This window comes from Helianthus annuus, chromosome 12, assembly GCF_002127325.2.
Source record: "Helianthus annuus cultivar XRQ/B chromosome 12, HanXRQr2.0-SUNRISE, whole genome shotgun sequence".
NCBI lineage: Eukaryota > Viridiplantae > Streptophyta > Magnoliopsida > Asterales > Asteraceae > Helianthus > Helianthus annuus.
Genome location: NC_035444.2, coordinates 93,322,556 through 93,389,016, shown reverse-complemented (window position 1 = coordinate 93,389,016; position 66,461 = coordinate 93,322,556). Strand labels below are relative to the sequence as shown.

At 38.0% G+C, this 66,461-nt stretch overlaps 2 protein-coding genes across 2 annotated transcripts; both read right to left on the bottom strand.

Annotated features, from left to right (window-relative positions):
- Nucleotides 1-17,081: 17,081 nt before the first annotated feature.
- Nucleotides 17,082-21,728, bottom strand: LOC110895481 (molybdate-anion transporter). The gene is made up of 9 exons (XM_022142802.2): nt 21,373-21,728; nt 20,577-20,721; nt 20,304-20,472; nt 19,961-20,216; nt 19,316-19,404; nt 19,043-19,225; nt 18,870-18,955; nt 18,696-18,780; nt 17,082-17,553 (listed from the first exon to the last, which is right to left on the bottom strand). The coding sequence occupies exons 1-9, from the start codon at nt 21,707-21,709 to the stop codon at nt 17,416-17,418; spliced, it is 1,488 nt and encodes a 495-aa protein (XP_021998494.2). The 5' UTR covers nt 21,710-21,728; the 3' UTR covers nt 17,082-17,415.
- Nucleotides 21,729-23,676: 1,948 nt separating this feature from the next.
- LOC110895482 (acyl-CoA-binding domain-containing protein 3) lies at nt 23,677-26,612 on the bottom strand. The gene is made up of 3 exons (XM_022142803.2): nt 25,425-26,612; nt 25,149-25,254; nt 23,677-24,094 (listed from the first exon to the last, which is right to left on the bottom strand). The coding sequence occupies exons 1-3, from the start codon at nt 26,405-26,407 to the stop codon at nt 24,083-24,085; spliced, it is 1,101 nt and encodes a 366-aa protein (XP_021998495.1). The 5' UTR covers nt 26,408-26,612; the 3' UTR covers nt 23,677-24,082.
- Between the last annotated feature and the right edge of the window lie 39,849 nt (nt 26,613-66,461).

Here is a 66,461-nt window from a genome sequence, read left to right as displayed (position 1 = left end):
CCCCCCCCCCCTCCCTCTTCCGTAGTGGAACCTCAGGGAACACCGAGACAGTCGCTTCATCAGAACCGTCATAAAGGATGGCTGGAGATGTGGTTGAGGCACCTGTGTCGATGGTACTCCGATTGCTGAAATCAGGTAACAATCCAATTTTGTTTATGAAATACATTCTGTTGATTGACCTTAATCAAACGAAATGATCAGAAAGAATTTTCCGGCAGGCCGGGTGCAACTAAGTGTTGAGAAGATGACTGCATAACAAAAGTTTTAAAGCTAATTTAAGTGGATATTAATTGAGTTGTTACTTGTCCATTATACGCTAGGCCACCAATTTAATATACATTCATTATTTTACAAAATAATTTATGATTATTATTCAGTGCACTATTATTAAGCATTTAAGTAACTATAGACCGTGAGATATATAAAGATGGTATAAATTTAATTTTGACCAATAATTGGACTAATGGAAATTACATATTATAGAAGGTATGAATTTCTATGGTTTTTTAGTGTACTATACAGAAGAACATACACTGGCAGAACTTACAAATACTTGTAAAATGGATGTGAGCTAATTTTCGTCTACCAGAACTCCCCATCAAGTTCTCTCTACTTACACCCCCGTTACCATCACCATCAACCACTAGGGTTGTAAAAAGAAACTCATAGCTCAAGGCTCGCTTGTTGGCTCATTTTAAGTTGAGCACTAATTTAATGTTTATAACTTAATTTCATTTATAAATAAGCTCACATAATATGGCTCATCAGCCTATTAGAAACCCTCTAATATTAGTTTATACTTAAATATTTATATTAAATATTAAATCTATATTAAACAAGCGACCTGGTTGGGACTAAAAGTGACTCTAGCATTTTACGAGCCGAGCCCGAGCTTGAATTTCAGCTCATCAAGAATAAACAAGTCGAACTAGCTTGTTAATCATTGAGCCTGAGCCCGGGCCAAAGCTGGCTCGGCTTAGCTTGCTCGTTAAGTGTTAGGGTATATGCACGCTAAAGCAACACACACAAATGATACTCTGTAGAAAATATAAACGAACACGAGAATACAAGGATTTACGTGGTTCGGTCAGCTGACCTACGTCCACGGGCTGCAACCAGGAATTCTATTGCTTTCTGCCTCTCACCATTCGTGATGAGGAATTACAAGTACAAAGATCATTTAAATAAAGATTCCAACTAGGGTTAATAACTTGTTCTCAAAGAAAAGACTAAATGGGTTATAATTAAATGAAACCACCCAGGTATCCAACTTAATTAGTCTGCTCCAAAAATGTCTTCTAAAACAAAACCAGGTCCAACCCAAACCGAGCCTCCATAAACCCAACATTAAGCAGCCTTACCGACCACCGCAACAAGCACCACCTCCCTCCCCATCCCTTCTCATGCACAGTCCCAACACAAATCCACAATATGTAAATACCATTACCAACCCTGACCATCATTGAGAACTCAAAATGCAACAAGAAAAGATCCAACATCACCATGGTCGCTAACATCATTTTGTCGAAGCAATCCGGTAGGAAAAACACCAGCGACAATTAGTTTTACTAATCATCTTGGCCTACAACTAAACATGTAAAAAAGTTTAAACTTGACCTACTTCTACAGGTTAAACACAATACTGATGAAACACCGATTAACACAAGGTTTATCGATGGGGTTATTTCGTCTATGGGTTCAACCTCGGTTTATCGATGGGGTTATTTCGTCTATGGGTTCAACCTCTTTCCTTACTCGTGACAATAGCTCGAAATCTGCAAAACAGTAACCACCGTCAGTCTCGTTAAGAGGGGGAGAAAGGGGATTTCCCTCTTAACCAGGCTCCGGCGTGAGAATAAGTACTGTTCTGAGAGAAATAAACAGTGTGTGTATAGAGTGAGTATGGAGAGTAAAAATCCTAAACCTGAATGATGAAAGGTCCTATTTATAGCCGGAGGGTGAAGAAGGAAGGAGTAGCTGTGCCAGCTGTGGGCGCGTGCCAGCTGTCCGACCAAGGGGAATATCCTCTTGGTCTGCTCTGTCGCGGCAGGTGTAGTGGTACACGTGGCGTTCTTTCATTTGCCCGCTGGAGACCTCGTACCGGTGTTGTCAGCTCTGCTCCCTGATTTGCCGCAGGTCTATGTGGCGTCCTGGGAGTGGTGACACGTTTTGTCCTTTGTGTCTGGTAGAGCATCTTTGGTGCCACCTGCGGATCTTCTAGAAGTTTCTAGAAGCTTCTGGATTGCTCTGCTGATGTGGACACCTTGCATGCTCAAAAGTGGTGTGGTCCCTGTCATGTAGGCAGGGAATTGGGACCATACCTCTTCAAGTCCCCTCAGTCCAGTGTGCCTTCTAGTTGAGTTGATCGTCTAGGAGGGATTCTGGACTTATTAGAGTAGTGGACTTTTGTGGCGCGTGGAGTTTGGTGGTCTGAAAGAAAAAATTTTGAACTAAACCGACGCGCCGCGCACGGGTCTTGGTACTTTATAAAAAATGAGCCAAGTGGACGCGTGGCGCGTGGGTCTTGGTACTTTATTGAAAAATGAGCCAAGTGGACGCACGGCGCATGGGTCTTGGCAAAAAATGAGCCAAGTGGACGCATGGCGCATGGGTCTTGTCACTTTGTTAAAAAATGAGCCGAGTGGACGCACGGCGCATGGGTCTGGGCAAAAAATGAGCCAAGTGGACGCATGGCGCATGGGTCTTGGCAAAAAATGAGCCAAGTGGACGCATGGCGCATGGGTCATGGCACTTTGTTAAAAAATGAGCCAAGTGGACGCACGACGCATGGGTCTTGGCAAAAAATGAGCCAAGTGAACGCATGGCGCATGGGTCTTGGCACTTTGCTACTTCCTTCTGATGGAAGTTTGGTGGCCTTGGGGAAGTGTTTGGTGTGACTGCCTGACATCCCTGTCTTATCGGAGGCGAACAGTTGCTTTTTCAGTTACTTTTTGTCATGTCAGCAGGCTCTGTTGCCCATGCTTCCCGAAAAAAGAGGTGACGTCTTCTCTCTCTTCTGACGTGGCACTCTCTTATTGCTTGCTTTTCCTGTGTTCTGACGGTCCACTACCCATCGCATTAAATGCGATGGGTATAAATAGGAGGCGGTTACTTCTTTCTCTCCACTTTTTCAAATTCAAAGTTCTTTTCTTCTATCTTCTCCGTTCATCTTCCTTTGTTTCAACAGTTTTCTTGAGTTCTTATTTCCGTCTTCCCTTTATTTACACCATGTCTGGTACAAATCCTACCCAAAGGAAGAGAAAGTATAAGGGGAGGGCTCCTCCCGGTCCTGACCAGGTTGTCATTAATTGGAAAGAGGAGGAGTTCATGAATCTTGTCCAGGGGATGGCTTTCCGTCCTGAGTGGGGAGCCTAGTATCCTCCTCCTGGTTCTACTGCCTTGGACGCTCCTCCGGGCTATATCACTCTATATGTTGCATTTTTTCGAGAAGGGAGTTTTAGACTACCGATTACGAAGTTTACTGCCGCCGTCTTGAGGGGTTATGGGTTGCATATATCACAGATTAATGCTATTGGGCTTCCACGCATTACCCATTTTGAGTATGTTTGTAGGTCTTACCGCATTGAGCCTACGTTTGAAATGTTCAACGTATTTTACAGTGTTACCTATGCCAGTGGTTTTTATTCGTTTCAAGCACGGACCGGTGTTGCTCCGGTGTGTTCCGTGCCCTTAAAGAGTCTGCACGACTGGAAGCAGAAATTCTTCTACATCCGTCGTGGTGTGATTCCGATAGATATGCCTTATCGGCAGGTGAGCCAAGGGATTCCAAAAGTCGATGTTATGGGAGATTATGCTGCACAGGATTGGTACAAAAAGATAACCCACAAGGCGACTGCCATTTCTCAGTTGGAGGAGATGGCCTTGGTTGGTGCTGGGATGAGTTTGCTGTGGGTGCCGAAGAATCCTCTGGGTCAACCTGTTTACAGTTATCAGGGCAAATGTGTGTTACTTTCATAAGTTACTTCTGAATTAGTCTTCCTTATGTTTGTTATGTGTTCTCTTATCCTTTTGCAGTTGGTTATAGCTTGATAAATGTTTTGGACCCGAGGTCAGCGGGTGCCATGGTTGAAGCTATTCAAGAGGATGGGAAACCCACATGGTTGGACCAAATCCGTGGTCGTTTTTTGCACCCATCTGATGAAAGCCTGAGTAGATATGCCAACGATGTGTTAGGTGAAGATGTTGGGAATGACCCTGTCGACTCGGGTCGAGAGGAAGTCGTTGTTCTTTCAAGTGGGAGTTCTGACCAAACCCTTGAAGGTCTAACCACTCGTTGCGCGCGTGCAGGTACTGCACCGGGTGCTGCGGCAGAACCTGTGCACGAAATTGTTGATGATGCTGCTGATGCGGAGGAGCCTGTTGATCCTTCATCTCAGTTGGAGACGAGGAAAAAGGCGAGGACGGATAGGTCTGGGAGTAAAAGGGAAAAGGCGGAGGGCAAAGCTGCTGGTTCTTCTCGTAAGCAACCCTCTACTCTTCCTTGTCTAGATTATGTGGTTGTCTCTGACACGTTGCATGGCCTAGGGGTTGGTGAGAAAGTTCGAGAGTCGGATCCGGATGATAGTGCTACCTTGACTGAGCACATGAGGAAGAAAGCCCTTGAGGATCATAAGCGCTAGCTTGATGAGCAGTCTGCTGCTCTTCTTGCTTCCAAAAAAGCTAAACTTCATAAGGAGGCTCCTCCCGCGCCTTCCGAATCTGAGATTGACCTGGGCGTCTTTAGTGGGGGTTGCGGGAACCTTCTGGAGGAGATATTTGCTGCATCTGTTCCTCCTGCTGGTAATTTGCTTTTCGTTGTATATTTCTTTCGTTTTTCTTTGAGTTGTTTTTAATTCTTGTTTCGTGACAACAGTCAATATTGGCAAGAAACCTCGGGTGGTGGATATTTCTTAGATCACGCCCCCTGCTTCCCCTCCGTCAATGACGGTTGGCTTGACTCCTCCCCGTGATGATCTTGAGGCGAAGAAGAAGGGAGGAGAAGGAGTTGCTGAAAACGTGGGTGAAGGTGGTGGTGATGCTGGAGGTGTTGGTGGTGAAGGTGTAGCTGATAAGGGTAAGGGTATTGAGGCGGAGATGGAGTCTAGTGAAACTACTCCACGCCAAACCATTTATACCAAGCGTCCTTCTGGTGGGGACGGGGTCACTTCTGGTGTGGTGCGTAGTCCGCAATTTGAACATAACCCTGCTGATTCTTGGGGTACCCAGAATCCTGCTTGTGATGACTTACCACACGCCCCTCGCTGGAACCTTACTCAGGGTTCCAGGATGAATGACGTGAACAATTGTCATGAATTCTTTTCTATGTCGCTCCCTCCTGCTGAAAGGATGTTCCAGAAGAACCGTAATCGGTTTGCTTTGTTGGACGACCATGTGCGTGCTGGGGTTAATTACTTTGCCACTTCTTAGGAAATTCTTCGTGAGTGGCGGTTGATGGGAGAAGAAACTGCCGATTTTGAGAATGCAAAGAGGTTGTTTGCTGAGGAGAGGGAGAAGTTCAATGCAGAGAAGAAAGGGTTGCAATGGAGGGTGTCTGATGCTGAACAGAAACTCGAGGAGCAAAAGCAAGTTAATGTTCAAAAACAGAAAGACTGGGAAGCCGCATGCGAGCGTACTAATGCTGAGATGCAATCTCAGCGTGATGCGATCGTGCAGTTGTCCGGTGAGAAATCAGAACTTGCTGAAGAGGCTCAGCAGGCGCGCGTTGCGGCCGAGAAGAAAGAGAAAGAATATGTTGATCGGATTGATAAGCTAGAGGTTCTTGTGCAGAAGAAGGTGTCGGAGTGTGAAACTGAACGACGCCTTCTTGATACCAAGGCTGCTGAGTGTCGGGCTTCTGAACTCCTTGCCGAGGAGGCATCTGCTGATAGCAAGTGGTTGCTTTCGCGTGGTATACCTCTGGTAATTTTCTACGTTTGCCTTGCTCCTTCATTTTCTTTTATTTTTGTGACTTTTCTTTCATTTAATCGCCCCTTTTTTCACAGCTTGCCGATCGTATTTTAAACTCACCTGAACTTGCGAGGTATATGTTTGAGTTGGGTCTGGCTGCTTACAATAGTGGTCGAAAGTTTGGGTATGCTGAGGGCAAGGCGGCGACTATCGAGAAAGAGAAAGATTATCGTTTCGAGTTGTATTAGGAAGATTGTGACGGTGCATTTGCTGCTAAGCGCAAGGAGTTTTCGACCCTTGAGTTTGCTGTTGTTCGAGCTGCAGAGAAATTGGCTCGCAAAGCGGATGGGATTGCCTTACTGAAGAAGGCTCTTGGAGATGATGGTGGTGCGGCAAGAGGTGCTGGCACTAGTCATACTTGATGTGTGAATTCCGGCCTGTGCGCCGCGTATGGCCCTGAGTGGCCTTGTAATGTTGGTTGTTTGTTTAGACAATTTCATTTTTTGTTTACCTGTTATGCATGCGGGTATTTAGACATGTTTGTCGGTGGATATTTTAGCTTTGTTTTTCAGTTTATGCGAATTTGGCTATCGTCATAATATGTGCATGTGGAATTACTTTGATTAGGTGTCACGAATGAATGATGGCGCTGACAGGTGCTGTTGTGTTAACTACAACGTTTTATTCTGTCGTTTTAATGCGCGCGCTGATTTGTGACTTACGAAGTGATCGAGTTGCAGGTTATTGTGTGAGCTCAGCTGTGTTCATCCTTGGGAGCCATACAATGCTTAGTTACCTTGCTATCGATATTTTCGTGTTTTTGTGGGCACGAAGTTTTAGTTTTGCCGTTTTGTAGGCTTTGGTTGTGTTTTCGACCCGGCTGTGCACTTGGTTGTGACGAGCCTTGGAGGTCTATAACGTTTCCTATGGTCGAGCCATTCGATGTTTCGTGTACGCCCAAAGTAATAAATGCAGTTGTGACAAGAAATTTGCATGAAGTAAAAGTAGCCAAACACTTCTTGTATTATAGTAAATGTGTTGGCGATTCGGCCTTTGCGATTACATAATTGTTTTACATGTAGCACTTCCTAAGTTGCTGAGCGTTCCAGGTTCGCGGAACCTCCTTGTTGTTGATGGTGCGCAATTTGTAAGCTCCCTTGCCGAGTACTGCATTAATGATATATGGGCCTTCCCACTTGGGGGCCAGCTTTCCGGGCTTTTCTGCGTTGGAAGCTTCATTGTCCCTTAGGACGTAATCTCCCGGATTGAAAGTGCAAACTCGGACTCGGGAGTTGTAGTATTTCTCCAGCTTTGTTTTGTACTTGGCCTCGTTGATTGCTGCCATCTCTCTCCGTTCTTCTAGGAGGTCCAGATCGATCCTCCTTTCTTCTTCATTGTTGATTAAGTTCATTAAGAGCATTCGTGGAGATGGCAGCCCTATTTCTGCTGGAATGACCGCCTCAGACCCATAGACCAGGCTGAACGGTGTCTCACCGTTGCTTGTCTTTGGCATTGTCCTATGGGCCCACAGTATGTTGGGCAGTTCGTCCACCCAGCCTTTTCTCTTCTCGCCTAACCTTGCTTTGATACCATCAACGATACTCTTATTGACTGCCTCTACTTGACCGTTCCCTTGCGGGTGCGCAACCGAAGAGAAGGTGTGTTCGATGTGTAGTTCTTTGAACCATCGTTCGAGGTCGTCTGCTGCGAAGTTAGTTCCGTTATCGGTGATGATTCTGAGAGGTAGGCCAAAGCGGCATATGATTTGTTCCCATATGAATCGCTTGACGACTGCCGATGTGGTTGATGCAAGTGCTTTCGCCTCTACCCATTTGTTGAAATAGTCGACTGCGACTATTATGAATTTGACCGCCCCTGGTGCTTCCGGGAAAGGACCTACCATGTCTATGCCCCATTGTTGAAAAGGCCATGCGGTTGTGACTGGTACTAGTTCATTTTTGGGGCGCATGGTCTTGGGCGCATGTCTCTGGCAGCCACTGCACTTTCTCAACTCTTTCACAGCATCCAGATGCATCCCGGGCCAGTAGTATCCGGCATTCATCACTTTTGCCACCACCATTCGAGGCCCGGCATGAATACCACAAATTCCTTCATGAACTTCCCGGATTAGGTAGTTTGCGTCTTTGGCGTCAACGCATCTCAGCAGCGGGCCGAGATACGACTTTCGGTACAGTATCCCATCTGCCATCTGATAGTGTTCTGCTTTGTATTGGATCTTTCACGCCTCGGCTTTGTTTTCGGGAAGTATCCCTGACTGCAGGTACATGATTATTGGTGTCATCCAGGACGTTGTTCCTGTCTGGATGACGCTTACTTCTCTAAGTAGAACGGATGGATTGCTCAAAACCTCTATGCGCACATCCTTTGCTAGGTGCTGGAAACTTGTTGATGCGAGCTTACTCAGCGAGTCTGCTGGTTTGTTCTCGCTTATGTTTATGTGGTGCACCTTGTAGGAGTAGAAGGTTTGTAGCAATGTTTTTGCTTGGCTGAGATAGAGTGCCATGACATCCCCTTTGGCTTCGTATTGGCCGTTGATTTGCCCTGCTACCAGTATGGAGTCCACATGCGCTTCGATGTGTCGGACCCCCATTTTGATTGCCAATCGTAAGCCAGCCAGGAAAGCTTCATACTCTGCTTCGTTGTTTGTGCTTTTAAAATCCAGGCGTATGGCGTACGTGAATTCATGTTTATCGGGGCTTACCAGCCTTAGCCCTGCGCCTGCTCCGTTTTCGTTGGACGCTCCGTCGGTGTATAACAACCATGGCTCTTCTGTTTGCTTTTTCTCAGCTTTTTCCATTGCTTTACATTCTCTTTCTTTGTCATCCGGGACTTCGGTCATAAAATCTGCCAAGACTTGGCCTTTGATTGATGGTCGTGGTCTGAAAACCACGTTGTGACCTCCCAGTTCTATTGCCCATTTGGCTAGCCTTCCTGATACTTCTGGCCTTGCGAGGATGTTGCCGATGTTGTAGTTTGTTAGCACGTGGATGACGTGATTGGCAAAGTATCTGCGCAACCATCTTGAAGCATGAATCAGTGCAAGGACTAACTTTTCCATGATTGCATATCGGGTTTCTGGGTCGGTCAAGGTTCGTGACACGTAGTAAACTGGTGTCTGAGTCCCTTGACGATCGACGAGTAAGACTGCTCCGACTGCCTTATCGGAAGCTGATAGGTAGAGTACCAAAGGTTCACCTTTGTTTGGTGCGGTTAATGTTGGCAGTTTGATGAGACAGTCTTTCATCTCGCGGAACGCGTTCTCTGCTTCCGGAGTCCACTGAAACTGGCTTTTCTTCATACAATTGCGCAAGGTTTTGATGAACGGAAAAGATTTTGCAGCATGGTTAGCTAGGAAGCGATTGAGCGCGGCTAGTCGTCCTGCTAACTTTTGCATGTCTTTGATGTTTGATGGTGAAGGCATCCTTTCTATGGCTTGGACTTTTTCCGGATTCACCTTAAAGCCATCTTTTGTGACGATGAAGCCTAAGAACTTTCCTTCCTCCATACTGAATGAGCATTTTGCTGGGTTCAACTTGATACTCACGCTGCGCAGCGTGTTGAAAGTTTTCTGGATGTTCGCCAACATCGTGCTCTCTTCTTTGCTCATAATTACCAAATCATCCATGTACACTTCTATGTACTTGCTGATGGCGTCACTGAATGTTTCGTTCATCAATCTTTGGTAAGTTGCGCCCGCATTCTTCAAACCGAAAGGCATCTTGGTGTAACAATACAGCCCTGTCGGCATGCGGAATGCGGTCTTATCTTCATCTTGGACAGCCATTTGAACCTGGTGATACCCCTTGTAGCAATCAAGAAAGCATTTCCACCTGAATGTTGCTAGAGAATCGATTTTTTCGTCTTTGTCTGGTAAGGCGTAGCAGTCGCGTGGGCATGCCTTGTTTAGGTCTTTGTAGTCGACGCACATTCTCCAGCTGCCGTTTGGTTTCTTTACCATCACTGGGCTTGCTACCCATGTTTGGTATCTGACTTCTCTGATGATGCCTGCATTTAGTAGTTCTAGTACTTGCTCTTTCATGGCGTCATGCTTTATATCGCCCAGGTGGCGCATGGCGTGTACCACTGGCTTTGCGTCCTCTGAGACGTTTAGACGGTGCTCTGCAATGTGTCGTGGAACACCAACCATGTCATCTGGTGTCCAGGCGAACACGTCCATATTCTCGTGTAACAACTTCTTGAGCGCTGCGCGTGTTAGATCGGACATCGCTGGTCCTAGGGTAACTGTTTGGTCTGGGTGAGCGCTGTTCAACACCCATTTTTCTGCCTCTGCGCGTGGCGCTGGTTTACTTGCTTTTGTAGGCCTCATTTCATCTGTTGCTAATACTTCCTTGCTTGCGTATATCAGTGCGATGCCTGTTTCCGTTGGGAATCCGACGGCCGAATGTGGTGCAGAGCAAATCTACTGAAGTCTCCCTGGGATTCTCTTCCTAGGTGGATGTCGTGTCTTGAGTGTGCGGGTAGCACCATGAACGTGACTTCTTCTGTTCTTGAATTCGTCCGTCCGAAAGTAACACCGGGAATGATATCTGTCCCAGGGGAAAGACGGCCTCGTTGCAGAAACCAGTTAATGGGTAGTCTACTGGCTCCAAGCGCGCCTTGTCCTACTGGTCAAATTGATTGAAGCATTGTTCATATATGATATCCGCGGTGCTCCCCGGATCGATGAAGATGTAGTCTGTCTGGTAATGACCAATCACTCCTGGAATAACTATTGGTCGTTTTTCCCTCGGGCCTCCTCTAACAACTGGGAAGATGACTTGCTTCTCGCGCCATGAATCATGTTGTGTGCGCTTGTTGTAATTTTTCTTTGGTCTTCGTGGACCTCCCTGCACCATGTGGGTTTCCAACTTCCTGAGTTTTTTGTTATCTGGCCCTTCGTCTCTTCTTTGGATTTGGCGGTAGTCGCGCTTTCCGCCCTTGACCAGGTGAGTGAGCTTTCCATCTCTTAGGGCTCTTTCAATTTCTTACTTCAGGCTAAAACAGTCATCGGTTAGGTGACCTGTATCCTTATGGAATTCACAATAGAGATTGGGATCTTGACCCCTTTTGTTGCGCATCTGCAGGGGTGGTTTAAATTGGTGATTTTCAGTGGCCAAGACCTCCGAAGGGGTCTTTGTTAATGGCGTCCACTACTTCTCTCTGTTTTCCTTCTTTACTTCTTTTCGGTGTGCTATCTAATTGATTGTGTGTCGGGCATCTTCTCTTGGTGGGCTTCTTTCTCTATGACTGGAAGACCTCCATGACTGGCCTCTGCCTTTTCTGCCATGTCGGTCATTATAGTTATGTGCGCGATGACGGTGGTCGTCACCGGTCAACTATTTGTCTGTCTGTGCTATTGTTTTGGCGGCTTCAATGAAGGTTTACCAATCTTTGGGTCCTCCGTCTCTTCCTTTCACGCGCTTGATTAGATCATCACACTTGACTGCCCTCATGAAATGCGCGCGCATCATTTTTTCTCCCACATCTCCAATCTCCAAACATTCCTTGTTATATCTTGTGATAAAATCTTCTACGCTTTCGTGGTCTCGACGCCATATGTTTAGACAATCTGCTGGGTCCCTGGCGTGCCTCCGCTGTTGAGAGAAGTGTGCCAGGAACTTCTCTCTGAAGTCGACCCATGATTTAATTTTTCCTGCTGGTAAGCTGTCGAACCAGACGCGCGCTGCGCCCACGAACGTTTATGCGAACAGGTGACACCAAGTTGGTAGGTTCCACCCACCTGTTGCTCCTGCGCCTTTGAAAACCTGGAGATGATCATCTGGATCTGTCAGTCCATTGTATTTGCCAACGCTGTGCGGCAGCTTGGTTTTGTCTATAGCGGCTGTGGCAATCTCCCTGATGAATTTCGAATCTTCAGCCATGTCGTCTGGACGATAGCTTAAGGTATAATCATGCTCTGCCTTTGGGTTGTACCCTGCGCGCTTTGCGGGCTTGTATGCTTCATGCTCTGGATGAAGTCTGCTAAACACTGTGGTTTCCCCTTTTTATGTTGGGTCGTCTTCTTCTTCATCCCATTCTGTGTTCATATTGCGCGCGCCCAAACGAGCCTGGATCGGTTTTCTTTGCAAGTTGGGGTTTTGTACAAAGTTGCTTTCTGTTTCGCCGTAGGTATCGCGCGTGTCGTGCGCGCTTGGTCTTCTCACATTTTGAACTGGTCCTTTCTCCGGACGTAGGTTCCACGCGTTAGTCTGCTGAGTTGTATGTGTACTTAGAGACCTTGGTTGTGGAGTTACAAATGCTGACTGGTTAGCTTGTGCTTGGAGTAGAGCTTGCTGTGCGCTGAGTTGCGTATAAACGAGGTTTATGGACGCCATCTGTTCGGCATACCAGGAAGCTAGAGTTTTTCCTTCGGGTAGCCCTAAAAGAGCGGAGTAATTGAGTTGTGCTTGTTCCGATGGAGCTGAGGGGCCAGCTCCATGGCTTGGTGTCAGCATTGGTGGGGGTGTCTGGTGTATCACCCCGGTCGGAGTTTGGAATGCAGCTCCGTTTGTGGTTTGAGTGATGATTCTTGCTGGTGGAGTTTGGAAAGTGGGTCCAGTTGTGGTTTGGCTAGCAACCCTGGATACACTTCCAAAGATAGGAGGAAAATCGTTGTTCAGTTGTCCCTCTTGGATGGTTTCGTTCCTTTGACCCTTTTGGACGTGTGCTGTGTCCGAAACGAGTTCGAAGGAAGAAACTTCTCCGTCGACTAGGTGTGAGGGATTTTGTTCGGCCATTTTTTACGAGTGTTTTTCAATAGAGAAAAGAGATGAGATTGGTTTTGCAAAAAGTGGATGGCGCCAATGATGAAACACCGATTAACACAAGGTTTATCGATGGGGTTATTTCGTCTATGGGTTCAACCTCTTTCCTTACTCGTGACAATAGCTCGAAACCTGCAAAACAGTAACCACCGTCAGTCTCGTTAAGAGGGGGAGAAAGGGGATTTCCCTCTTAACCAGGCTCCGGCGTGAGAATAAGTACTGTTCTGAGAGAAATAAACAGTGTGTGTATAGAGTGAGTATGGAGAGTAAAAATCCTGAACCTGAATGATGAAGGTTCCTATTTATAGCCGGAGGGTGAAGAAGGAAGGAGCAGCTATGCCAGCTGTGGGCGCGTGCCAGCTGTCCGACCAAAGGGAATATCCTCTTGGTCTGCTCTGTCGCGGCAGGTGTAGTGGTACACGTGGCGTTCTTTCATTTGTCCACGCTGGAGACCTCGTACCGGTGTTGTCAGCTCTACTACCTGATTTGCCGCAGGCCTATGTGGCGTCCTGGGAGTGGTGACACGTGTTGTCCTTTGTGTCTGGTAGAGCATCTTTGGTGCCACCTACGGATCTTCTAGAAGTTTCTAGAAGCTTCTGGATTGCTCTGCTGATGTGGACACCTTGTATGCTCAAAACTGGTGTGGTCTCTGCCATATAGGCAGGAAATTGGGACCATACCTCTTCAAATACAATAATTGATTCAAAAATAAAGGGGCTAGTTGGGATTTTTCATGATCCTATTGGGGTTGATATAAAAAACCTAAAACGTTGAATAAGAAGAAAAATCAAAACTAAAATGGATAATTATAGAAAGTAAGTATTTTAATTTTCAAAAGTGGGTAAATTTTTGTGGCAAGTAAAGTAGACTTGTACACAATAATTTAGAAACTAGTATAATTCCGTATCTCCTATTTCATGTCAACAATTCAGGTAGATGAATTATTTAAAGGCAAATCTCATCTTTCTGAAATTTGCCGATAATAATCCAAAGTTAGTTATTAGTCAATAATAATCTGATCTCGTCCAATTTTTTTGTAAAATGGTCCGCCGTTAAAATAGCTTAACTGAACCGATGTGTTAGGGTTTTTTTATCAGAACGAGGATACGAGTCGATTAATGTAAAACTTACCTCGAAATACTGCCCCTAACCCACAAAAACGATGCTTCAATCCGGGTGTTTAACTTCCAATTAACAAAATTCAAGCCATTTCGAACACAATTTCGGGGTAAGTTTTACATCAACCGACTCGTATCCTCGTTCTGATCAAAAGCCCTAAAACATCGGTTTGTAATTCGAAAAAAACACTTAACTCCGTTAAGCTTATTTTAACGGCAGACTATTTTACAAAAAAAAAAAAATGGACGAAATCGGATTATTATTGGCTAATAACTGATTTGGGATTATTATCGACCAATTTCAGAAAGATGGGATTATTATTTTCCAATTTGCCTTATTTAAAAAACAAGATACATAAACATCACCTAACTATTTAATATTATTATTAAACTATAATCCATATTAGAACTTGAGTTATTACACTCTAGACTTCTATTTGTGTCTACAAACCGATATGGTTTTCATTTCTTGCCAATTTAGCTTATGAAACTAACATTGTTACAACTATGTTGCTAACGTTTATGAAACTGAGTGAAATACCTTTACTATTTAAAGCAATAAAAATATTTTTTTGAGAACTACTTGGAATTAGCCGATGTATGTACAAACGAAGAAGCCCCACCGACGACCTATGCAAATTTAACTCTCCGACGACCTGTACTAGTCCGTATATCACAATCACCGCAGACTGTTTCTGCACCGTTGTACAACCATCCGGCCACCATTGAACAAAACACAACCACCAAAGCTAATCAATGATAAACTTACTCCTGCGACTGTGAGCATTAATAAAAAACACAGGGTCGTACACAAAAAAAAATAGAGTAAAATGCACGGATAGTCCCTGTGGTTTTGTAAAATAACACCTATAGTCCCCAACTTTTGGAAATTACACCGGTGCTCCCTGTGGTTTGCCAATTTGTTACTCGGATAGTCCCTGAAGTGGATGGGGGTTAGTTTTCTCAGTTAAGTGGGTGTGAAATGACCTTAATGCCCTTACTGTATTAAAAAATATTAAAAGATAAAGTTAACTTAAGTGGGCCCCACCCCACCCTTACCCCCACCTAGGGCTGTAAACGAGCCGAGCTAGACCCAGCTCGAGCTCGGCTCGAGCTCGAATTTTAAATCGAGCTGAGATTTGAGGCTCGAGTTCGGCTCGATTAGAATTCGAGCTAGCTCGGCTCGATCTAGCTCGAACTAACAAAGAACCGCAAAATTTATTACTTAAAAACCCTTAAAAATGAATTTCTTCATAGACTAAGGGCCATAATTGCCATTTAATTTAACCATATGGCTAAATATGCAAGTATAAATAGTTAATTCACTTTCTCCTTGTCTTTACCTTCTTTTATATGGGAGATACACCCTTAGTTTTTGTTTTCTAAGCGATGTGGGACAAAAAAATGAAGAATGTAAACCTTATCGAGCCAGGTCACGAGCTCACGAGCCGAGCCAGACCAAGCTCGAGCTCGGCTCGTTTATAAATCGAGCTGAGCCGAGCTGGCTCGTTTACAACCGAGCCAATTTCGAGCCGAGCTTTCTTCGAGCTTTTTTCGAGCGAGTTTCGAGCGAGCTGCGAGCCACGAATTTTTTGAACACCCCCACCCCCACCCTCGATTTGATTCTGAGAACCAACCAACAATGCACTTCCATTCTGATCATAATTTAATTCTGAAATCCTCTTCATTTCTGATGGCTTTCCCGCAATTCAATTCGATCCTGATTTTGAAAACTATGCACCAATGCTCTTCTATTCCGGTCACCATCCTGCAATTCTATTCGATTCCGATCACCATCCTGTAATTCAATACCATTCTGATCACCATCCTGTAATTTAGTACGATTCCGATCACTATCCAGCATCCCCGCACAACTCCGATCACCATCCCGCAACTCGGTTCGCTCCCGACTATAAACCTGATCACCTAACAGCAATGATGAAGCTACCAAACCACTAACCTCCACCTTCTTCACACTCTGAAGTCTGAACATCTTTTAATCCCTCAATTTCAGCATTATATTTCTCAACTAGTATTAAGCCCCTGCGTTGCAGCGGTTGTCGTAAAACTATGTCAAGTCAACGACCATCAACACTGAAAAAGCTCGTAAAAACAAAATAAATAAAAACGAAAAAAATAACGCCGAGCGAAAAGCAGACGTAAAATCTTTGAATCACGAACGCTTGTTGTAGAGAAATTAAACCGAAACGTAAACATAGAAAAAAAATAACTAAAGTCAATCTAGGACCCGTGCGTTGGACAAACTTGTTAAACAGAGAAAAATAGATGTGTTGTGACTGGCCAGTCAAACGGGAAAAAATATACGAAAAATTGTTGAACCCCACACGCACGTTTTGTGCGTTAACTCACAAAATTTAGAACGAAACGAAAAACTTGGGAAAGATGAAAAGTATGGTGGGCCAAAATTGAAAATAAAAAAGATTTGGGATTAAATTGCAAAAGATGAAAAACTTTGAGTTAAAAGTAAAAAAAACAAAGGGTCTAAATTGCAAAATTAAAGTTATTTATTAATCTTAGATAAAGATAAGGATAAAAATAATGATATCTATATATTAGTTATTAATAGAATATTAGTATTAAAAGAAATTTATTAAATAAATATGAATAAAATTTATAAGGTTATATAAGAGAATGCCATGTGGCATTATTTGTAGTCTTTTATTATAAGTTTGATTTCCATTACACACTTAAAATTAGGGTTAGGGCTTGTAACTTTTCCTAAATCACTACACAATCATTACAATTGGATGCAATTAACACACGCTTTGGTACCTCTCAGTTAAGTGGGTGGATGGAAGTAACAGGGAGCCGGAGAAGGATGGAAGTAACAGACAGATTTGAATACAGATTTGAGGGTGAGGGTGGAGTGGGGCCCACTTGAGTTAACTTATCTTTAAATTTTTTTAATATTTTTTTAATACAGTAAGGGCATTAAAGTCATTTCATACCCACTTAACTGAGAAAACTAACACCCATCCACTCCAGGGACTATCCGAGTAACAAACTGTCAAACCACAGGGAGCACCGGTGTAATTTCCAAAAGTTGGAGACTATAGATGTTATTCTACAAAACCACAGGACTATCCATGCATTTTACTCAAAAAAATATAACTGAAACTGAGATTTTCACCAAAACACAGACGAAAACCATAACTACTAAAAACAATTTTCTATACTGCTTACATTTATACCAATATACAGAAATATTATAATACGACAAAATAAAAATAAAAGGTTGGCAGCGAGGTCGTTAATAACAAAAACAATTAATTATATCAACCCTTTATCTTCTTAAAAGACTACCAGTCTTGTATAAAATACAGTTAAAATATTAAATTCTTAGCTAAAATATACCAACTCATCTCTTCAAACCCTAGTAATCAATTGAAACAGTCACTATATAACTCCTTTCAAATATACACAAAATTTCACCTGGACAAAACACAGCTTAACCCGTCTTTCGTTCAGCTGCCACGCTTCTGCGTAACTTCCAAACTGAAGTTGGTTCCAGTCTTCTTCCCCAATTGAGCCGGGTCAGGTGACAGGTTAGCCCAAAATGTGTGGTGCTCATGATAACGGTGCAGTTAGTGTTTGTGAAAGTTTTGATGGGGTGAGTGTTTGCCAGATTGCTTCAACAAATGCATGCAACCAGCTGCTGAGAATAAGCCGATTGCACCGAATGCTATTATAGTTGAATTTTCAATGCTCCCACTGTAACCTCTCTGTAACATAACTAGCCATATCAACATTTTGCCATTATGATTTCTAAAAAGTTTCAAATGTTTAATGTGGTTGGATGGTTTGAATGGTAAAAATATGTCAAACAATCTTGGTTTCAAAAGCGCGAAGCGCACAAAGGCAACAAGGTCTAAAATCAAAGCGCAAATCGCAAAAGTGGAGGGTTTTTCGCACGCGAGGCGCAAGGTGTTTATATATATATATATTTTTTATATATATCCTATAGGTTTTTAGCATCCCTTACCGAAAATATAGCATGATTCACTTAAATAAGGTTTACATATGATTTAATGTATAATTCACTTAAATGTACAACTATTTTAGCTACATGTATAACACTCTAAAGCACAAAAACACCTTTTGTACAAGAAGCGCGCGCCTCAGAGGGATTTTTTTCCAAAAAAGCTCGCTTTTTGTGTGCTTTTTGTACAGAGCTCGCCTTATGTCACACAAGGCGCACCTCTTTGTGCCTAGGGTCGCTTTGCGCTTAACCACTCTTAAGGCGCACTTTTTTAAACCAAGCAAACAATAAAAAGAAAATAGGTGGTACTAAAAAAATCCAATTTTAGTCTTTAATTTCTTATATACGTTAATACTTCAATATGTTTATAATTGTAATTTAAGTTAACTTAAGTGTGTGATATTTAATGAAGTAAGTACACTTTAGTTGAGTTAACATTTATCAATTACACAAAAAAAGTTAATACACATTTGAAAAAAAATATTTTAAAAATTAACTTAATAGAATTTATAAATGTTACGTCAAACTTCAAAGTTCATTTTTAAAGACATATCATGACGATTGTAATTGTTAACAAATAACATTACACTTTATTCAACAAGTATAATACATTTTTTATTCAACCCGTGCAATACACAGGTATTTCAAATACATAATTTCCTTTAATCACTCAGTATATAAATTACATTTTTTTAACCTATGTAATACACGGGATTCTAACCTAGTACTCTTAATATACATGTATTGATGTTTGTAGTTCAAGTCCACAAACTTGTTCAAGTTCGACCCACCAACCCGTGGACACGACCCATTTAACACCTTTATTTAACAAGTGTCCAAAATTTTCTTAACTTATATGTCAAATAAACGAAAAGAGTTACATACCAGAATCAGACATAAAAGAATCGCTGCGTTTGCGGGCGCTAGAGAAAGGCTAATCATTCCTCCACGCAACTCATTCGGCACATATCTGTAAATATAACAAGTACGCTCGTATAATTGAAAGATAAATCATTAAAAATAAGTTTAGTGTATAAAATAAATAAATAAATAGCTTACAAAGTTCTCAACCGGGCCAAAGAAGGTAAAACCAAACCGATACAAGCATGAAACAAGCAAAAAAGCCCGACAAGAATTCCAATTTCCTGCACGAGTTTTTGATCCCGATAAATAACACATCATGTACTAATGGCTATCATAATGTAACATTAAACAAAACAAGTATGAAGTACCTGGTAATCATACGCTACTATAGACAGAACAATGCCTGCTATAACAAATGCATAAACTAGACAATCTTCGGTGCGGAGAGGTAATGGTCCGTTTATAAACCATGGAAACGCTGTGCTTCCTAACATTTTAGCTCCCAACAAACACGGGTATATCATGCCTAGATTAACTTCCCGTCCATCAGCCTAGAAATCAACACATTCTTTGAAATTAATATTTAAAGAAGGATTTTATTTGTCTTTTGAATGTTGGTGACAGGAATGTATGAATCATACCACTATTGTAGGGGCCCATAATATCCAAAAGACTGCAACAGAAAACTGAACGCAAGATTGTGCCCAGCCCAATAACCATATTCTTTTATCTGCAAATATCATGTCGCATTTATTACAGGTGAGTATGGGCTGGTTATAGCCTGAAACCAAACCATAAATTTTAATAGAGTAGAATGCCATTTCGTCCCTGAGGTTTGGCCAGTTTGCAACTTTCGTCCAAAGGTTTGTTTTTCTGCATCTGGATCCAAAAGGTTTGAAATCTTACCATTTTCATCCGGCTCGTTAACTCCATCCATTTTTCTCCGTTAAGTCAGTGGTATTTTTGTCCTTTTGTTAACTTAAAGGACAATTCGGTCTTTTCCACTTTATGTACAAGCATTCAAAAAAAAACCCCTAACCGAATGCGTTAGACCAAATTGCCCTTTAAGTTGACAAAAAAGACGGAAATACCCTTGAATTAACGGAGAAAATGAATGGAGTTAACGAGTTGGATGAAAATGGCAAGATTTCAAACCTTTCGGATCTAGATGCGGAAAAACAAGCCTTTGGACGAAAGTCGCAAAACTGACTAAACCTCAGGGACGAAATGGCGTTTACTCTTTTTAATACCAAGAGACAGACAAAGAGAGATGTTTGTGTGTTTACCAGAGAAGATATGTGTGTTCAGTGATATCCGATAATCCTTAATACTTGCAGGTGGAGATTCCCGCCATTCTCTCGCAATGGAAACGATACTTACAACCGCCAGTAATGCGGTAGCAGTGGAAGGTGAAAACATATTCTTCTTAAGCTCATTACTAACCAACCAATTTGCAACCACTTGGCTCCCGATCAAAGAAGCAGACTCAAGAAAAGTCATTAGCCAAAACATTTCGTTCAACGAATCCAGCCTGTGCCCTAACTGCCAAAAAAACAAGGTATCTCTACTTAGAAATACGTGTCATGAGGTTCTGAATAAACGGTTATTGAGATACAGAAAAGCATAAACCTTGTCATGCTCGGTCACCATCCATGTTTCAAAACCGAATAAAAATATTGAACTGGCTAGAGAGAGAGAAACACTTGCTAGCCAAATGCTTGGATGTGAGAAAAGCCGCTTCCAGATAGCGACAAAAAGGTGCAAAACGCAAAACATCAAGCAAATTTTCTTTCTACCTCTGTGAAAACAAGCATAAGAAGATCATATACTAAATATGTTTGAGAATATGTTCATGTAACAAGATTAACCAATATAGAAAGGTGTAACAGAAAAAAGATGTACATTAAGTCAGATAGCATGCCTAAACCAGTCCCAAGAAAGAGTGCAGATGCAGAACCGATGATAAGAGATGACACCATTTGCTCCTTACTTACACCAAAGTATGCCATCTCGTACTCCCCAAACACTGACCACATACCTTCCATTACTAGAGTAGAAGCAAATATCAATAGTTAGTTCAAGCGCTACTGTGAATCAAGTATGTGCAAAGCTAAATCTGTGATAACTGTCTCATCAAAATGAAGTACAAGACAAAGTCTTTTATATATAGGAGAACCTAATAATAACAAACAGAACATAACTGAATGTTAACTAACTCTACTAATACAACTGAATATAACAAAACGAATAGATCCTCTACTATGACCAATTCTAGTTACAGTCATTAACTAATGAGTAATCATGATACCTCAATCGGCATCTGCAGGCTATTTATACGATGACGACGACAATCAATCAACACGAAGATAATTAAACTTTAGTAGTGCAGCTAATGTCAAGTTTACAGTTAATATACAGCTAATGGCATGTTTACAGTTAATTTTCAGAAGTATCTAATGCAAATAAATCAAGTTTACAGTTGATCTTCAGAAGTAACTAACACAAATAAATCAAGTTGAAGATTAATTTCATGTTTACAGATAATTTTCAGAAGTATCTAATGCAAATGAATCAACTTTACAGATAATTTTCAGGAATATCTAATGCAAAACAAATTAAGTTTACAGATAATGTGAAGTATACATATGTGCTTTTTTTTTTTTTTTTTGCAAAATGAAGAAGTTAACTGCTGGCTGACCTGATGAGAAACAGAATAAAAGAAGAAAATTCCTCTGAAAGCGAAGCAAAGAAGAGGGAAGTAATTGATCGAAAACGGTGGAGATCCTGCTGGAATTGTGAGGCAAGCATAAAACAGAGAGTAAGCATGATACGAATATGAATATTGACAGTGGCTGATTGTTTTCCCAAACTTCACTCTCGATTACAACTCCCATTGGAGACGAAATGTGCAGATCGATCCTTGATTTTGGATCCGAATCATGCGAATCAACTAGTAAGTAGTAAATCGATCGATTTTCAGGAGATCCGATCGCACGTGCCCTACTTTTCTTTCCTCCTCTAAATGGGGCAAACATGGATCGGGCCTGGTGAATCGGACTCATATACAAATGTGAACACATAAACATCATTTATTGTGTTTTCGGTTTCGCTGCAAATGAATCGAACGTTTAGCAAACTGTTTGGTGCGGAGTTTGTTTAATAGATGGACAAAAACGAACATGGAATTTCGTTTGATTAGTTAAATGAACAAACACAAAAGAGGTATGGTTTATTCAATTGTGATCGTAACATTGGAGAATATATTCGTTTACTGTTCATGGGTGTTTGTTTTTGTTTCGTTGATGTTCAGTCATAGTCATGGAAACTTAGATATTTGAAAGATTAGTAATTATGTTTATGTTTGTTTTGGGAAAATTATGTTTATAATTATAATATCAAGTGCGTAAGAAGGTTTGGGATTAAGAATGTGTTGGGGAATTTCGGTTTGCCGGATGATCAGAGAGGCGTGTAATCACTCTCAGATCAAATTATTTCGGTGGTTCACCCGAATAATTCAATCGGATACAACTCTGATTTCGAGAAATTGAACCAGTGTATGTTGTTTGTGCGAATTGTCTGAACCAGTGTGATTGTAACCAAAGGAAACTGTCTACGAAATTGGAATTCTAGGGGTGTAACTGCCTAGTGGCAGTTATTTAGATTTTCAGACAAAACTGCCAAAAAACCGCCAATTTTTGTCATTTCGAAAATGTGACAAATTCCAGAAAATAAAATTTTCTGATGCAGTTTCATTAAGGCAATTTAATGAAAATAAATTTTTGTCAGCTCGACCCCAGCCAGGGGCTCTGCCCCTTGGACCCCGCCAGGGGCTGCCGCCCCTTGGACCCTGCTCCCAGGGGCGCTGCCCCCTTGGAACCCCCGTAGAGTACGGGCTCCGCCCGTACACTTCGAATTATAATAACTCAAACAAGCGTGCACTCCCGCACCTCCTAACTTGCTTGATGTGTATTATTATTCGCTTTGATCACCAAGTCAATCCCGATTACACTAAAATATCTAACAGAATGTTTTTTTTAATTGTATATGTTTGTTGTCTTCGTGAACAAGTTCAATTCCAAACGAACACGAACAAAATTTTCCATTCAATATGTGTTTGTGAGTCGTTCGTAAACAAATTCAACGCTAAACGAACGCACATGAACAAAGCTCTGTTACGCCATGTGTATTAAAAAAGTTACATCGGCCACTTCAAAGTTGTACTATATTTATTTTTTGTGTTGTGTTTCAGGTTGTATAACTAATTGTTAGTACCCATAGTTATGTGTATGTAGAAGTTAATATATTATTAAATTGAATTTTCGTTAAAACCAACCTTCATATTTTTTCCTTTAGATAATTGATTACATTTAAAGAAAATACATTTTTATAATTTTTATACATAATATATATTGGGTAAAGATCCTGTATAAATAGCCTTATCGTACAAAACGTACGAAACGCGTGAAACGGTCCCTACAAGATTAAGATTACCTCACAAGATCATTTGTAGAGTAATTATGATACTCTATAAAATTACCCTACAAGATCATTTTACAAAATTACCCTACAAGATCATTTGTAAGGTAATTTTGATAAGTACTTTACGAGTAAATAATTCCAAAAATGCCATTGCGTTTTTTTTAATCTTTTTATGCCTTTAGTACGTTTCGTACGATAAAGCTATTTGTATTTGATCTTTTGCCAATATATATATTACGTACCCTCATCATCCTTTATACATTACCCTCATTATCCTTTGTAGTTTGTACATTAGAATCGAGGTTCATATCCAAACTAGATCCAAATTTGATATCGGATCCTAAACAATCCGAAACCGATTTAGAACCTATATACTTAGATAGAACCCAGTTTGGTAGAACCAGTAGCTATATAATACATTGAATCTTGTTTTGATAATCGAGGTTTTATTTATTTGGTTTATGATTTTCTTTTTCATATAAATGGCACAAATCTTCCTTTCATTTCATATATGCAACATTGATTACTACAACATATAATACTTATAAAAAATGACAATAACCATACACCTGTTTTTGAAACCATGAGAAACAATCACACATACATACATACATACATACACATGTACACTTGTAAATCAACCAACACAAGCAAGCAATACACCATAAGGAGCCCAGCAACAACAATGGTAAATTAGGTACAAAAAAGAGAAGATTTCTAGCACCTTTATCCAAAATGCTAGTCATAACAAGCAATCATAACCCTTTTTATATTTACAAATAAAGTTATTATTATTATTTACTTATATGCCCTGAAATAGAATAGCCTAACTCATGATGACAACAAATGCTGCAGTTTCAAGTTAGACCCCATTAATGTGAGAGATACTGCCAAGGAGCCAAGATCAACCCAGGAACAACAACTTCATGTCATTGTTTGTCCTAAATATTGTACAAACACATCAACTATTAGTCACAAATGATTAACTTTACATAGGCCGCACAACGTTCAATACAAAATTAAGTTTATATAGAGAACTACGAGAACAACATAAAACATGTCTACTTATTATTTTAAATGTGATGCATAAAGCAGTTTTGTAACCGCCTAGGTCCTATCCCCCCCCCCCCCCCCCCCCCCGCCTTTTTTCCTCTCCCACCGCATCTGATCAACACTATGTACAAGTGCTTATTGGAGTGCTCGTGGTAATTTTTAGTAGTATTAAACTACAAGTCAAAAACACTGTAGCGTCCATCACATCGGCGCTACAGTAACTTTTTTTAATCTAACCCTTCAACTTTCAGCATCGACACTTATAGCCCCTTAATTTTCTAAAAACTTTGTAAAATGCCCTTTTGACCCCCCTCGAGTTTCTAAACTTTCAAGTTTTATTTTTTATGTATGTGTCGGTATAAATTAAGGTTGGTTGAATCAGGTCAGGCATAATACATTTTCATCCCTATCTTTATGTACGTCTTTCAATTGGTTTACGTTTGACGTAAATTTTCATATCGTTTTGGTTGTATTACCACTTTATATTTTTAGTTTTCTCTTCCGGTTGCTAACGGTACCGTATTTAGGTATCCTCTTCCGGTTACTATGCCGAGTTTCGACGTACTCGAAATACAGGCGTACATATTATCAAAGCAAGAACGAATCAGTTTAGCACACGGCTTATGCATTGAGCGTGCCTCTTTATTTACAACCCATAATCTCTAAAATAAAGTAAAAGAAAATAATTGATAGGTTCTCATTAGTGATTAGACCCTATTCTTCTATTGTTTTTCCATCTCTTTTAGCCAACATCATAAGTTTATCTACCCCTTTCACTAAGATCAAAAGTCAGTCCCAACATGACCCACAACTCAGACCAAATCCTATGATGGGTCATATGTCCAATTCTGTCTTTAGAGATTAGTAATTATTGATAATAATGTTTGCTTCTAGATGAATAAATAAATAAATTTCTCAGTAACATGAAAAAACTTTTCTTACAGAAGCATGTCTTCCGATCCAATCTGGAACGTGTTGAGAAAGAAGAGTGATGTATTGTTCCATTGCATCCTCTCGTCCTAAATTTTCTAAACGTTTCCACGAATTCCTGAAAAAGGGTTCCATATGTTAAGAATCATAGAACAAAGTACCAATGGTTATGAATTTAAGTAACATTTAAAGACCAGTTAGCAGCATCTCTAAAAGAGGTTAAAAGGAAAAGGGTGTATACCAGTTAGCACCATCTCTAAAAGAGGTTAAAAGGAAAAGGGTGTATACCAGTTAGCACGAGCAGAGACCTTGAGAGCCATCGGCTGCGGTTCAAAGCAAGACCCTTCAATGGCAACCTTATGAAGCCCGTATAACTCTACCTTCACTTCATTATCCATCAAATTTACGCGATCAGCGCTACTCTTTGAATCCATAAACGCCACAGCAGCACCAAAAGTCTTCTCCAACTCTGTTGTCTCAATCCCCTGCCAATCATCATCAAAAACCTCATCAACCTTCACTTCAACAGACTTCACGAAAACCTCTTGTACTAAGGATCCATTATCCTCATCACTTTCCATCAAATCAACACTAGCATCCTTATCTTCGGTTCTCTCAGGCATTTCATCAAACACATAAGAGTCACCACTAACACTGACCGACGATCCATGCTCTACTCCATCAAACTTCACACAATCCTTTTGTATTAACAATCCACTAGACTCCACCGCATTCCCCTCATCACTTTCCACCAAACCAACACCAGCATCACCAGCTTCACTTCTCTCAGGCATTTCATCAAACACATAACACTCACCACCGACACGGACCGATGACTCATCCCACACCTCAACCGACTTCACACAATCCTCTCCCAGCAATCCACAACACTCCACCACATTACCCTCATCACTTCCCACTAAACCATCACCAACTTCAACTCTCTCAGGCATTTCATCAAACACATAACACGCTCTAACCCCATCGACACTTTCACCCTCTTTGATCACAACCCCACTTCCCAATTCATCACCATCACACCCAACACCAACCTCCTCACTCACTCTCCCCAAATCTTCAACACACACAACCTTTTCATCCTTTTCAGACCCACAAAAAACCCAATCTGTTTCGATCTTTTCTTCAACCCTGATCGAAACGGTTGAATTCCCATAATCAGAACTCGATGCAACTGCGAAGAGCTTGGCGATTAGCAGAGAAACTATGAGGGAGAAGGAGATTGTGAAGACTAGTTCTTGAAAAAGCTCCATATGATACAGATGGTTAAAGGGTTCGAAAATTAGGCGATGGGTGACAAATATTTGGTGTGATTGAGAGAGATTAATAAGGATAAAAAGGAATTTTGGGGAAGGGGGAAAAGTATATACGATATTCGGAATTTGTAGTACAGTTTCAACGGTGGCTTCTTCTTTCTTTCTGACGTGTTGGAGCCCGCCATTGTTCAACCGGCAAATATTGTTACTTAACATTGTTATATTATATCGTTATTCAATATTCAATACTTAACATTATACTACTAATAATTGCGCGCGTTGCGGTCCGCGTACATTGCAAACATTGAACGAATTAGTCAAAGCGTTATGTGATGTGCTAACCTTATGAAAACATGCGTTTCGACATATCCGGTTGAACTCAACGTAACATATAGCTGCATTGCGATTGGATCAAAACATAACGCAAATCGAATTTACACCGTACAACCATAACGTATTATATGCGACCCGACTAACTTGAATTTACACCGTCAAGTCAAAACTCTCGAGAGGTCAAAGTGACATTTCACAAAGTTCATAAAAAGTTAGGGGGTTAAAAATTACATTTCCTAAACTTAAGGGCTAAGAGGAGGTAATAATGAGATTTGATAAAGTTGGAGGTAAAAGGAAACTATGACAAAGTTGGGGGTATAAAGGACACTACCACAAAGTTGGAGGGTAAAAAAGCAAACTACTTAATAAGACCCGTGCGCGTTGCGGCGCGGGTACGTTGCAAACGTCGAATGGATTAGTCCAAGTGTTATGTGATGCGCTAACCTTATAAAAACACGTGTTTCGACGTATCCGGTTGAACTCAACGTAACATATAGCTGCATTGCGATTGGATCAAAACACAACGCAAATCGAATTTATACCGTACAATCATAACGTATTATATGCGACCCGACTAACTTGAATTATACCGTCAAGTCAAAAACTCTCGAGGGGTTAAAGTGACAATTTACAAAGTTCATAAAAAAGTTACGGGGTTAAAAATTACATTTCTTAAACTTAAGGGCTAAGAGGGGGTAATAATAAGAAAAAGAAAACTATGACAAAGTTTGGGGTATAAAGGACACAATCACAAAATTGAAGGGTAAAAAAGCAAAGTAATTGTATGTCGGTGGCCAATGCCACCGACTTTCTACTTTAAGATGTTACTAATATAATGACCCGTCGCGCGTTGTGGCGGTACCAAAACCTAAAGTAACCCGAATTTATAACGTAAGATATTTGACCCAGCTCGTTCCGAACACAATTTATGTCAAAATACAGATCACTTGAAAACACACATAAAAATAAACACGAATATGTATTATATTTGATTAGACTCATTACCGAGAGGAAAAAACACGTCAATTTGGTCTATACCGGAATGTACTTAAAAATAAGCACGTAAAAACATAGTTATTTTTTCGAGTAGTTTCTTTGTAGCACGACCTTTGTCATTTAACTTATTTTTATTACTAAGTGTGTAATAATAAATTTATTCAACTCGTGTAATTTATGAAACTCTAACTTAGTATAAAAATAAGATGATCATATTTAGTTATAGTTATTATTGAAATAACCAAGAAAGAAAAGCAACAAAATGAAAACAAACAAAAAAATAACCAAGAAAGAAAAGCAATAAATAGAAAACAAATAAAAAAATAACAAAGAAGAAACAAAAAAGTTAAAATTAAAAGGAAGTTAGTAGCCTCGAACACAAAACCTTGTCTTTGAATAGAATCAATAAAACCAGCTGCACTGCTATCTAATTTATTTTTTTGTTTATTTATACTCTTTAAATATATGTAGTTTGAGGTGACAAAGGTCGGTTGCATAGGCATCGACTTTGTCTATAGATAATAGTTATTTATTTTTAAAAAAAAAATAAAACAAATTTATTAAATTAAAAAAACATTAACATTAAATAGAGAAATCACATTAATAAAAATTTATATAAACTTAAAGAAACGTTGCATATGTATAAAAAAACATTAATAAAAAATACATTTTTTAGTTATCATCTTCCTCATTTTGGTTTCACGAAACACTCCAAATGTATTCAACCAAATTCGCTCGAAGGTTGTGATGTATCTGACTGTCATAAATTTCCACTGTGTTCGATTCCATCATTTCATCACCAATATCTTTAGTATTTGGTTGCGTCTCCTCCCTATAATACTCGTAAATTGTGTGTCTTTTATCCTCCAAAATTATGTTATATAAAATAATGCACGCGTACATCACATTTCTAACTCTATTTAATATATAGAATAACATCTTTTAATGGGTCGGTTTAAGTGTAGTTAAAAAAATATGTAACAATAGTATATTTTTACATTAGCATCGGACGTTTTAAAAAAAACAAATGGTTTAAAACATTTAAAATAATCGGCCGGTTTAAAAATAACGTTACGAAAATTAATGTCAAAATGTAGATAAAAATAACTCATGTGCACGTTAATATTATTTAATACTATATATAGACATATGAAGCATGTAAAAAAATCATGAAATTGTAACGAAAATTCGTTTAAAATTTAAAGCGGTAACTATATTAAAGTTTGGAGGTTTTAGTGTTAGCGGTATAGAAAGGGTGAAAATAATTTTATTAGAGTTCATCAGACATTTGATAAATCTATTAAAAATCAGAGGGTAAGAATGTAAATTAGTTTTAAAAAAATTAACTAAATTTGAGGGAGACAAAAATGTAAAAACCAAAACTTGTGGTCAAAACATAAAAAAAGAATAGTATGTCTTGTGTAATGGTTACAAATCCCACTAAAACTTGAGTAAATTAACTAAATTCCATTAAAAAGAAAATGCAAATTGAAAATAAATAATCTCATCTAACTTAATTTGGCCGATAATAATCACAAGTCAGTTATTGGCCGATAATAATCCGAATTGGTCATTTTTTTTTTTGTAAAATAGTCCGACGTTAAAATAGCTTAACGGAGTTAAGTTTTTTTCCGAATACAAACCAATGTTTTAGGGCTTTTGATCAGAACGAGGATACGAGTCGATTGATATAAAACTTACCTTGAAATTGTGCTAGAAATGGCTTGATTTTTGTTAATTGGAAGTTTAAACACCCGAATTGAAGCACAATTTTCGTGGGTTGGGGCAGTATTTCGAGGTAAGTTTTACATCAATCGACTCGTATCCTCGTTCTGATCAAAAGCCCTAGAACATTGGTTTGTAAGTCGGAAAAAAACTTAACTCCGTTAAGCTATTTTAACGGCGGACTATTTCACAAAAAAAAAAAAAAAAAAAATTACCAGTTTGGATTATTATCAGCAAAATTTAGTTAGGTGGGATTATTTATTTCCAATTTGCCAAAAGAAAAGTTAATTATATAAGTGTGGATAAAATTCTTGTAATTTAAAACAAAATGAAGCCTAAAATATGTAGTGTAACACCATGATGTTGTTTAATATATATATTATATATATATATATGTGTGTAATCACGTAATAGTTTATGTTGAATTTGTAATCACGTAATAGATATACAAAATCACGTAGTCATGTGTTGGGTATTCAAAATCATGTAATCACATAATGGATTAATAGGTATTCAAAATCTTGTAATTTTTAAGAAAACTATAACGATAGGCTGCTCGAATTAAAGAGGATGAAATGTTCATTAATACGGCGTCATTTAAAAAAAAATATTAACGTATGAAAAAGTAGAGTAAATTACAAGTTTTGTCCTTTATGTATGTATCAAATTGAAGGCGGTGTCCTTTAACTTCAAAATTGACTGGTTTTGTCCTTAACATTTCAAAATCCTGCACGTTATGTCCTTTAGGCCAAACTCAGTTAGATTTTTTTTGTTAAAGTTGGTCATGCGCCTTACACATGAGGGCACTTTTGTCATTTTGCCTCCTTATGGACTATTGAGTAAATAAGTTATAAACAGGGGTAAAAATAAAAAAATAAAGATATTAAATACAAAATTCTTTGTATGTGCCCTTGAGTCTTATGGATCTTCACAGAATTGTCAATCCGATCTAGAGTGCGGAATCCTCTAGATCAGATTTGTTACAGAAACGAGTAGAAACACAGAATTCCAATTAATCGGGTCTTCTATTGATTATCCAAATTAGAAGTTTTACAATCAATTCAAGACCTCACAACCTCACAGCCTATCTCTGTGATCTTGCCTCTCTCAAAAACGTTTTTCTCTCTCTGTCTACGTTTTCTCTCTCTAAAACTCTCTAACCTCTAATAACTCTGCTAAGAACCAAAACCCTAATCACAAAACATGTTTATATACCACATGTTTGTGAACTGGGCTTCCTACTGGGCTAGGCCATTTTCCAAGCCCATTACAAAATATCCAAAGACTAAATAATCAAACTATTAAGCTGTTGTCACCGAATATGCACCAACAGACTCCCCCTTGACAATAGCTTCATAGTGTAACTTTGTCTTCAAACATCTTGTGTTCTTTTTGGTCTTTGGATAGCGTCAGCTACACAGCTTCTGACATCAACAGACTCCCCCTTAGCTGATGCTTCCAATCTCCAAAACTTTCATTCATTGTAGATCAGTTAGCTAGCAATCCTTGGTTAAGTAAGTAAGCTCCAACTCTTCCATATCTCTTCCTCTTTCTGCAATGTAGTAGAAGGATCCTACCATGCATCTTCACACATCTTCATTTCACTCTCAATCTGCACTTTACTTGTATTCTGCACTTCATTTTGATAACTGCATCAATCTGTTTAGAAACACAAGCAAGTATCTCGAAAAACCATTAGTCTTTTTCACATTTAAAGATAAACCAATATTTTATCTTAGTTTGCAAAAACACCAATCTGTCAGCTCAAAATGGAAGTCTTTTTAAAAAGAAATATTTTTGGTATTTTTGACTTTTTAAGAAAGCAGTAAACTATTTATAAAAGCAATAAACACTCTATTTTTGTGAGAATCACCGGTAAGAAGATCATATCAGCACAATCAAACTGTTTCACACAATCATATAATTCTTTATTTAATTTTTCGTGAAAAGTAGTCCAAGACGATTACCAGTATGTCTGTCCACTTAAACAAAATGCATGAACATTTCAAGTTCCATTACCATATGATACGTTAAGGTAATATTATTACTGATATACTAGTGTGTCCCACTTCAGGATATACCCCCGCGATCAAGGTATGCACAAAGATTCATCGTAGTAGGTGAGTATACTGAATTCATCCGTTTTATTTTTCAGTGATAGATAATTGGTGAACAGGTCAGTACTTCCGTACAGCAAAGAGATCAAAATATCTTATCGAGGGCTAAGACAGATACCATTTTTGGTACGAATTATGCATTTTGCATTTTTTGAATGACTCTCTATGAGAGCTTCTTCATTTTCAGGGTTTTGGCATTTTTAGCTCTTTTAAGATATCTTGGGTGTGTCTAGGTCAGCATGTATCTGGATGCAGCAGAAGGACACCCCTGATATCCCTGGATGAAATAACAGTATAAAGACCCAAAACCTCAGATTTTGGCAATCTATCAACGCAAGATTTAAGGTCATTAAACCATACACTACTTGTGACAACCGGTAATTAACGGCTTCTAATTACGCGATTAACCAACATTTAAGGCGATAATAAATAATGTTTAAGACACGAATTAATTTAATTAGGATTTTGTAATGCCTAGGAGCGCCTACACGACTTTACAGTACGCGAATGATAATCTGCAAAGAAACTGCGTAACGCATAACGATCGAAAAACGCGACTTTGACTTTGAGCGACGAACGAACATGGCAAACGACAACCGACCATATTTTATGTGTTTTCTATTCTAAAATCTTATTTTACGACGTTACAAAGTGATCGGGTTTAGATAACGAGTCTCGTAGGAAATTCGGGCCACTTAAACACGGGGATTGGGCTTGTGGGCCTCGGGCCCAGGCCCAAGCCCACTTAAAACAAACCCTAGTATAAATACTAATTTACCACTCAAACCCTCATTTCTTTTTAAAAACATCAGCCGACACCCCATTCTATCACCTCCTTTCCTATGCATATTGTTCTAACCCTAGACAACATACATACACCCACAAATGGAGATCAAAACACATCTATCTCTACTCTTACACACTTGTATAACACAACCACAAGCCAAATCACCCAAACACCCCTCCCCTCTCGCTGTTCGATGTCGGGTCGGTAATACACCGGCCGGCGGCGGTTGTTCCCACCGACGACAACACCCACCCCCATCCCCTCGTCTCTGGTCAGCCGGCGACGATGCCGGTGGTTAACCGGCTACCACCATTCACCATCTTCTCCAAATATACACACCCTCGCCGATCAGAATCAGCGACGACGACGGCTCGGGTTGGGTTCGCCGGCATCTGCTTCTGTGGATACGTGAACTGAGACTGAGAACGACAGGTTCCGACTCCACCTCTATTCTATTTTGATTTTTTTAGTTTTCAAGCAATAACAGACACATGACGTGTTTTTTTTTTTGTTTTCCGGTGACACGGCGGTGGTTATGTCGGTAGTCATCGGACTGAGCCGTCGTGTGGTGGCAGTGGATGGCGGTGGTGGTGATTATGGCTGTTCGAGCCTTGGTTCAGTTTTGGTTGGATAAAAAAAAATGCTTCGGATTCGATTTGAGATGTCGCTCGGGTGTTCGGGTCAAAGTTTGGTTCAACTCGGTTTGACTCGGTCAAACCGAGTCAACTCAGTCAATGAAGTCAGTCGGTCAACACCCGAGTCAACCCGGGTCAACAGCGGGTCAAGATTGGTCAACAAAATTCAGCGGTCAAAACAAGTCAACGGTTCGGTCAACCGTGGTCAAAGTCAGTTTTGGTTCGGTCAACGCAGTCAAAACCATTCAACGCACGATCCGGTAAAGTTTTAGTGTCGCGGAAATTAGTTTAGATTTTTAGTATATTTATACGCGACCGAGCTCGAACCGAATGCATTTAATGATTTAGATTCATTTTTTTTGGGGCACTTGACGAAAAGTTTATATATTATGGTTGAAATATTGTTGAATCTTGAAAAACATATCGACACTCGACTGTCGGGATCGTCCAAAAACAGGGGAAACTCTGTCCGTTTTTTTTTTCGTAAAATCCGTTATACGAAACATTTATAATTCGTAACCGACGTCTATCGAAAGTAAAGTGTGTATATATATATATATATTTTTTTGTTAGAATAAACATGAAAGTATATTCACTTTGACGACGATTACGAAACCGATACCCATTTAAAACAAATATAACTCTTATAGTTATTACAAAAGTCGATGTTCCGAACACTTTCTACAAAATAGATATAATGTTATATTTATTTCGAATATCGATATTTCCGAACGTTTTTACAAACAAATATAATCGTTTATATTTATTCGAAACGTCGTTAACTCGTATAGGTTTATACAATAAATATAATTGTTATATTTATGTCAAATCTCGTATTCGTATACTTTTGTAACAATAAATATAATAATTTATATTTATTTCAAACTTCTAAACGAAGTACGACACCTTTCCGAAAGATGTTAACAAACGATATTGTTGATTCGATAACAACGAGCCCTTATAATTATATGCATATACATTTATTTACTTCCATCCTACGAAAACTACAACGGTATATTATCGCATCACATACGACATATCGAATACGTACCATTTTAACTACGTATTTCTATTTGCGACAATTAACACAACTTCGTGAATATATTTATATTTATATATAAATATATATATATATCCTAAATCACTCGGATTCTAAGTCGTTTTCAAGACTTAGTTTTTTTTTTTTTTTTCCCCGAATATAAACGGGATCAAATAACCATAGTTGATTATTTCAAACCATAATAAGAAAACCTTTGTAGGGTCGTTTTATTAACGACGCGGTAGAGCTCAGACACGTAGTTTAGCTACGTTTAAATTAGAAAATTCATAAGTATTCCTTCGTAGGAATGTCATAGGTGCACGCTAGCTAATACACGTTCTTGGAACAACACTTCGGAATCACGCTAGGCTAGCTTTGCACAGGAATATCAAGGTGAGTTCATAACCCCCACTTTTTACTGTTTTACATTGTTATAAATGTTTTCGGGGGTGGAAAGACATGCAAGTTTTTGCAAATAAAAACACTATTTCGATGAACGAAAACACATATTTATAAACCATGTTGCAAATGATTTTCAACGAACTTGAATGGTTTACGAACGATTTATACTAAACATACCGGTTTTACAAAACATGCATGATTTTCATGACTAGTGACGAGAATGTCCTAGTTACAACAACGAGACTGGGTTGGCCTGCGTACGAAAAACGAGACAACTCAGTGAGACCACGTCCCCCTTTTCTTTCAACGTTTCGGTTTACAACTTTCAGGGGGAAATACATGTCAAACTTAGGTATGATTAAGTTATGGAATGAACTCTTAGATCATGTGAGCATAGGCTGTAACTGAGGTGCCATTAATCCTTTTGAGGACCAAGGAACAAAGGTTAGATCTAATGGGTACGGGCGAGCCCCACTCACGGTCCATGGGTGACCACTTAGAGTGCTGTTGTGTCCAGCGTCGAGAGTTCGACACTTAAATTGCCTACGCGGGTTGAGTACCTCCTATGTCGTCACATATATTAATGTCCTCGCGAAACATTAATGATCAACATGTTCATAGACGCTTTACATACCAACTTACAACACTATAACTTTCAAATGTTTTAATATTCATTTGACGCAAACTCGTAATACATGTATTTACAAACTTTGATAATGTTTTCAACTTATGTACAAGTAAGAGGACGTGTTGGTCCTGCTTACAAAGACTCTCGTGGGCTAGACTCACAACTTTCATATATCATGCCGAGAAAATGATTTTACTATGCTTTCTCAACAACTTTTAAACCGGTTATCAAAAAGATTTATTTTAAATCTTTTCAAAACAAACTATGAACTCGCTCAACTTTACGTTGACTTTTCGCATGTTCTTTCTCAGGTTGCATTTTCAAAACTATGGAACGGTTGGAATAGGAGAACCCATGGGAATTCGAGTACTTAGCGGCGTTTATTTTCTAGAAGTCTTAGCTTAATTGCTTCCGCTGTGCAATGAAGATACCGGTCCAGTCACGCCAAGCTCTGATTTTTCGGGGTGTGACAGATTGGTATCAGAGCTATAGGTTTCAGCGAATTTAGGTTTCTGTAGAGATACCTAGGCTTTAACCTCACTTTCCTCTGGGGACTTAGATTATTAAGACTTGGACACATACAGAACGCCTAGGACTGAATATGGGTTTCCAACCGTTGCCGAAAACAATGAGTCAACATTTTTGGTTTTAAACATACACAAGTGTTGTGTTGGATACACGGTACATGAACCGATTACATATAGTAAGCAAAACTTTGAGAGTTTTGGATAACAGGCATTTAGGACCTCTGTAAAGCTTATGTCGAAACTCACTAAAGGTCCTCACTTAGAAACCGTGACTAACAACTCAGGCAAACGCTATTATCTATTTGTCTATGCTATTTTAATTACCCGAGCAGGTAATCTATGTGGAACGAAACGCTAGGGCGCGAATACACGTGAAACTTAAACTATACGTCAACGGACGTTGAAATACATCACACACAACTTTCGAGGCAAGGCCTTTGGAAAAAAAATGATTGAGCATGACAACAACGATGCTAACCCCGTCAGTGGGAGAACTACTGGTCGAAAGCGGCAAATTGGCAAGTGAACCTGCAAACGACACGAATCACACTGAGGTACGCTTAAACAAGATTTCACAACAGTCGATGCTTAGTCTGAAGAGACTTACAATGGTTGGCGCTGCAAAAGAAGTCACATGTCTTCGCATCCCCCCTACTTCATTCATAGCGATTATGCTACGTACAACATTCTATGGTAATGTCACATAATAACCAATCATCATGTGAACTTCCAGGTAAAGTCCTTAAACTTCTTTTGTGGAAATTCTGACTTTTGCATATAACGAGTAGACTTTCATATCTCTACTCCCCCTAATGATCCTTGCATCACGAAAATTTTCTTTCATAATAGCGAATACTCATTTGCTTCATTCTTGACGAATTCATATGTTACACATGCGTTATTTGTTAAGCATGTGGCTTCACTTGAAATTGTTGCTTTATCAAGTTCAAATATTATTTCGCTATCTTCACTCCTTGCATTGTGATCTAGCTAAACCACATTATTGCATAATGTTGACTCTTTGATATCGAGTCAACGAAACTCGTTGAAACTCCTTTCTTTTCAAGCTACATACATGGTTTTTCGTTGTAACCATGACAAAACTTTCTTGTTGATACATGTAATCATTGTTGAATTGCGTTTAACCCAAGTTCTCAATTGATTAAACTTGCTCGTTATATATATTCGATTCAAGATTCCATATGATGGATTGAAGCCATCATATTCGAAATAATCCCAACAAGCACTTCATTTGCCTTGAACCATAACAGGCTTGTTTGGTCTTTGACTTCATTGAATCGTTTCCTTGATCACGATCACCTTGTGGTGACGTTTTCACAAATTTGAAGCTTGCGCTAATCTCGTTTACACACATCATGTACGGATTTAATTATTTATCTATTTGTTTATTGATATTAAATCCGCTTTGTTGATTTGTCATATTAAAGCAATCTTAATACACTCGTGTGTTAAGATAATGGTACACAAATTCATTTCGTATTTCAGTGTACCTCTTAACGGTTCTTTCAACATCGATCGAACATTTTGTGATATTTCTTGCTCTTTCATTTTGGATCGAAAAACATTATTTATTTGTTTCATTATCAATTGAAAATCCTATGAGATTTGTTTGAAACAAGCATTCAGATTTACTTCGTTGAACCTTTCATCTGATTTCAAACACGGTGAACTTGTTTGATCACCGCTATTATTGAATTGTTTCAATCACTATGACACCTTGTGGTATCGGTATGAACTTGTAGCTTGGGCTAAACATGATAAATCGTTTCATGCAAAACACGGTGATACTTGTTTGATCCCCGTTATTATCGATTTGTTTCATTCACTCTGACACCTAGTGGCGTCGGTATACACTTGTAGCTTGGGCTAATCTTAATCGATCGTTTCATGCAAAACTATGTATGCTTTTCGTTTGACTAATCACTTAAGTAGTCTTAGTGCAACTATGTATTAAGACGATGATACACCAGGTTCGGTTGTATTTCATTTCGGTGTATCCTTGCAACTTGTTAACGTCAACACGTTGATTTGATTCATTTATTGGTTCAATAGTTGACGAATCATTTTCATGTTTCTATTTCAATGAATTTGCTAATTCCGTGTTTCATTTCCAAAACAACCAACGCAAGTTTACATTGGTAGTGAATCCTGTTGTTTCAAAAATTGATTTACATATCATGAACGTCTATTTGGAATTTTATTGGTCGAAATTCCCATTTTGTTGGACCACCGTAAACATAATCACATTGGTGATAGTATCACAATGCTTCGTTCACTTGATATTCGTTCACTTGATATCGATCTCTGGAACAAACTTAGTTGATTCGTTGGGTTCTTATCGATGCAAAATGTCTTTGCATTCACGTAATCTGAATACGTTTTGATTCAATTACGCGGTCATTCACTTTGGTATTGTTCGGACTTACCTAGGAAAGACATAACTCTATGAAGATAACATAGAATAAATTTCGAGGACGAAATTTCTGCAACAGGGGGAGAATGTGACAACCGGTAATTAACGGCTTCTAATTACGCGATTAACCAACATTTAAGGCGATAATAAATAATGTTTAAGACACGAATTAATTTAATTAGGATTTTGTAATGCCTAGGAGCGCCTACACGACTTTACAGTACGCGAATGATAATCTGCAAAGAAACTGCGTAACGCATAACGATCGAAAAACGCGACTTTGACTTTGAGCGACGAACGAACATGGCAAACGACAACCGACCATATTTTATGTGTTTTCTATTCTAAAATCTTATTTTACGACGTTACAAAGTGATCGGGTTTAGATAACGAGTCTCGTAGGAAATTCGGGCCACTTAAACACGGGGATTGGGCTTGTGGGCCTCGGGCCCAGGCCCAAGCCCACTTAAAACAAACCCTAGTATAAATACTAATTTACCACTCAAACCCTCATTTCTTTTTAAAAACATCAGCCGACACCCCATTCTATCACCTCCTTTCCTATGCATATTGTTCTAACCCTAGACAACATACATACACCCACAAATGGAGATCAAAACACATCTATCTCTACTCTTACACACTTGTATAACATAACCACAAGCCAAATCACCCAAACACCCCTCCCCTCTCGCTGTTCGATGTCGGGTCGGTAATACACCGGCCGGCGGCGGTTGTTCCCACCGACGACAACACCCACCCCCATCCCCTCGTCTCTGGTCGGCCGGCGACGATGCCGGTGGTTAACCGGCTACCACCATTCACCATCTTCTCCAAATATACACACCCTCGCCGATCAGAATCAGCGACGACGACGGCTCGGGTTGGGTTCGCCGGCATCTGCTTCTGTGGATACGTGAACTGAGACTGAGAACGACAGGTTCCGACTCCACCTCTATTCTATTTTGATTTTTTTTAGTTTTCAAGCAATAACAGACACATGACGTGTTTTTTTTTTGTTTTCCGGTGACACGGCAGTGGTTATGTCGGTAGCCGTCGTGTGGTGGCAGTGGATGGCGGTGGTGGTGATTATGGCTGTTCGAGCCTTGGTTCAGTTTTGGTTGGATAAAAAAAAATGCTTCGGATTCGATTTGAGATGTCGCTCGGGTGTTCGGGTCAAAGTTTGGTTCAACTCGGTTTGACTCGGTCAAACCGAGTCAACTCAGTCAATGAAGTCAGTCGGTCAACACCCGAGTCAACCCGGGTCAACAGCGGGTCAAGATTGGTCAACAAAATTCAGCGGTCAAAACAAGTCAACGGTTCGGTCAACCGTGGTCAAAGTCAGTTTTGGTTCGGTCAACGGCAGTCAAAACCATTCAACGCACGATCCGGTAAAGTTTTAGTGTCGCGGAAATTAGTTTAGATTTTTAGTATATTTATACGCGACCGAGCTCGAACCGAATGCATTTAATGATTTAGATTCATTTTTTTTGGGGCACTTGACGAAAAGTTTATATATTATGGTTGAAATATTGTTGAATCTTGAAAAACATATCGACACTCGACTGTCGGGATCGTCCAAAAACAGGGGAAACTCTGTCCGTTTTTTTTCGTAAAATCCGTTATACGAAACATTTATAATTCGTAACCGACGTCTATCGAAAGTAAAGTGTGTATATATATATATATTTTTGTTAGAATAAACATGAAAGTATATTCACTTTGACGACGATTACGAAACCGATACCCATTTAAAACAAATATAACTCTTATAGTTATTACAAAAGTCGATGTTCCGAACACTTTCTACAAAATAGATATAATGTTATATTTATTTCGAATATCGATATTTCCGAACGTTTTTACAAACAAATATAATCGTTTATATTTATTCGAAACGTCGTTAACTCGTATAGGTTTATACAATAAATATAATTGTTATATTTATGTCAAATCTCGTATTCGTATACTTTTGTAACAATAAATATAATAATTTATATTTATTTCAAACTTCTAAACGAAGTACGACACCTTTCCGAAAGATGTTAACAAACGATATTGTTGATTCGATAACAACGAGCCCATATAATTATATGCATATACATTTATTTACTTCCATCCTACGAAAACTACAACGGTATATTATCGCATCACATACGACATATCGAATACGTACCATTTTAACTACGTATTTCTATTTGCGACAATTAACACAACTTCGTGAATATATTTATATTTATATATAAATATATATATATATCCTAAATCACTCGGATTCTAAGTCGTTTTCAAGACTTAGTTTTTTTTTTCCCCGAATATAAACGGGATCAAATAACCATAGTTGATTATTTCAAACCATAATAAGAAAACCTTTGTAGGGTCGTTTTATTAACGACGCGGTAGAGCTCGGACACGTAGTTTAGCTACGTTTAAATTAGAAAATTCATAAGTATTCCTTCGTAGGAATGTCATAGGTGCACGCTAGCTAATACACGTTCTTGGAACAACACTTCGGAATCACGCTAGGCTAGCTTTGCACAGGAATATCAAGGTGAGTTCATAACCCCCACTTTTTACTGTTTTACATTGTTATAAATGTTTTCGGGGGTGGAAAGACATGCAAGTTTTTGCAAATAAAAACACTATTTCGATGAACGAAAACACATATTTATAAACCATGTTGCAAATGATTTTCAACGAACTTGAATGGTTTACGAACGATTTATACTAAACATACCGGTTTTACAAAACATGCATGATTTTCATGACTAGTGACGAGAATGTCCTAGTTACAACAACGAGACTGGGTTGGCCTGCGTACGAAAAACGAGACAACTCAGTGAGACCACGTCCCCCTTTTCTTTCAACGTTTCGGTTTACAACTTTCAGGGGGAAATACATGTCAAACTTAGGTATGATTAAGTTATGGAATGAACTCTTAGATCATGTGAGCATAGGCTGTAACTGAGGTGCCATTAATCCTTTTGAGGACCAAGGAACAAAGGTTAGATCTAATGGGTACGGGCGAGCCCCACTCACGGTCCATGGGTGACCACTTAGAGTGCTGTTGTGTCCAGCGTCGAGAGTTCGACACTTAAATTGCCTACGCGGGTTGAGTACCTCCTATGTCGTCACATATATTAATGTCCTCGCGAAACATTAATGATCAACATGTTCATAGACGCTTTACATACCAACTTACAACACTATAACTTTCAAATGTTTTAATATTCATTTGACGCAAACTCGTAATACATGTATTTACAAACTTTGATAATGTTTTCAACTTATGTACAAGTAAGAGGACGTGTTGGTCCTGCTTACAAAGACTCTCGTGGGCTAGACTCACAACTTTCATATATCATGCCGAGAAAATGATTTTACTATGCTTTCTCAACAACTTTTAAACCGGTTATCAAAAAGATTTATTTTAAATCTTTTCAAAACAAACTATGAACTCGCTCAACTTTACGTTGACTTTTCGCATGTTCTTTCTCAGGTTGCATTTTCAAAACTATGGAACGGTTGGAATAGGAGAACCCATGGGAATTCGAGTACTTAGCGGCGTTTATTTTCGAGAAGTCTTAGCTTAATTGCTTCCGCTGTGCAATGAAGATACCGGTCCAGTCACGCCAGGCTCTGATTTTTCGGGGTGTGACACTACTGATGTGTTCCCCACTCATATTCAGTTCATTTAGGTTTATATCACTTTGGTAAGTTGATTATTTCATGTTTTTTTCCTACTGGTACATCATATGATGAAGCTGCTATCACACTTAAGCAATTTTGGTTCAATTTGAGTGTGACAGTCTAACTTGCTGATGTACTATCATTTCTCCTTTTTCCACACAGTGATATCTCATTTTTGATTTTCTATTTTTTTATGTTTTTGATTTTTCAATTTTTTTTGTATTTTTTAAAAATTTTATAACTATAACTTACTCCCCCTAAACACACGCACTAACTAAACTCTTTTTGGCTTAGGGTGATTTCTCCCCCTAAATTTTTGTTTTTATGGAGCAAGTTTTGAAAACAGAAATTTAAACACAAACAGACTCCCACTTCAATCTGACAATAAGTTTTTCACCAATAAGTCATTAATCAATTACTAAAGTAAATAGTTAGTTACCAATTTTAACCTACTATTCACCTCAGATACATTACATGAATAACCACTGTCGAACACATCAACAGTCCTTCTTGGTCATCCTGCACATTCTCAACAACTTAGTTAGACTTAACAACCCAAACCTGACCGATTTTGGGTCGACCATGTAAATCCGTCTAAGATGCCTCTAACCAATATCCATCACACCTTACTGGTGTCTTGGATGTCTTACCCGTTGTTGAACAAGATTTATAATTTCCACTAGGTCTTTGATCGCGAGAGTTCCAATAAATCTCGGATTTTCTGACCTTTGAAAATTATTATCTTGATACCTTCTTCTCCCATAATCATACCATGAATTTTGAAAAAATTTTGGATGTTGTTGAACATTTGAGTTACTAAATCCTCTATGTTCGTTTCTTCTTTGAAAATTTCGATTACCAGAAGTTTGGTATCGATTTTGATATCCAAAATTTCTATTTTGACTTTGAAACTGATTTGATTTACCATTAAAATGACTAAATTGTGTAGAATTGCTTCTTGGTCTATTAAGCTGTTGTCAAACTATCCAAAGACTAAATAATCAAACTATTAAGTTGTTGTCACCGAATATGCACCAACATTCTTCTGCACTCTCTTTCTCTTTCTAACTCTCTTCTCTTACAAAAGGCTCTTTGTTATCTCCCTCTCTACGAACTGTGGAGAAATCTCATCAACCAAACGCAGCAACAGAAGAAGAGCAGCAACAACTAGCAATATCAATCGTAACCACCACCGTCAGATTGCCTCAGATTGCTCACCACTGCCACCAGTCACTCCGTCATCATCACAATTACTCTCGTGGATCACGTCATCGTGAGTTACCGTTGTTTATTACAGATCTGACGGTTTTTGCTCTCGAATGGATTTAGCATCGCTATTTGACTTGTTTCTGTTGTTTATTGTTGACTTGTGATGGGTTAGAGGCGGCGGTGGGTGAAGGGGTGGGTGCGGCGGTGGGTGGTGGTGGCCGGAGACTGTACCCACAAGTAAATTGGTCAACTGACCTTTAATATTATCTTCGGATCTCATCAGAAAATACAAGCTTCGCCGGAATTCTATGCGTGTTAGCCGGACTTCAAATTTAGCCGGAGTTAACCTTTCTCATCGATACTCGGAACTGGTAAGATCTTTATACATCGGTCGTTCGTTTTGAATCCTAGAATAGTAACTTAAAAGGATGATAATGTGTTGTATATTGCTTGATTTGCTAATTACACAATTGGATTGGGGGTTTTGGAAATTTATGAAGCTCTGTGTGTGTTTTTATGCCATTAAAGAACCCAACTGTATTTGTGCAGGTATAAATTTAATTGGAATGTATTTATGAAGGAGAAAGATGATGGTGGTGGGTTGAGAGATATGGTGGTGGTGGTGGGTTCAGTAGTTTAGAGTGAGAGATATATAAAAGTGAGAAAGAAAGAGTTTATATTTATTTTTATTTTTTAGTTTTACACAATTAGTCCCTTGTTAAAAGTTATTTACTCAATAGCTCCTAGGTAGGCAAAATGACAAAAGTGCCCTCATGTGCAAGGCACATGACCAATTTTAACAAAAAAAATCTAATTGGGTTTGGCTTAAAGGACATAACGTGCAAGATTTTGAAACGTTAAGGACAAAACAAATCAATTTTGAAGTTAAAGGGCACTGCCTGCAATTTGGTACATACGTAAAGGACAAAACTTGTAATTTACTCGAAAAGGTAATAGCCGTTTGAAAATCAAGAGAAAAAGTTATCCACTTAAGAAAAAACTAAGTTACCTTTCCTGCCAATGATACATGTCCTCCTCCCCTTCTTGCGTATACTGCTTATGTAAATTGTATCTTGTACATCCAGCCTCATATATTAAATCACAGTTATATATACACACATATCTTAATCCGAATCCTATTATATATAAATATTGTATATAAATATTGTTTATGTAAGATGAGTAACTTTATTTTTATAATAATATATATTTTTGTTTTTTTTATTTTATTTTATATATTATAATAGTTTATTATTATATTTACTTTTAATAATATATTTTTATTTTTTTTTCTCTTTTTTTAAAACCATATATTTCCTTCACTATTTTTTAATAATTCTTTTTTCTCTTTTTAGAACATATATTAATTTATCAAATAATTTGATACTTCTTTAATAATTTACGTTTATAACTTTTTTCTAAAAACTTAAGTACGTAGTTGTGCTTTATTTTTCCTTCGACATTCCGTTATAACTTTTGTTAAAAACTAAGTTGTACTCAAAATAAAATATTTATTTGGTATCATAAAACAGTACAATGATAAACTGAACTACTCTAATGGTTTGGCTTTCTAAACAACATGCTTTATTTTCAAATCACGTTTGTTTTACATTGTCATTTGTTTGTTTTACCGCAACGCGCGGCGTAAAAAAAACTAGTTATATATTAAACGGTGAAATTGAAAATGACATATTAAGTGTTTCTTTATCATTTAATTTAATGCAGAAGTTGATAATGACATATTTTAAGTGAAATGAAGGACACCTCCACGAAACACACACTATATGCCGCTCTAATTATGGCATACCATGCCATGATCCCACCTTATCATCGTTCTATGTTTGTATAAAGTAATTATTACGTTTAATTAATTTAATATTTTTTAACTTTTAAAAGAGGTTCTTTGAATTATTTTTATTGTAGGAGGGGATAAGGAAAAGGTGGTCTCCAAAACAAATGTCACATCCTCTCTTGTTGCATATTTGGTCAAAATATGCACATGCAACCTGGTTATCCTGTTCTTTCTATCCAATTGAAATTAAAGGCAAATTCCTGCTTACATTTCTTTAGTTTAGCTTTAAAGCAATAGAGACTTAGAACTAGAAGGCATGTCAGGTCATACTCTAATTTAGTTCACCTTCTGTCAATGATCGATGAAACTATCACACATTTGAGGGGTTTTGTTGGGTTATGCGAGAAAGATGAACGTTTGGGTTTGGGTACTTGGCATGTATATCGGGAATTTAGGTTTTCTCCTATGGTATTTTGATATTATGTTGAACATCTATATGGAAAAAGGTTTGACAAAGAATGCACTCTAGGGGTTTAATGAAATGTCGAGTGTTAGGTAGTGTGCCTAGTTTTACATTACACGTGATGAGGTAACATTTTATGCCGATCTAGAAATTTTATGAGAGGGATATAAATGGGTTGTTTTAAAATAGATTGAATCAAAGAGAAAAGAAAAGTTAATAGACTAAAATAAAAGAATTTAATATAACTTATAAGGGTCAGGATTTAGAGAAAACGGTGAAAAGTGTGAGAACGGAGAGAACGATTATGGATCGTCAGATTAAAACAATCTATGGACTAGATGACACGGTGACGTTTTCATAAATAACATCACTTTTATTACTGTGGCGCGCTTCATTAAGGGTAAAAAAGTCTTTTGACTTCTCTACGCAAAACGCCATCTCATGAAATAAAGCGCCATTAAAATTACCGCCTTAACTTACAATAGCACACACCATCCTAATCTAAAAACGCCATTAAATATAAAACGCCAAACTTAATTATAATAAAATCCCGCCTAAAAAAACCGCCAAAAACATCCTATATATACAACATCTCAGACCTTCCATTAAAACACACAAAACCCCAAACGCCATTTTTAGTATATACCATTCGTCTTAGAAACGCCAAAAAACCCAAACATCAAATATCCTCTAAACCAAAACGTTTATTTGAAATTCAGTTTGGTTATCGGTAACGTTTCGCACAATGTAATGGACAAAATCCGTAAGTGAGGATATTGTCCATTTCATTGAGTAAAATTTTATTGACTTTATCCTCAACTTCCATCCGATTTATAACGCCAAAACATACAAAAACATTATTGAGGTTTGTTCTCAATAAAGTTTAGCTGTATGGGATGGACAACATTGTCAGACATCTTTCTTAACTGAGGATTAACAATGTTGTCCATCTCATACAGCAAAACATTATTGATTTTAACATGATCAAATTTAGAGATTGAAGGTACTTTTATTTAGTGGCGTTCTTTTTCTCACTAAAACGCCAAAAAGTTAAAAAAATCAAACATCGTTCCTTGGAAATTCAAGATTGTTAGCTGAAGGGTGTAACTTAATAACATTTTGCTGCATGAGATGGACAAATCTTCAAGAAAAAGAGGATGATGTCACACTTTATTCTTCCAAACGGCGACAAAAAAACTACTTCAAAAAAAAAAAAAACAAAATGAATCATACGAAAGTCGAAACAGCCAGTTAAGATGATTCAAAAAAGAAGAAAGAGACTAGTGACAGTGAATATTTGGAAGATCAATTGTTTATATTTTTTTCTTAATTTTATTTTTGAGTTGATTGTTATATAATAACAACGCCATATATAATAAAAACGCCAGACAGTTAAATGCTTGTTAAAATGATATCATGCCATAAAACGCCCCAAAAACTCCCAAACTATAATAAAATTACTTTGGACAAGTATTATAAAAAACCTAAAATAAAAATAAAATAAAAACCAAACTTGAAAAGGTAACTAGAAACAGTAACTACAAAACAGTAAAACTGAAGAGACGGAAAATTTATTATATTAGAATCTAAAACGCCAAACTTGAAAGATGGGACGTGTTACAGACTTCAGAGATAAAGCTTATCAAAAACAGTAATTACAAACAGTAACTGAAACGACGAATACTTTATTATAATAAGGCACCGCCTAACCTACGCGCCAAAAGACATCCTATAAAATGATACCTCTCAGCAACTTCCATTTGATCAAACCAAAAAAACAAACACCAATACTACTAAATACCACTCACTGTAAAACGCCAAAAAATTAAAAAAAAATCAAAGATGGCTAATATGCTTTCTTGGATATTCAGTATTGTTCTTCGTGAAGTTTCACTGAATGAATTGTTAGGTGAGGGGAGTAACTCAGTAAGATTTTGCTGCATGAGATGGACAAAACTTTAAGAAAAAGATACTAATGACAGTCATATGTCATTTTGTGTTCTTTGTTCTTGAAGAAGGCTTGGATGAGGAGAAGAGATCAATGACACTGAAGAGTGAGATGATTATAAAGATGAAGATCAAGTTGAAGAACAAGGCGAAAAACCCACCCACACGTCATAGATCTATGTCCTCAAACATCCACAAAAGCCACTTCAATAGACGAGCAGACAAAATAATCAAACTGATGGGTTTGTTAAGTTTTACATAAAACGCCATATATTTGGTAACAGTTCTTGTAGTATTAAAGAAGAGAGAGACTGATGACAGTGAAGACTGTGAAGAGAGATCCGATTAGGATTTTTAATTTATTTTTTCGCTTCTATTTTTTTCCCTGTGGTTGTAATATAATTTTTCGATTGTAAAACGCCAAGATACCACAAACGCCAAAATGTATATAAAAAATAATAGAACAATGGGTCATCTTGTCTAAAACGCCTTTGAATCTAAGAACAAACAATCGGGCGTCATCCTAAAAGGTCCTGGCCATACTTAGTATGGATGAAGCCATTCAGAGAGATATTCTGACCCATTGGGGTTCCAATGGCACACGATTTGAAAAACGCCATAAACGCCAAAATATTAATACAATGAAACCATTAAAACGCCATATAATTATTGAATTTGGTTAACGCCAAAAAATCTTACACCCCAAAAATAAATCAATATTGTGAAAGCGGAATTGGAAAAATGGAAGATAAAATGACAAAAAAGCCCATACGCCCTAACTATATCGCGCGCTACGTTTTGGGCTAGGATGCGTTCTCATCGTTCTCACACTTTTGGGCGTTTTCTCCTGATCCCGTACCTAACTTATAAAGCAAATTGTTGGAGAGAAAAGAAAAGTTAATAGAATAAAATAAAAGAATTTAATATAACTTATAAAGCAAATTGTTTGATCTGAAAGTTTGTGCTTGTGTGTGTTTTTATCATATAATAGTTTAATTCAATATAAGAATTCAATCAAACACTTATATACAAACATCATTATTAACACAAGTGGATTTAGGAATAATTGCAAAAAGATTTTATGTATTAATCATATGCTTTAATAACCCTGGGCTTATAGCTCAGTGGTTGGGCAATGATGATGACAAATCCATCGATGGGGGTTTGACCCTAAGCCATACCCTGGTTTTCATCCGGCCGTTATTACAGCGAGGCAACTCGTGTGGAGGCAGTACGGTTTCCAAGAGGACGCCGTAGCCAAGTCTGACCAACCCAGCGCGAGCCCGGTTAAGACAACGTATGTCTGGGCAGATCTTGGCTAGGGCCGCCGTCTTGGTGGTGAGATATTGGGTCACTCAAAAAGAAAGTCATTGTTCAAAAAAAAAAATAATATGCTTTAATGCAATCAATAGTACACAAGTACTTCCCCTCACTAGTGAGCACTATTGTAGAGTGTAGATGAGGGGAGTCAGTGACTCAAAGAGATGATGACTCAACAGTGAGCGTTGTCACACTATAGGAGATTGAACATGTTGCAATGTGGCTTAGGCTATCCTCAACCCAATTTATAACTATGAATCACACAAAAAAAGGTACTTACTCCGCTATTGTGAAATTTGCTTTCATTCTAAAAAACACTTACTTTCTTTTAATCTTACAAACTCCTTTAGCATTCTCAATGAAATCTCTATCTCCATCTTTAAAGAATAATCCATCTCCTAATTTTGTTCAACATCCCACCCATAGTTGCAAAAGTCGCTAGGCGCTTCCTATTCGGTCGACCAGGGAGTTGAGAGTACTCGGCCTAGGCGGAGAGTACACGAGGAGTACTCGAACATGCCAAATTATAAAGAAATTAGTTTTCGGAAATTAAATATATGTCAAATAACATAAATTTACTAATATTTACAACAAAATACGTGAAATTGATATTTATTCTTTATATGATAGGCATAGAAATTATGTTTTATTTTATTTTAAGTCAAACTCGGCCCGAGTTGACCTACTATATCCGATTTTAGCAGATGTTGACCGCATTTGATTGATTCCGAGTAACTAGTCGGAGTTGAAGAATGTCACCTCAGTAGCCTACCTTGTAGCGACTACTCAGGGAGTACACGGCCTTGGAGACCTTGTTTTACAACCATGATCCCACCCTTCACCTTTCCCTCTAGCTAGCTAGAGGGAGAGAAAAAGAGATAGATAGATAGATTAGATAGATTAGATAGATTAGATTAGATAGATAGATAGATAGATTAGATTAGATTAGATAGATAGATAGATAGATATGGGGGAGGGATCCTATGACTACTTGGTGTAGAGGGGTCTGAAGAGGGGGGGGGGGGCGTGAAACGTAACGTGGCTACCACGTCAGCAGAGGGAGCAAACCCAAAAAAGCACGAGGTGGAAGAGGCTTGAAAGTGGCGTTTTTTAAAGAAAAAAAGTTAAACAACAACCAATCAAAATCAGTCTAAAAAGTAACAACCAATACCATCGTGACACTTCATGATCACCCCCCACCCCCAACCATGCTGGGCAAGAGTAACACCCCAAAAATACTAAATTCGGTTATCATGTTTAAATCGATGTTTAGCATGATGTATTATAACTAGGAATGTTTTAACCTGGTTTAAAGATTAGTTATTTAATAGTTGTTTAAGTGGGTTTCTAACCAAATAAAATAACTACTAGAAATACAAGGACTGTAATTGGACAAGTAGCAAACTTAATTGATTAAAAAAAGAGAAGAGGCGTGTGTGTATGTCGACCTATGAGTGCATATGTCTATCGCTTCCGTCAATCACGTATCGTAGCTGAACGTGTGATCAAGACAAGGAACAAAGTTTAAACATAATGTTCATATGTTCAAGAGCCAATCCACACGGATGTAGAAGAGTCCGTCCGCACGGATGGACTGCGCACTTCTAGGGTTTCTTGTGAGAGTTGATTTGTGCCCACCAGCAGGTTTCCATTCGCACCAGAGTCCATCCACAGATAAAAGTCCATTCGCATAAGGCTATGCACGGATCAACAACTCCTATATATAGTGGTCAAGTGTCTTGTTCATTTGTATCTTTGGATGTTAGAGTAACGAAACTCTGTCCAACTGTTTTCATGGTATTGTAATTGTTCATCATCAATAGAAAACAGTTTATAATTAGCTTGTTCTTGTCTGAACCACTCCCGTACTTGGATTCCGCACAAGATACGAGATCTACGCAGTCAATGGTGTATCGGAATCGATCCTAACACGAACGCACAAGTGGTATCAGAGCGGGAGTTTGATTGCAAGGACTGAATATACAAGAATTCAAGCAAATTCAAGCAAATCAGAGCCAATTTCTTCATTTCTTCTTCCACTCATCTTCTACACTTCTTTTTCAAGTTTAAAACATGAATTCACGTCGAATTCACAGTTGAATTTGGCTGATTTTTGAACATATTGTGCGAAAATCAGTTTTAAACAATCCTTGAAAGTTTCAGATCCAAATTCGAACTAAATCCTTCAAAATTTTTGAAAAAAACATCAAATTTGAAAACACGTGTTTACTGAAAATGTACGCACGGATCAAGATTGATTCAAACGGATCCACATAAGGTCCGTTCGCACGAATTAGCTAAGCTTAATTGTCAAGAATTTGATCAAATTTCCACACACGGATCTAGATCATTTAGTACGCATCTGCACGAATCAAGAAATACTTGATCCGCACGGATTCAGTTACATCACACACACACACGGATCTAGAAATCAAGGTTTAAGAAGATTTGGAACTTGGTTCGCATGGATCGACAAATACTCATTCGCACGAACCTGGAATCCTCCATTCGCGCGAATCAAGCTTATTGTTGTTTGATTTTCAAAAGTGATTCAAGTGTTTGTTAATTTGTTTGCAGGTGATAATCAAGGATTCAAAAATCATGGAAGTGAAATCTGTTCAAGTCAGAGAGAAAACTATGAGAGATAGAACAATTGCATGTATCAAATTAGATGAAATGCAAGCAGCTTTCGAAGAAGCTAAAAGAGCAGGTAGATGAGATAAGAAGAGAGAATGCTACACAGATCCTCAAGGAAATCCGGTAGTGGATTCAAAGAGTGTGAATTTTAAAACATTACTTGATGTCATTCCTACTGTTGGAGAACTTTACACGAAGAAATTTGAAGATAAAAATTATGTTCCGAACATGGAGAAGTGAATAAGAGAGGTGATGCTTGCAAGCTTGAGAAAGAAAGAGGAAGAAGCCTTTGAGGAAAACATAGAGAAAATGGTTGAAAGGCTGAAGAAGACGGCAGAAGAAGATGTGATAACAGAAAAAATTCAAACTGAAAGTTCCGAGTCATCAAACAAAGATGAATCAATGGGTAATAATGATGAAAATAATGAACAGTCTGTTAATAAAAATGATGAACAGTGCGGGAAATGCGTGGAAACATGAAGTGCCTGTACTGAAAAGGAAGAAAATTTAAAATCCAAAATTGTTGAATTTGCTAAAATTGAAAAAGTTTTCAAAGATAAATGTAAATAAATGCTTGAAAATGAAAATATTTTGAAACAAAAAGATGAAGAGCTGACATGAAAATGTAAGGTTTTTGAAAAAGAAAATGAAATTTTGAAACAAAAGTGTTCAGCAAACAGTGAAGAATGTTTACAAAAAGAAAATGCGGTTCAAGAAATGAAAAAAGAATATGATGTAATGAAAATTTCATATCATACAGCAAAAGAAGCTTATGAAACTTTGAAAAGTCAAATGAAAGTATTCAAGCTAGACTTGCACAATATTCTGAAACGACACAAATGCTATAAAATAAATATAAAATCAAACAACAGGTTGTAAATCAATATATTGATGAAGTTGTTGAGCTTAAACATAAAATGGCTGAACTAGAACATGAAAATAATAAATTACATAGTTATCATGCTTCTTCATACATTCTTGAATGTATTTTCAATATTAAACCGGATGATAATGATTTTGAGAAAAACAAGAAAGGAATTGGTTCAGAATATCATCAAGTTCCACCACCGTTTGAGAAAAACTTCACATTCTATGATGACGAAAGGTGGTAAAAGCTTTCGACATGGTTGATCAATTGCCAGATAACATTGACAAAACTTACTCCAAATCTGATGATGTTAGTGATTCAGAGGTGGTAGGTAAGGTCGTTGAAACGTTTTGAAAGAAGATTCTACCTAAACCGATAAGTCTGAATCACATGATGAAGATGAGGAAAGTTTCCACAAGAATTATTTGAAAAATTCAAAATCTGAGACAAATTCGAATGATGATCCAATAATCTTGGCATATTGTATGGTTGGATCGGACAAATTATACTCAGATATTGAAGTTCCGATTCAAAATGTGATTGCAGAAAAGATTGATAAAGTTTTTAAGTTGGTAGAAATCGAAAAATCTGAAATTGACAAATTTGCCGGAAAGCAAGCAAGAATTTTTTTATAACAAACCTAGTTACAAAAAGAAAAACATAAAGGCTGGGTTGGGTTATAAAAACAAACAAAACCAAAAGAAAAGAGCTGAAAAGTCAAATCTTCAGGAAAAGATGAACTTTGTTCACGGAACAAGTTCTGAAGAAGAAAAAGAAATCCGATTTAGTCGACAGACTAATGAGGAATTCTATGCTCAGAAGAAACAACAACAACAGGCTAAAGATGTTTTGAAGAAAACATGCTTTAAATGTGAACAAGTTGAACATGTTAGTTGTAAATGTCCACAAAATCTGAAGTTTGTTGATGTTTAAAAGAAATCTGAGGTTGAGAAACCAAAGACACCCAAATTTGAGCTAAAACAGATTTGGAAACCAAAGACTGATATGTCTAAATCAAGACAAATCTGGAAGCCAAAGAATGATTTGTCACAACGAAACATTCAAAAAGATTCAAGATTTTACAAAAGGAATGTTTCAAATGGACAATTTTGGGTGATCAAGAAACAAACTTCTGTTAAAGAGAAATAGAAAATCGATTCAACCCAGAAGGTTGAAAAATAAGAATGAAAAAGTTTTTGTGAATAATGACAAAGATTTTCCGAAACTGAACAATTCGTATTGTGTCACAATACCCAAGGTCAAGCAGGCCTGGGTTGTATTATTCAAGTAATTGAGTTGTGTGAATGTGCAGGTGTTCCGGAAGCCAACAGAATGTCAAGATAAGCAGCGGAGCAGCCTGGCACAAGAGGAGGATCATTGTGGTTGAATTCCGGGAGTGTTTTGTCCTTTATGTTTAAAAAATCAAGCACGTTTTGTCCTTGAAAATCAAGCATAAAGGACAAAACATGCTTGAATTTTAAACATAAAGGACAAAACTCGTCAAATTTAAACATAAAGGACAAAACTTGCAAAGTGGCCTAAAGATAAAGGACAAAACTTGAAATTCACTCATATTAATAAATAAAACATAAATCAAAATAAAACCTAAAAAAGTAGAAAAACGGGAAAAATAAAAAACTGTTTGTTTTTTAAATTGTTAAAAATCAAAAAATTTTGAAAAAATATGTTAAGTGAATACGCCGAAACCATCACGGCTCAGGTTTTTGGATTATTCACACACGTATTTAACACATAGCACATAAGTAGCATGTAACATATAAGACATCATGTGCAATATAGGCCCAAACCGCAAAACAGCAAACGACCTAATTCAGTTAATTAGTTACGTAGAATGTCCAATCATGCAATACATGGTGTGCGGTCCAATTGAGTGTGCGGTCTAGTAATGTTGGGCCCAGTTACAAGTTTTCGGTCCTATCACATCTTATTCATATACACATGTGTGATCGAATGATATGTCGGCCCATTAACGGAGTGTGCGGCTCAATCATGAGTGTACGAGTTTGTGTGAGTGTGGGCCTAGGTTATCTTATAAGTCCATTTAATAGAGTGTGCGACCCACCATTGGAACGGCCCATATAGAGTGTGCGGCTTATTCCTGGTGTGCGGTCATGCAAAGAGGGGTTGTACACTGTGCATTATCATGTTGTACGACCAGGTGTGCGGTCGCGTGCATATCGTCATTGTGCTGTGTGCTCAGATGGTTGTACCCCAAGGAGTGTGCGGTATATGTCACACACTCTGGTGTGCGACCCACTGTGCAGGGTTGTATGTTGTGCAGCTTGGGTTGTACATTCCGAGAGTGCACGGCTTATATTCTATCAAATCAGCATTTTCATTCCAAACCAATTGAACAGTGTCATTCATGTTGAATCATTTAAATCACACAGATGCCATAAGTAAAAACATATACTTTCATGCAAATAGATTTCATGTTCTGTCAACCCCTTTCATTATTCAACAAAACAGCTTAACAGTTCTATTTGTTTGTCTAACCTTCTTATTTCTTCGATTCATTCATACCAATTTCACAATCAAATATAGTTCTAGGCCTATTAGAATCACACTAGAACGTACATTATGAACAAGGTTCCTATTACTCCTTATTCACTGTTTTTATCAACATGCTTGCCATTATCATCGGTATTTTAACACAAGACATTCATGTTAATATTTGTTCAAGTTTATCTTACTTGTCATTACTCAACATAGCATACATTTTCATGTTTATTCAAATCATTACATCGAAACAGTCATAAGTCAAGAACATTCATTTAACCATATAAATTATAAACCAAGTTTGAATCTTTTTCATACTTAACCATATAATGAAAATGGTATACTAATCGGATGAGTTTTATAACACCAAGATGTGCAAGAAGATTATAGAAATGGAGCTCCCAAAGTGTTGAACATGGGCCGTCTTCAAGTGATGAAGCTGCTGCCTTGGATTCCAAGAAGAAAGGAGGATTTTTGGAGTGTTTTAGGTTTTTTCTAGAGAGAGAAAGTAGAGAGAAGGAGGAGGAATATTTTTAGGGATGGTTGATGAATCACTGATGCCAAAACGTTCCCTTTGTCGGCTACCACTGCCCTTAAATACACGGGGAGGCCACACACACACACACACACACAAGTGTGCGGTCCTTTAGGGTTTCTAATGGACTCGAGTTAGGCCTGGTCCTACTCACTGTGCGGTGGCCCAAAACAGAAACAAAGAATGGTGTGGGTATGCGAGTCCAGGGATGGTGTACGGGGTGCTAGGAGTGTGCAATTGGGAGTGTTGTGCGCCAAGTTTATAATGATAATAATAACAATAACAAACCATATATTTCACAATATTCACAAATCATTTTTATACGTATACATCAAGCCAAACATATTTATAAGTAGCAATTTTAACTCGTTAATAACAGATGCGGGAAACCCGAAGTGTCACATTATCCCCGAGTTCTAAGAGATTTCATCCCGAAATCTATAGCGCATTCACTGACTAGCTAGTATGTTCAATTGTTTCTACGGGGTGTCACATCATCCCCTGTTAGTTTAGAATTTCGTCCCGAAATTCAGCTGTAGCCTCAGTGCTGGAAGTATTGCTTGCAAACAACCTAGGATACCTGCGCATCATCTAGTCTTCCCGTTCCCAGGTAAACTCTGGGCCATGGCGCACTAACCCGAGACTTCATCTCTTTGACTGAACGAAAGTTCTAACCTGAGCTCTCAAGGCTTCGCACTAACCCAGAGACAGATATCATTTAGGTACATTCACCTGTAAGACTGAATCTAGGGAATCTTGATACGGGAGTATATTCTAAGGTGGGACACGATAAGTTAAGTTCTTAAAACACTAATCTCGTATCTTGAATCAATTGAAGTTTGTGTGAAAATTTAAGTGGATCAGTATACTGACTATCTAAGTGAATCATTTAGAATTTAAAGTTTATATAGATCAATGGTGCTAGTGATGTGTCATAAACTGATATGATCCTCTGATACAAATTAAACAAAAATATGTCTGTAAATATTTCTTTATTGCATTTCATTACAGAAAAATCACAAAAGATTTTCGAAGTGTTTTAGCATAAACTTTGTAAAAATATAAAAAGATATTGTTTTCACTTTATGTTTTGACAACCGATGTTGGAAAGGTGAGTTTGTTGAACATGTCTCAAGAAAATAAACAAGTTCATTAAGTTAAAACTTGAGGTTTTTAAATGTAAAATTCAAAAGTAGTTTGTGAAGTCTCCAAGGTCATTAATTTAGACTTGGTAGATAATCAGATACATCAAGGTCATTGAGTTGAACTTGATTATTTGTGAGGATTTGTGGTGGTTGGATTCTTTGAATGTCAGATATATAGTTATTTGATAGGGGGAGAGAGCCAGGTAATTTTGTTCCTGGGTTTACAAATTCTAAACTGTCAAAATATTTGTGTTAAGAGCCAGCTTACTAATCCAGGAAATCTCAAATATCCTTTAACTGTCAAATGAAGTTGATAGAGAGCCAGGTTCTTGATTTAAAGTGTTAGATATTCTCTCATGTGTGTTTTGAATTGTCATATGATTTTGAGCCAGGTTTCGATCCTGAAAGCTAGCTGAAAGCTTAATGCAAGGGGGAGCCTGGAGAGAGAGTTTATCGAAAGGGGGAGCTGATGAATCAGGACGCAAATCCAAGGGGAGTATGTTAAAGCAAAGGGGAGTCTATGGTGCTGAATCTGTTAAAGCTTCGTAAAGACTCAAAGAAGATAAAGACAAGCTACGTGATTGACTGCAGCAATATCCAAGGGGGAGTCTGTGAGTGCATATGTCTATAGCTTCCGTCAATCACGTATCGTAGCTGAACGAATGATCAAGACAAGGTGTAAAAGTGTTAAATATAATGTTCATATGTTCAAGAGCCAATCCGCACGGATGGACTGTGCGCTTCTAGGGTTTCTTGTGAGAGTTGATTTGTGCCCACCAGCAGGTGTCCATCCGCACCAGAGTCCGTCCGCAGATAAAAGTCCATTCACACAAGGCTATGCGCGGATCAGCAACTCCTATATATAGTGGTCAAGTGTCTTGTTCATTTGTATCTTTGGATGTTAGAGTAACGAAACTCTGTCCAACTGTTTTTGTGGTATTGTAATTGTTCATCATCAATATAAAACATATTATAATTCGCTTGTTCTTGTCTGATCCACTCTCGTACTTGGATTCCACACAAGATACGAGATCTACGCAGTCAATGGTGTATCGGAATCGATCCTAACATGAACTCACACGACCTGTCACACCCCGATATTTCCACATATTACCGGTGGCCCCGGTGGGGAGTATCGTGACGTAGTTGATATCATCACAGTCAATATACACAGTTTATAGCACAGCGGAAGTCTTGGAGGATAATTACTATTACAAACCGAAAGGTAAAGTACGAATGTAATAATATACAGACGTTGTAAGATAGGATCCACATGCGGATCTAAAATATAATACAAAATGTTGTTCAATAGACTTAAGAATTAAGAACTTGCAAGATTCTCTAAGTAATGCCCAGAAGCTCCCAGCCAATTACGATTAGTACCTGTCACTTAGCCTTTTGAAAATACGTCCGTTTACACTGGTAAATATAATTAACCGACTCTTTTGAAAATGTTTATGAAAATTGTATAAATGCGCAAGGCACAAATATTCTTTTATAACTTGGGATAATTATATAAAATAATCTTGTATACAGATTTATATGTTTGTCGTACGTTCAGGGCCCGGGATAGAAGCCGAGACGTGATTAATAGACACACCACTGATATAGTCCACAAGTAGTTATCCTCATGTATGGTTATATCTTTTTACATACGCAAATGTCAGGTGTATGCCTACACCTCGTGCTTAAGTCGTGGCCATTTTCAAATGAAATAAGCCGAGAATATTCAGGACACGGTCATATTAACCCCCAAAAGTTTATATATCAAACAAAAAAGATTAAAACGGGTTATGTCAATGAATTAACCACTAATCGATTAAATATTCCATACCCGACCAAGCGGTAATAATTTACCATATCCCAAGCCTGTATAAGGGAAAATAAGTTAAAAGTATTTACCTGAGCTTAAAATGCAAGATTTATCTACTCAGCCGTATAATGTACTCAAACTAGTGCAAGTAGCTTTTACCGGGGCTCCTAATCTAAAACGAAGGTTTTATTAACCTATTAGATTACTAACGGGTCTTTATTTAAGTTGTAAACTTAGACCGGTTAGTTTAAAAAAAGGTTTACGGTACGAAACGCTAGATTAAGCGATGACCGGATTGGAATGTAATTTAGACCCAACAAGTATGGAGACTTGAATAAAATGGGTAAACTAAATACATTCTGGATTTTGAAGTTAAAACGATAAGATTTGACCCGTTTCGGCTAATTTATGCAAACTAGTTACATAAACCGTACCGAACACGTATATACATAACGGGTAGCCGGATGAGTCATGTACAAGTTCCATAAGTTATTATGCTTAGAATATGTTATGATATCAGTAGGATATCAGCAAATATGCCCAAAAATATTTTAAAACCAAAATAAGTCCCGTTAGGGCATTTTGGTTTTTTTAAGATTTATAAAAGAGGTTTTAAAGCAAACTGATGTTCTGGTCTAAAACATTCTGTAAAAACATTTATTTTATGATGTTACAACAGTAGGATATCATACATATGTGTGGTTTACCATTTATGGCCAAACTATGCCCCAAAAGGGTATTTTGGTCATTTCACATATGCCTTTAGGGACAAAATTGGAAGTCTGAGTTCATGACTTATACCTACTGTAAAAATATTAAAAATTATTTATAATTTCAGTAGGTAACAAGTCTTGGGGTGCTAAATATGGTTTTAAACCATACTATGCACCTAATTAGCGTAAAAATCGGTAATTGGCGATATTTGCGATGTTTATGTGATTCTGAGGTTTTGACCAGCCTTAGATGATTAAAATACTTTATTTTACATATTAAATCAGTAGAAAAAGGTTTGGCATGTTAATCATATGTAAAACACATTTTATTAGCAAAAAGGGCATTATCGTCAATTATGGAATTTATACAAGAACTCAAAGATATGGCCAGTATCTAATCTGACCCGACGTTCCAAAAATTCCTAAAAATGATATCATAACAATAGGTAATGAGTTTGGTGTCAAAATTTATGTTTAAACGTGACATATGCATGAAAGCGTAATTTAATTCAAAAAAAGTTAAATTTTACGATATCTTGCATAACATTAATTTGAGACCAGAAAATAATGTCAAAATGATTTAGACATGTTTATGGATCAGTAACTAAGTTATTTGCATGCTTACATATTCAAAAATCTCGTTTTTAGACCACAAGGGCATAATGGTCAAAGTTGAGCATAATAACGGAACATGCGCAAAAAATCGGATTTCTAGTATGATCGTGTAATATAACCTTATAGGGTTATGGTACATTATATTACGATCATAATGGAACCTAAAATCAGTAGCAAATTAATTTAATTCGGTTCATAATCGAAAGTCAACTCAGAAGTCAAACTTCACGACTTTCGGTTGCGAACCGACCCTAAAACTGGATTTGACGAGCCGAACATGTTTACACATGTTCTAATAATTATTACTAAGTTGTTTAAATGATAAAACGTAATTTATAATACTTTTAAACGCATATCGCAATTATTTCAAAAACTGACCCGTTGACTTTTTAAAACAATATTATGTTGACTCGTCAATTGACCAAGCAAACGTGATTCTTAGGAGGTGCCCTTTTGAGGGTTTAGCACCTACCTAATTACGATCATGTAGCCATGTTCGTTGCGAATAATGGCTTGACCGCTAATGGTCTAACTAAAAGTCAAAGCGTTTATCGTAAACGCTTAACTTTTCGGCTTTAATAGCCAAATAAAATGAACTAGTTACGAAAGGACACTTACAAGGGGTCCTAGGGACTGAAAATAACTCAGAGGATGCTCCAAAGATTCAGGAACTTCCAGGAATTTGAGAGATAGGAAGATTTGAGTGAAAGGTGCAAATTGTTCTAATGGGTTTCAAGCCTATTTATAGTTTTAGAGATTAAACCAGATTTTGTCAAGTGTTTAGAGGAGTTATAAGATCATTACAGGTGTTCTTCCAGCTGTTTAAAAATAGCTAACACCCATAGATTTGATGGAAATGGTTTAGAACTATGTGTGGGCACCAAGTAAACCACAAAACAACAAATATAAAACCTGTTGCTGCTGCTGATTAGGGATGAGATCGGTACGATACCGGTACCACACCGGTACCGATACTGTAAATACCGTTACTGTAATTGAGGAAATGTGGATACCGATTACCGTACCGTATTTATAGATTCGGTACCGGTACGGTACCGGTATTGGTACCGGTATTTCGGTACTTTACCACATTAGTACTGCTTTGATGTCATCCATTGTTTTACCTAAAAAAATTTCATGTGCAACCCATCCATCCATTATTAATTGAACTAGAGTAATATATAGAGGAATGTAAACAAAAGGTAAACATATTAAGTAGTAAAAAAAATCAAAAGGTAAACATCCATGTGTTCGACTTTTAACATCCAAATTCCAACATGTCTAAAAAATCATCATAATTGATTAAAAATAACCAAACAAAAGAAATTTGATATTGGTTTTTGTAAAACAATGTTCAAGAAAATATAACTACATAGTGGGATCTAAGATAATAGCAAAATACATAAAGTCATTATTAAATTCGGTATTACTACCGGTATTTACCGAAAAATACCGGTACCGATACCGTTTTTTACCGATACCGAATTTCAAAAAATGTATTACCGATACCGGTACCGTTTATGATCGGTACGGTACGGTATCGGTACGGTACCGGTATGGTACCGGTACGGTACCGGTATTTCGGTAAAAAATCTCATCCCTACTGCTGATCTGTTCTGGCGGCCTGCGAAGGGCAGCCCAGTGGGCTTCGTGGCTCGTGAGGCTCTCCAGCCCAGCTCCAACAATTTGGCAAACTGTCAGGTTTGGTCCTTGCAGCTTTTAAGTTCATTCTGAACTTTCATAATTAACATTTTTGGCACATACTTTGTACATTCATGCGTATTATTAGTATAAGGTACAAAAACCCTTAACGCAAAATCTTAGGCATGCTTAGGGGTTCGGCCGAGCGTTGCGGAGTTCCTGGTCTGATTAAAAGGGCTCTCAAATGCGTAGTTTCTCTTGTTATCGCTTTTAGTCCCTTGTCGCACAACTTTATGCGTATTTTCGTTCTATGGCATCTAAGCCTTAAATGGCTCATATTAGGCACATACGGGGGCATGACTGAGCATAACGGAGTTTCGAGTTCTTTTAAAAGATCACCCTAAAGTGTAATTTCGCGCGTTGACGCTTTTAACCCCTTGATTCGCGAACCCACACGCATTATCACGAAACGGCATAAAAGTCTTACATGGCCAGTATTAAATACTCCCGAGGGTATGAACGAACATCACGGAGTTTCTAGTTCGCTTGAATGGTCACTCAAAGGTGTAGTTTTAGAAGTTGACGCTTTTGGTCCCTTTAATGCGCAAACTTGCGCGTATTATCGTTTAATAGTATCAAAGCCCTATGTAGCCCATATTAGGCATTCCCGAGAGTATGATTGCACGTCATGATGCTTCGGGTTTGTTAAAAGGTCACTCAGAGGTAAGAATTAACATGTTGACACTTTTAACCCTTTTAACGCACAAACTAGTGCGTATAATCATTTGTCGGCATTAAAGCCCTATATGGCCAATATTATGTGTTCCCCAGAACAAAATCAGATATTATAACGCTCCGGGTTTGTTAAAAGGTCACTCAGAGGTATATTTAAACATGTTGACGTTTTTAACCCTTCGTCGCGCAAACTTTTAATTAATTACATAAACGGCTCCTCTCGGCCAATAAGTGGCTTATTTACGAATACGAATACCGTGTAAAGTTATTCAGAGGCTTAGTTTAAGTATGTTGACACTTTCAGTCCTTTCACATTTGAAGTTTTTGATTTTTCGCAAAATTAGTCCTTTATAGTCAACGTTTGACTTCATTAGGGTTTAGTACACGTGTCAACACATCATTGGTCGTGATTTTACGAGGTGTTACACGACCCAAGAGAGAAAAAGGGGGGAAACAGAACAAAAACCTAATTAGCCAAAATTTTGCAAATTCAAGGGTGAATTGAGGCTAAATCTTGTACATGAACCTAGATTATTGATCATCTTTACTTGATAATCATAAGGTATGTCGCAATTTAGATTTTGGTAAAGTGTAGTATGAGGATGAGCTTGATTTTTACTTATATTGAGTGGGTTGTTGATGGTATAACGTAATTGATGTGTGAAATTGGTTTAGAACCATGAATTGAAAGGAAATACATGTAGAAATTAAATGTGTCATTGTTCTAGGTTAAAACTCTCATACAGGATGAAATGGGTTTTGACATGTTTATGGAACTTGAGCCTTTTAGGTGAAATTATAGATGTTAGTCATTTTGCATGAAATTATGATGATTGAATGTAGATGAATGACTAAGGAATGTATTTAGTAGTGATACATGGTAAATTTAAAAAACTTAGACTCGTTGGAGAAGAACTAAAAATAGTGCCCACCTAGTGTTTGATGAAATGCCAACACGAGTTTTGATTTGTTGTTAACCCTTGATGCTTGATGAAAGTGCTATGAATGTTTTCTAGTTAAATCTTCAATAGAGGATACATGAATGATGTGTATGTTAATGGTCACTTGGGTTAAATCTATAGTCAATTCAAGTGAGACTTCGGGAAGTCAAGCCGGGAAGGAAGCTCGTTTAAAAAGAAAGCTTTAAGGTACGTAACTACATTATTGAGTTTATTTATTTGTAAATTTATTGATGATGATGCTAAAGTAATAGGATTTTAAAAATTGAGTAAAAGACCCTTTTGGGTCAAATGGAAAAGTGTTTTAAGTAAGCCCTATCAAATGGCATGTAAAACCGAAGTATAGATGACCTGCGGGGTCATAGAGGCGGAGATGTTGCCTAACGAAGTAATGGTAATAAATGTGGTCATGTACCATAGTGAGAATTGATAAAAAGATGGTTGATGAAAACCACAAGTGGCGAACCAAATGGGTCATTTGTGGACTATAGGGTTGTAAACTAACTAACGGACATGTAAAACCGAGATATAAGTGACCCGTAGGGTCGTAGAAGCTAGTGTCGATTGTGGTTTGGAAATAATGGGGAAACTTGATAATGAATGTAGGAGACTTAAGCTAAATTGCTTAAAGTCTCATAACGGGTCGATTTGGGTATTCCTAACTGAGAACATGGTATTCTGATTCAGCTATAAATACGACTAAGAAAAACCAAGTATGATTTTAGTTGTGGTTGGGAGAACATGAGGAAAACCTCAACAAGGAAATAGGAGGCATGAACTAGTATAAGAATGATGCCTCCTAACGGGTCGGTTTGGGTAATAAACACCAAACCGAATGGTAGAACCGTAGAAGGAAAAACTTTAATAACCCGGGTCCGGGTAGTGGATTATGGGTTAAAAGTATTAAGGTATGGTTAGGAAAAAATAAGGAAACCTTGACAAGGAAGTACGTGTTAAAAGTGCCTAGCTCTGAAAAGTTTCTAGTAAAAGGTCTCTCCCCTGCGCCACGCGAGGACACAAGGGTGCTTCGTCGCAACACGCGAGGGGTGACATGCTTAGATAGTAACAGATAAACTGACACTGAACACAATCGAGTTTTGAGGATAAAACACTAAATATTAACTACAAACGTTCTAGGCAAGCGTACCTATCAGTATATAGTATAGCGTAGGTAAGTACATAAGTATCAATCCGTGGACACTAAATCTATCAACCTATCTCTTATGTAATATTTAACCTAAGCAACTTTTAGTAATCAGGTAAATACTAAATAACCTATTTGATTAATTTTAGAAAAACAATGATTAAAAAATAACCAGTTAGGTTCAGAATCATCTTATTACTTTTGAAAAATAGTTGATTATGGTTCTTATGAAAAACTTGCCCTAGTGGACATCGGTAACGAGGAAAAAGCAAGATCCCCTTCGGGTTGCCCCACGTCCCCAAACAACCAAGCTATTGACACACCCAATTATTTGGTTTCAAGTAACTAAGACATTTACTCATCCCTTGTGATCTAAGAGTCTCTTATATTGCTCTATCAACCTAGATTAATGATCCGAGCGAATTATATCTAGTCTACGCAATTTAGAGCAAACCCTTATCTAGTTTCCAAACCCTTATAATCGGATTCTTCCCATAGGTGACCCGTATGCATTACCAACTTCTAATCAAGTTTATCCTTTGCCTACTAAGCTTCTAGCCCTAGACTAACGATCGATGTATAGCTTAAAGATAAGTGAAACAGATCTAACATGCGTAACCTCATAGAAAGACCTAAATCATCCACACAAACTCAATTAAACATCAATACTCAACATATAGATTACCCTATCACAAGTTCATAAGCAAACCTTACTAAAAACACACTTTCATAACAAAATCAACAAAGTCAACACAAAGTAACAAAAATCATCCTACCCTAACCTGCTATGGTGTGGTTAGCTACTCATAGTAATAAACAAAGCTATAAAATTCATTGAGTACATGATAGAAATCACAAGAAATAATAATACGAAGGGTGCTAACTCAGTAAGGAACAATCTTTTGTCCTCATGTACGTTCTTCTTCCTTGAATCCTCTCCTGAATCTTCGATCTTGAATCCTTGAACTTCAACAACCTTTCTTTTCTTCTTTCTTCCGGTTTCATCCACTGTTCTAGAGTTTCTCGACATTGCATTCTATTTATACAACCCATGTAAGATTTGGATAGTTTAGGACCCGTTAAACCGAACTCGCGTCATGGCCCGTAAATTAGGGAAAGTTGTTATTATCACTTTAGGGTTTCCAAATAGCATGTCGGTGTACTGACTTGGGGCTCATGACTCATATTCTTCTTCTAAGCTCATGGCCCGTAAACAACATAACTGGGTTGCTTTCAGCAATCTCTAATGATCTGAAGTTCTGGTCCGGAAATCCTTCATTTCATTTAAGAACCTGCAAAATACTTTGAAATGAACATTTAATCCATTCTAAACAATATCTACTACAAAAAACTATAAAAATGTGGGTATATGTACTAGAATAACATGTTGTCTTTCAGAAACACCAAATATCCCCACACTTAAACATTTCTTGTACCTAAGCAATTCTTTTCTTGACAGATTTAATTGAATTCCAAATGCACAAAAACTCAAACCAAGACCAGTGCTATTTCCAAATCATATACCGATGGCCCAACTCCCAAGGCTAACAAAGGCAAGAGATTGGCATCTTCTACAAGCCATTTTTATGATACCTTTTAGATAACAAGAAAACACCAAGCTTCAATTAGTCCACCTTTATAGAATATCTACATATCACATACCCCTCACAATTGTTCACTCCTCTAGGCTAATTTCTGAGAACGTTAGCATATAATATACTAGATAAACGACTAAACTCACCAACTAGAAATAACTATCATTATCATAGGCTTGTACAGAAAATAAAAAACCTATATCCACAAATAACACTGACAGATCATAAGGGCTTTTAAGGCTTTTGGCTTTAGGGTATAGGGTAGTAAACGGACAATTGAAATAGGTTCAACAAACTACAATTCAACTTCTTTTCAGCATTTCTGATAATCTTCAACTTTTCTTTTCTTTCATTCTTTAGTGGCTTTGGATCTTTCTTCGTATTTTCTTTAGGTCTTTCATCCCCACACTTATTTTTTTCTTTATCTCTTTTCTTCTTTCTTTCTTTGACTGTCATTTCTTCATAATTCTTCATTGAATCAAATGAAAAGGTTTAAGGCTCAACATGGCTTCTAAGGGAAAATATCAAAGGTATGTATATTAAATGAAAATGATGATAGACCCTTATATTACCAGAATAACAACAAGAAAACATTCAACACGACTCGCCGGAGACATGAAGGCGTCGCCAGAAGCACCCGAAGCTCTCCTTCTCTCGACTCGGCTCTCTCTCTCTCTCACACGGACACTTGGTTAGTATAATCGTCACTGATTTGGTTTCCACTTTGTATGTATCCTGGCTTTGTGATTAGATGTTGTGTGGTGTTGATGTATATATATGCATGAGGACAAACTGTTAACATAATCTCAAAGTAACCATGGAAGTGGAATTCATGATCTCTGGTTGCATGTGTACTAGATTCTGATAGTGACCATATGATATGCGATTACGGATCAGTTATGATTGTTAGTATGACGAACATGTTATGATACTCGGTTGACGGATTGTTAGTGTATATGTTGTTAACAAATGCTAATCGGTAGGCTTGGGTTGCATGATGTTAATAATTAATAAATTCGTGGACTTCAACTTTAAATTGATGTGTTCAGATTTGAAATTGTGTTATATGATTTCTTGCTTGTTAATG

Excerpts from the sequence above, each read along its gene's own strand:
- LOC110895482 (XM_022142803.2), bottom strand. The coding sequence starts at position 26,407 with ATGGAGCTTTTTCAAGAACTAGTCTTCACAATCTCCTTCTCCCTCATA. Across the intron at positions 25,255-25,424 it reads GTCTCTGCTCGTGCTAACTG|GAATTCGTGGAAACGTTTAG; the intron begins GTATACACCCTT and ends ACCCTTTTTCAG.
- LOC110895481 (XM_022142802.2), bottom strand. The coding sequence starts at position 21,709 with ATGTTTGCCCCATTTAGAGGAGGAAAGAAAAGTAGGGCACGTGCGATC. Across the intron at positions 19,226-19,315 it reads TATGGGCCCCTACAATAGTG|GCTGATGGACGGGAAGTTAA; the intron begins GTATGATTCATA and ends GTTGATTTCTAG. Across the intron at positions 18,781-18,869 it reads TTGGCCCGGTTGAGAACTTT|ATATGTGCCGAATGAGTTGC; the intron begins GTAAGCTATTTA and ends TTATATTTACAG.